Here is a 72,089-nt window from a genome sequence, read left to right on the forward strand (position 1 = left end):
TCGCACAGGTCTACCTGACCTGTTGAGTATTTCTAACATTTTCAGCTTTTTGTTTTAGATGTCCATCATTAGTAATTAAAAAAAAAAATCCAGTGTGCAAGTGTTGCTTTATCTATTGCATTCAGGGAAACACTGAAATTTAAAAAAAATAGACATAGAGCACGGTAACAGGCCCTTATAGCCAAAGAGCCCATGCCACACAATTACACCAAATTGACCATAAGATCAGTAGAGAGAATCACTGGGGTCTCCCTCCTGCCCAGGGGGGTACAATGCTGCTGGAGCTCACTGGGCCACTCAGGCACCTCATCAGGCTGCTTCAGGAATGTTCTGGCACCTCATGGGCCTTCTCAGGGCAACAGCTCAATGCGGGATCTATGGCTGTCTTTGTTACCCATAATCCCCCAAGCAGCTGGAACCGCTCTGCCAGTGCCAGGGAAATGTGCATGCCTGTCGTTGTTCTCTCCCCACCATGGCTGAGCACTATTTTCTATTCTGGATATAGCTGTTTCTTCCACGACCAGTCAACCTATAATCGAGGTTTTCCTCTTTGAGGAGCACTGGACACAGTGGTGACTCTCTGTCTACCTTATGGTAGACAAAAGTTAAAGATTTTAATATATATTACTTTTAAATTTAGCATTACGACACAGTAATGGAACCTTTACCTTGACCTACTTCATAGTCCAACAGTTCACTGTCAATTATGCGACAAATACTATTATTTCTGTTCCTCCTCAGCTGATTGCCAGAGTCTGTCTCGATAATGTATGACCTTGGTGTCTCAGCTTCTCTGATGACCTTTGCTGGGGTTCATGTTTTAAACATTTGCTCTTGAATATGCACATGCTGCCCTCTGAAGAGTTCTGGCAATGTTTGTACATGTTTGTTATAATGCTGGTGTCTTTTTTCTTATGTGTCAGCCAGTCTTCTTCTGGTTCCCTCCTGGTCTTCTGGAGAGTGTACTGTACTTGGCACAGTTCTTTTATATCTCCTGCCATTTAGAGGTTCTGCTGGGGACTTCATGGCACCCCTTAAAGGTGTTGCTCAATATGATAGAAGAGCTAGATATGGGCCTTCTTTTGTTTCACGTCATTTAACTAGCGTGCATTTCACAGTTTGCACTCATCTTTCAATCAACCCATGTCCTTTGGTGTAGCATGGGATGATGTAGTGATAACAAACCCATACTCTGCAGCCAGCTTTCTGAATTCTTGTGACATGAACTTTGTTCCATTGTTAAATATTATTTGCTTGGGTATTCCTTATTCAGCAAGGGGAGCTCTCATTTCTGAGGTGATATTTGACACTCTCAGGTCTTTCACCCTTTTGAAGAATGATAACAGAGTAGATCCAGGTTAGTATTAAATAGCACTCTTGATTCTCAGTGAACAAGTCTACTCTCACTGAGTGCCATGGTCTGGCAGGTACTTCTGTGGAAATCATTTCCTCTTTTCGTTGTGTATTTCTGTTGATCCTTTGGGATATCTTCTTCGTCTGGGTCTCATAATTGACAGAAATCAATTGCAACTCCTGGCAGCTATCCAGACCTTGAATTGCTGGTCCATCTGCATCTACCACATAGAACGTACAGAGAATGTTCTTTCCCTTATGCCAACCCTTGATTTTATCTCTCCCTAGCTGCTTGATCATGGGTCCACCATAGGCTGTTAATGTGAAATTGCACCGTCTTTTGGATACCCTTTTATTATGTTCTCTGGGAACTTCTGGCGGTAGAGTCTGAGTGGAAGGACATTGCTTTGTGATCCAGTATCCAGCTTTCCCTTTAGATTAAATATTGTAGACTTGTTCTGGATTACCCTCTTTATTTGGATCCTTGTGTGCAACTTGCCTCCTTCTTTCATCTCACCCGACATCTTGTGAAGGTTTATGGATTCTAGGTCCAGTATCTGTGTTTTGGAGTCCTCATTGTTATTTCCTTTTATGTGGTGGATCTTCTGCTTGTCCTTTTTCTTCACTGGTATTACCAGACTTGCATATCTTCGCCCAATGGTTTGCTTTACCATATGCTCTACATTCTGAATCATATGCAGGGCATTTGTTTTGGTCATTGAAGGGGTGTTGTCTACTGCACTTCCTGCAGGTCTTGGGGGGGTTGGCACTTTTCTGATTGTGTTCGTTATAGCATCAACCCATCCTTCTCTTTGCTGTGGGTGGGTCTGCATAGATAGGGATCTCATTTGCATCCTCATAGCTTCAAAGGCTTTGGCTGTGTTTATAGCTTCGCCCAGCTTCAAGCTATCCTTCCCGAAAAGAGACTTTTGCAATTTGGGATGGCCACTCCCCCATATTAGTTGATCAACTGATCTTTCATCTATATCCTTAAAACTGCATTTTGCAGCAATAATTTTGAGTCTAATGGGGAAGTTATCAACAGTTTCATCAGTCTCTTTCATTAAGCCTTGAAATTCATAGGATTTAATTCTATGATTAGATCTGAGTTCAAGGTGAGAAGCAAAGTTTCTTCACCTCTGTAAGCTGCTAGTATTAAATAAGTCAAGGCCTCGCTCCCATCAAGAGAAGTATATAACTAACCTTCTCCTCTGCTGTTACATTTTTGAACTAGCCTTTTAATGTTAATTTGCACTTCTGTTGAAACGTTTTAAACGATTCAACAATGTCTTCAGCCTCCCAGTTCATCACTGGGTGAACTGCTGTTGCTCCAGCCATTTTTTTTCAGTAATGTGTTTTTCTCTTCTTTGCCTTCATATTTCAGTGACTTACAATCAATTGAATGGCTTTATTCTTGTTCTCTTATACCGCTACCACCAAGTTATGTCTCTGTGTTACTTGGGAGGCTTCTTAAATAACTTAAAGAAGCAAGATTCAAATAAAAAAAGAGACTTTACTTACTGATGCCTTCCACCATCTCAGGAAACTGTTCACATATGCACATATCTATATATATATATATATAGATATGTGTACATATACCCCACAGTGATGCACTACATTTACTAGAGTGAGAAGGGTGTATTCTTACACAGTTACAAAATAGTTCATGTTATCCTGACAATATAACACAAAGTAATATTAAGAAATAAAGACAAGGTACGAAATACCCCTTCTCAAAAAATTGGGCAAAGAACATAACCAAAACATATGATACAGTGTTCCTTCTTCATTTATACATTTGCCATATTTAGAAGAGAGATTAAAATAGAATTTAATCAATTGAACTTTGGAACAGTGGGTTCAGTGTATTATCTTACATTGTAATAATGAATGTCTACCACAAAGAGAGGATGAAGAGGATTCCATGTAGTTTCAGAAAATTGCTTTTGAAAATCTTGTTCCTCTTTATAGTTTTTAAATTCTGTCCAGGGAACTATCCCTAGAATTTAGAAGTAATTATAAAGGCCAGATACCACCCCTTTATAATTAGGTTGAAAATTATATTAGGTTCTAGGTCTTTGGGGAGCTTCAAAATTAAATTATTTAAAAACCTCTTATCCTGTAAAGAGTGAAAAAAATGATGCCTAGGTATTGTAATTTGGTGGATAATTGTTCAGAAGAAGCAAGATTTTGGTCAGTAAAAATATCTAAAAAAGACTGGATACTTAAATTTAAAAAACCGTTATCTTGAATCGAAGATAAAAAAAAGGAATTACCTAAAATAGGACTAATTAATAAGAATGTTTCCTGAATTGAAACCAGATTCTCAAAGTATGTCTAACAACAAAATAATCAGTTAATTTGGATGTCAAAGAAGGCAAAGGTGGTCCATGTATCAAAGCAAAAGAATATTTTTTTGGTGGATTTCATTTCTAAATTAATCCAACTTGATGCACCTAAATTTTACTTGTGATGAATCCAAAAAGTAATATGGCTAATATTAGCTGGCCAATAATAAAATCTAAAGTTAGGTAATGCCAAGCCACCATTATTTTTAATATTTTTTATATTTCCATATAAAAGAAGATATGATAGAAACCAATGAATCAAAAACGGATTTGGAAACAAAAACAGGTACACTTTGAAAAATATATAAACATTTAGGATATTGACTGGCACCTCCTGACTGCAAGAGGGATAGATGGGGATGAATTTGTCAGATGTGTGCAAGGAGGATTCCTGACACAGTATGTGGACCGGCTGACGAGAGGAGAGGCCACACTGTATCTGGCTCTGGGTAATGAATTTGGTCAGGTGGCAGACCTCTTGATGGGTGAGCATATTGGAGAAACTGACCACAACTCCCTTAGCTTCAGCACAGCTAAGAAAAAGGATAAAAGCAGACAAAATGGGAAGGTGCTAAATTAGGGAAGGGCTAATTACAAATGGATGAGGCAGAAACTTGTGAGAGTAAATTGGAAACAGATGTTTAAGGGTAAAAGCACAGACGTAAAGTGGAGGAAGTTTAGGGACCACTTGTTGGGTTCAGGATATATTTGTCCCATTGGGACAAGGAAAAGATGGTAGGAAAAAGGAACCATGGCTGATGAAACCGGTAAGGCTACTAGTCAAAAGGAAGATGGAAGCATATATTAGATACAGGAAGCAGGAAACAGGAAGGGCTCATGAGAAAGATATGGTAGCCAGGAAGGACCTTAAGAAAGGATTTAGAAGAGCTTGAAGGCCTTGGCATGTAGGATTAAGGACTAAGGAGGACTAAGTCATTCTATGCTTATGTGAAGAACAGAAGGATTACAAGAAGGAAGGTGGTGCTGTTAAAGGATAAAGGCCTGGAGGTGGAGGAGCGTGGGGAGGTCTTCAATGAATAATTTGGTTTAGTATTCACAAGAGAAAAGGACTTTGGTCAGGGTGAGGTTAGAATGGAACAAGTTTATGTGTTGGACAATGTGTATGTTAATGAAGAGGAAGCGTTGGATCTTCTTAAAAACATCAAGATTATATGTGCCCAGGACCAGATATGATATGCCCCAGGTTGCTGTGTGAAGCAAAAGGAGAGATAGCAGGGGCAGTAGCTATGATCTTTGAGTCCTCTGGTCACAGGTGAGGTGACGGACGATTGGAAAATGGCAAATGAAGCACCCTTGATTAAAAAAAGGTAATAGGGAGAATCTTGGAAATTATAGACCGGTGAGTCTTACATCAGTGGTGTGTAAATTGATGGAAAGGATTCTTAATGATAGGATCTATGAGCATTTTGAGAAGTATAATCTACTCAAGGATAGTCAGCATGGCTTTGTGAAGAGAAGTTCATGCATCACGAGCCAAATTGAGTTCTTTTTAGGAGTAATAAAATAAATTGATGAGGGTAGGCCAGTAGATGTAGTCTACATAGATTTTAGCAAGGCTTTTGACAAGGTCCCACATGAGAGACTCATCCAGAAAGACATGAGGCATAGGATCAGTGAAACCTTGGCTGTGTGGATAAAAAAATTGGCTTGCAGGAAGAAAGCAGAGAGTAGCAGTGGAAGGAACGTATTTTGCATGGAGGACAGTGACTAATGGAGTGCCACAAGGATCTGTTCTGGGACCCCTGCTCTTTGTGATTATTGTAAATGACCTGGATGAAGAGGTACAAGGATGTGTCAGTAAGTTTGCAGGTGTCATGAAGATTGGGTGAGTTGTATATGGAGCTGAAGGTTGTCAAAGGCTGTAAGAGGATTTGGACAGGTTGCAGAGATGGGTGGAAAAATGGCAGATTGTATTCAATCCAGATAAATGTGAGGTGATTCATTTTGGAAGAACAAAACAGAAGGCTGAGTGCAGGGTTAATGGTTGGTTACTTAAGAGTGTGGTTGAACAGCGAGACTTTGAGGTTCAAATTCACACATTCCTCGAGGTTGCTACACAGGTTGATAGGATAGTTAAGAAGGCCTAAGGGATGCTGGGCTTCATTAATAGGGGATTGAGTTCAGGAGTAGGGAGGTCATGTTGCAATTCTACAAATCTCTCATAAGACCACTCTTAGAATAATGTAGTCTTTTCTGGTTACCTCATTATAGGAAGGATGTGGAAGCTATGGAGAGGGTGCAGAGGACTTACCAGGATGTTACCTGGATTTTAAAAAAAAACAAGTCTTATGAGGCAAGGTCAGCAGAAGCGGAAGTTTTCTCTTTGGAAGTTAGAAGGATGAGAGGAGACTTAATAGGGGTCTATAAGATTTTGAGAGGCATAGATAGGGTGGACAGCCAGCACCTGTTTCCCAGGGCAGGAATAATAAACGCCAGAGGACATATGTACAAAGTGAAAGGAGGGAAATTTAGGGGAGACATCAGGGGTAAGTTTTTTCCACAGAGATTTGTGGGAGTGTGGAATACCTTGCCAGGGATGGTGGTGGAGGCTGAAGCATTGAGGGTATTTAAGAGACTCTTCAACAGGCACATGGATGAAGGAAAAGTGGAAGGTAAGTGGTGGGGAGGGTTTAGTACTTTTTCTTAGAAATATATGGTTCAGCACAACAATGAGAGTTGAAGACCCTGTTCTATGTTCTATAGCAAAGTGTCTCAAAGTCCGTTGCTGAGCCAGCTGGACAGATATTGAGGCAGACGACAAAAACCTTAGAGGAAGAGGTAAATTATAGGAAGTGCCTTAGTAAGGGAATGAGAGATATAGAGCTACTGCAGGGAATTTCAGAGTTTAAGGGTTTGACTGGTGAAACCATGATTGCCAACGATGGAGAAAATCAGGATAAGGAGAACAAAGTTGAGGAAGTACACATGAGTCTGAAAGAAATGGATGATCTAAACTTTATATTAGATGAATATTAATTATGGCTGTTACATTTTTTTGTTTCCAGAGCTATGTTTTCAATACACTGAATAATATGCCGGGTGGCAGAGTCAGATTTGTCTCTTATCACATCCATGGCATTCTTGAGAGGAAGGGTGAGTAGTCAGATGTTGTGGTATATATTGGTACCAACAACATTGATAGGACAAGGGATGAAGGCCTGAAACGTGAATATAGGGATTTAGGGAGGTAGCTAAAAAGCAGGCTGTCAAATGTAGCAAGTTCTGGATGGTTTGTTGCTTATGTCATGTGCTAGTGGGACAAGAATAGGAAGTTATGGCAGATAAATATGTAGCTGCAGAGTTGGTGTAGGGCAGTGGTTCCCAAACTTTTTTGGACTGCTACCTCCTTGGGTCTCAGGCCACATCCCTCGTGCCCCTCCCCCCCGACACACACGCGCGCGCGCGCACGCACACACACACACACACACACACACACACACACACACACACACACACACACACACACACACACACACACACACACACACACACACACACTGCAAATTTAAAACAACAACTAATCTAACACTATAAATAAGTATATGCATTTCACAAATAAAATTTATAGTAAACAAATTTACAGTCACCATCCCCAGCTGTCACCGTCCAAGGCAGTCGGTTGCCATCCCGAATGGTTGCTGTCCCAAGCAGTCCTGTCTTGAATGGTCCAGTCACCACCTCTGGCTGTCACCATCCCAGGTGGTCGGTCACCATCCAGAATGGTCACCGTCCCAAGCAGACCCATCCCAGCCAGTTGCCATCCAGGGCACTCACCATCCAAGGCATTCGGTTGTTGTCCTGACTGGTTGCTGTCCTGAATGGTCACCTTCCTGAGCGGTCCCATCCTAGCCAGTAATCCTCCCCGGCTGTCACCATCCCAGGAAGTTACTGTCCCAGCAAGTCGCCATTCATGGCCGTCACCATCCTGGACAGCCCACTTTGGGAATGACTGATGTAGAAGTTCAAATTTGTGGTGCGTTAGGATCTCTTCTGGGGAAAGTAAGAACAGTATTAAAGGAACATGTTGCATCTGAACTGGAGAAGGACCAATATTTTTGTGAGCATGTTTGCCTCAGATGTTGGGGAAGGTTTAAACCAACCAGGTAGGAGAATGGGAATGTGTGTTTTAGGCCAGATGAAAGAGTGGATAGTGGTAAATAGATGCAATGTGTAGTGAGACTTCAAGGAAGGACAGACAGTGGATGAAGCATAAATAAAGTCAGCTGGATGGATTGAAAGTTGTGTGCTTTAATGTGAGAAGTATTCCCAATAAGGATGATGAACTTAGAGCATGGATCAGTACATTGAATTATAGTGTTGTGGCCATTACAGAGACTTGGCTGACACAAGGACAGGATTGAGTGAAGCATGAGTTAGATATTTCAAAAGGGAGAGGGAGGTAAAAGAGGGGGCGGGGGCTGTTGGGGTGGGATTGTTAATCAGGGACAGTATCATAGCTGTAGAAAGAGAATGTAATGGAGGGATCATCTTCTGATTTCCACCCACACTGACTCAAAGGTTGGGCACCTTTTAATTTTTAATTTAGACATACAGCATGGTAACAGGCCATTTCAGCCAAAGAGTTCGTACCGCCCAATTAACGTTCATCCCCAGTATATACTCGTGGGCTGAAATGCCCTGTCAACATAAATTAAAATTTTTAAGGTTGGCCACCCCCCGAGTCAGTGTGGGTGGAAATCAGAAGCAGAAAAGGAGTGATCACTCTATTGAGAGTAGTCTATAAGCTCCCAAATTGCCCCCAGACCACAGGAACAGATAAGTAGGTAGATTTTGTGATGGTGCAAAAATAACAGGGTTATTGTCATGGGAGACTTCATCTTCATTGATAGTACCTGGCACCTTTATTGGGCAAAAGGTTCAAATGGAGCAGAATTTGTCAGATATGTCCAAGAAGGTTTTCTGAAACAGTATGTGGACAAGCCAGCTACAGGAGAGCCCATATTGAACGTTTTACTGGTTAATGAGTGAGAATTTCAGAATCAGAGATCACAATTCCCTGATCTTTAGTATAACTATCAACAACGATAGGGTAAACAAGATGGGAACATCTTAAATTGGGAAAGGTTTAATTACAAAGGGATTAGGAAGGAACTAGGGAGTGTAATTTGGGATGTTTTCAGTGAAGTTCACGGCAAAACTGAGGAGGATATTTATGGATCCCTTGCATGGGCTTCTGAGGCAGGGAAAAGATGGTAGGGTAAAGGAGCCATGATTGTCAAGAAACTGTCAACTTTTTATGAATTTATCCATGCTTCCTCTAAGTGTCAATTATCTTCATAATTTGTCAAACTGATGACCTTTAGTAGTGATTTAAAAGTTTCTGCTGAATCAAGCTCCTTTCAAACATAAAAGCTGAAGATGCTGAATCTTTGGCAAATAATTTCTGGAGACACTCAGAAGATTAGGCAGCATCCATGAGTGGAAATGATCAGACATTTTGAGTTGAAATCCTTTATTAAGACGAAGATAGATTAAAAAAAATACTTATATAAAAGGGGAAAGAAGCTGGGATGTAGGCCTCAGCTCTCACACCTTCAGAGGACAGATGGATAGAATAACCATCAGGAAGGTGAGTGCAATGCTATTACAAGCAACCCTGATTCGAATCAGGTGCTGTCGCAAAGGAGTTTGCATGTTCTCCTTGTTGTCAGTGTGTGTTTTCTTCGGTTGCTCTGCTTTTCTCCCATCTTTCAAAACATATGGGGGTTGTTGGTTAGTTTGGTTATTTGGGTGGCACGGGCTCAGGGACCAGAAGGGCCTGCAACCATGATGAACGTCTAAAAAAAAATTAAATGTTTAAAAATTTAAGGGCAAGGCAGAAGAAAAGTTCAAGGGAGATAAATGAAATATGTACAGAAGTAGCTGAAAATGAGCTGGAAACAATGGAATCAGGTAGGGGTAGGTGTTACCTAAAATTAGAAAAATCAATATTCATGCAGTAGAACTGGAGAAACATAGAACATTACAGCACGGAATCAGGCCCTTCAGCCCTTCTACCTTTTCTACCTAGTCTCGCTAACCTGCACCCAAACCATAGCCCTCCACACCCCTCCCATCCATGTACTTGTCCAAATACTTCTTAGAAGTTAAAACTGTGCCCACATTCATCACTTCCGATGGCAGCTCGACACTCCCACCACTGTCTGTGTGAAGAAGTCCCCCCTTATGTTCCATCTAAAAGTCTAAACTTTTCCATTTCACTCTTAACCCATATCGTCTGGTTTATACCTCATCTATCCTCAGTACAAGAAGCCTACCTATATTTATCTGTCTATCCCCCTCATAATTTTAAATAAAATCTCCCCTCATTCTCCTGCCTGTTTAATCCTTCCCCTGTAACTCAGTTCCTGAAGTCCAGACAATATCCTAATAAATGTTCTCTGCACTCTTTCTATCTTATTGATATCTTCCCTCTAGTTAGGTGACCTAAACTGCATACAATACTCCAAATTTGACTCACCAATGTCTTGTATAACTTTACTATAACATCCAAACTGCTATATCCAATACCTTGCTTTATGAAGGTCAATATTTCAAAATCTCTCTTTAGAACCCTATCTTCTTGTGACGCGACTTTCCGGGAACTATGTATCTGTATTCTCAGATCCCTCTGTTCTACTGCACTCCTCAGTGCCCCATCATTTACCAAGTTTGTCCTTTAAGAATTACAATCATAATTTATTGTCATGAACAAGTCACAAAATTTGTTGTTTTGTGGCAGCGTTCATATAAACCACTTTACAAAAAAAATATAAAAATTGTGCATGTAAGGACAAAGTGAAGCAGTGTCTTTGGTTCTCTGATCATTCAGGAATCTGATGCAACAGAGAAGAAGCTGTCCTTGTGCTGTTGAGTGCTTGCCTTTAGGCTCATGCACCTTTTTCCCTATGGTAGCGGAGTGAAGAGGGCATGACCTGGGTGGTGCGAGTACTTGAGGATAGAGACTCCTTTCTTCAGACACCATCTCTTATGCATATCCTTGATGGAATGAAGTCTGGCATCACAGGCCAAGTTAACAACCCTCTGGAGCTTTATCTGTACCAGGCAGTTATGCAACCATCCAGAATGCCCTCCACAGTACACCTGTAGAAGTTTTCAAAAGTTTTCTTGGTTTATCCTTTCAAAATGCAACACCTCACATTTGTCTTCATTAAATTCCATCTGCCATTTTTTATAGCATTTTTTCCAGCTGGTCCAGATCCCTCTGCAAGCTTTGAAAACCTTCTTCACTGTCCACAACACCTCCAATCTTGGTGTCATGTACACATTTGCTGATCCAATTTACCACATTATCATCCAATTCATTGATATAGATGACAAACAACAATGGTCCCATCCCTGACATACCTGAGGCACACCATTCATCACAGGCTTCCAGTCTGAGAAGCAATCATCTACCACCAATCTTTGGCTTCAATGATGAATCCAGATGACTATCTCCCCATGAATATCTAGTGTCTGAACCGTTCTGATTAACCTCCAATGTGGGACCTTGTCAAAGGCCTTACCAAAGTCCACGTAGACAACATCCACAGTCATCAACTTCCCTCGTAACCTCTTCAAAAAACTCTGTCAGATAGGTTAAACAAAGCTATCCCTAATCAGTCCTTGGCTATCCAAATATTTGTAAACCCAATCCCTAAGTACACCTTCCAATAACTTGCTACAACTAACATCAAGCTCACTGGTCTATATTTCCAGGGTTACTTTCAGAGCTTTTTTTAAGTAACGAAACAACATAAACTACCCTCCAATCCTTTGGCTCCACTCCCTTGGCTAGGAATAGTTTAAATATTTCTGCCAGAGCCTCTGCAATTTCTACTCTAGCCTCTCTCAAAGTCCAAGGGAATATATTGTCAAGTCTTTGGGATTTATCCACCTTATTTGCTTTAAGTCAGAAAGCACCTCCTCCTCTTTAATCTGTATAGCTTCCATGACCTCACTGCTTGTTTTCTTTATTTCTTTAGATTCCTGAGTAAATATGGAAGCAAAAAAAAAAACACCCATTTAAGACCTCACCTATCTTTTCAAGGGGACCAATTGTGTCTCTGACTATCATTTTGGTCTTAATATTCCTGTAGAAACCTTTAGGATTTTCCTTCACATTGTCTGCCAAACCAACCTCATGTCTTCTTCTAACCTTCCTGATTTCGCTCTTGAGCTTTTTCTTGCATTTTTTATACACCTTAAGTACCTAATTTGCTTCATGTGGCCTATACTTGCTATACACCTCTCTCTTCTTCTGAACCAGATCCCCAATATTCTTCAAAAACCCAGTCTGTTTACTTTGTCATTAATCAAAAAAGGAACATACAAATTCTGTATTCTCAAAATTTCAACTTTGAAGGTCATTGGGTTTAAGGTTGTCCAGGAGGAATATGAAGTTTTGTTTCTCAAGTTGCATTTGACCTCACCCTGAAAATGGATGATGACAAAAACAGACATGTCACTGGAGGTGTTAAAATCATTGCTACAGGAAACAAGCTTAGACTCACAAACAGAGTGTAAATGCTTGGTAAAGTGCTTCTTGTGTTTGGTCTCATCACTGTAGAGGAGGTCACACTGGGTACACTAAATGCAGTAGATAAGGTTAGATGATTTGCATGTAAAGCTCTGCCTTATCAGTAAGGTCTGATTGTGAGCTTGGATGGAGGTGAAAGGTGAGATGTAGGAACAAATAATTTGGCCTTTTCATCTTAGCCTTGATAAAGGGTTCAGACTCAGAAAATTGACTGACCATTATGTTACCTGACCTGCTGAGTTCATCCAGCAATTCTTTGTTAGTTGCTTCTAAAAAGTAGTGGCTTGATAGAATGGAACTTCTGGGTTCCTCCTGTTTCCTAGTTCCATACTATCCTGGTATTGAACAAGGCCAGAAGAATGATGAGAAACCATGCAGGACAGGTTAATCTGGCAGTTGAGTCAGAGGGATGGGAGAAGGTGGGTTTTAGCAAATAGCCTCAACAACTTTTCACATAGCTTCTTTCAAAACCTATGCCTGGTACTTTCTTGCATCATAAGTTGGATTCTCTTTTTCAACCTACCTGTTCCCCCAGGGGTTGTAATTAGTTGTCCTGCTTGAGGCGATGTCCCTTATGAGCAGGTACTGGTGTAGCTCTTCACTCATAAATGATGAGCCCCAGTTGCTATGAATATAGCTGGGATACCTGAACAGGGTGAAAATAGACTGCAAAGCCCTGATGACCATGGTGGTGGTCATATCTGGGCAGGGGATGGAGAACAGAAAACCTGAATACTTGTCGACGATATTGAGAAGGTACATATTTCTGTTGGTGGAAGAGAGGAGACCCTTGAAATCGACACTGAGTCATTCGAAGGGGTAGGATGCCTTTATCAGGTGCACTTTGTCAGGGCAGTAGAAGTGCGGCTTGTACTCCGCGCAGGCCTGGCAGGACCTGGTCATTTCCCTGATGTCCTCAATGTTGTCAGGCTGGTTGCGTGCCTTGACAAAATGAGCCATGCAGGTGATGCCTGGGTGGCAAAGGTCATTGAGCAGTGTCCATAACTGGTCAGTGTGTGCAGAGGCACAACCTCCACTTGACAGGGCTTCTGGAGGTTCAATGAGAGTACCTGGCCTGTATGCTACATCGTAATTTTAGGTAGAGAGTTCGATCCTCCACCTAGTAATCTTGTCATTCTTTACTTTTCCCCTTTTTGCATTATTAAACCTAAATGCCACCGATCCCTGTTTGGTGAGCAGTGTAAATTTTCTGTTGGGCAGGTAATGTCTCCAGTGCCTTATGGTCTCTACAATGACTTGAGCCTCTTTCTCCACTGATGGATTCCAAAGCTCATGGCCTTGTATAGTATGGGAGAAAAGGGCAAACGGTCTGCCCGCCTGGTTAAGTGGGAGTCGTAGCCAAATACACCATGGATACTGAATTCCAGTCCATTGAAAACATTTATGTGAGATGCCACCTCAGGAAGGCAGCAAATATTATGAAGGACCCACTCACCCTTGTCATAACATCTTCTCTCTGTTATCTTCAGGAAGAAAATACAGTAGCCTGAAATCCATCACGTCTAGGGTTTTTTTTCCAAATAGATATCATGCTTTTGAACCTTCCTGCACTACCTAAACCACCAAAGGTTCTGCCTGCAATACTGAAATGTCATTTCTTTATTTATTGTTCCGGCTGCAACTATGAATGTTTATCTATTTGTTCTTTGACATTTATTTTCTCAAGTCAAGTTTATTGTCATTTGATTGTACAAGTACAATCTGACAAAACAGCATTCTCCGGTCCTCAATGCAAAACACGCAGACACACAACCAGACCTAACACATATACAGACAAACAATATATATGCAGGTCAATTATTCATCTATACAAATAAATAAATAAATTGTAGCTGCGTGCTACTCGAAAGAAGACACACACACACACACACACACACACACACACAGAGTATAGTTAGTTTAAACTCTGAGTTTTATTATGACTCAGGTCTGATTTTTAATCTTGCGTTGTTCTCACTGTGGCTCCCCTTAGCCGACGTCACAACATGTATAACAAAAGCGGGTTTCTCACACGTGGGTACTTTCCGGCATAACAATACTCTTCTTCCCCGTGCACTGTCCCTGTCTGTTGGTTGCGTAGCAAGACCAGCGCCATTTTAGAATCGCTGACCTTTAAGCTGTCCTTGCCATGCATGCACCAGTTCACTTGTTGGGGCCAGTGCCACTGCATGGGCTGCTGGCCTTTGGTTGCGCTCACCATCCAGAGAGCCAGCTCAATTGCTGCAGTGGCAGGCCACCACAAAATATTGTCTCAGGAATATGAGAGTCTCGGCTGGTTAGAGTGAGCAGTTCCTTTAGATGTTCAGCGTTCTCATTGCCTGTGAGAAGAACCAGTTCCCTGAATGGGTGCTGGCTCTGATTCTAATGTAGTCGTTGATGAAGCAGAGGAAGAGTTGGGGAGCCTTGCCTGTGTAGGCTTATAGCATGCATTGCTCCACGTAGCCAACAAAAAGGTAGGCATAGCTGGGGCCCATGCAGGTAGCAGTTGGCTAGCAGCTCGGTTGGTTGTCATGCAAGAGCTGGGTCAATGAGTCAAGAGCACACAAAAGGAAGACACCCAGTTTTAAGGCAGTACAAAGCAACCTGGAATTACATGCAAGGTTTTCTTAGTCATTCGGTTTAGACTGAACTTAATGGCTCTGCACATAACTGTGTATACTTTATTTTTAAATGAGTAGAGTATGATTCCAATTTCATACTTTCTTCCAGTTTAATGACCAGTTTTCTGCAGCCATCGTTTGTCTGGTCAAAACAAAAAAAAACTAAATTTGAATCTTAAGGACAGTTTAATTAGCTGAGAGTTAAACACAAAAATCTGCATACGGAGTGAATGGAGTAAAACCTCCAATGCTAGAGAAACAGCATTTCAAACAACGTAGTTTTGAAAGCAAAGATAATGATACAAACCAATGTTTCAGCTTGAGCCCTTCATTAAGGTATGAATAAAATGAGGGCAGGTGACTTCAAGGACTTTATTCACACCCTTAAAAATCCTTAGTTGTTTTTGTAACCAGATGCACTGTTGCTCATTGTATGAATCACTACAGCTCTTTGATCTTGTACATGCATTCTTCTCTATAAGCCGGCATTTTAGGGGCCCGAAAATCATCAAAGCAGCCAATTGCCACTGAAAGCAAGATTTCATTTTGAGCACTCTTTCACCATAAAAGCTTACCTTCTTTGATCATGCTGTTCCTTCCACCATTATTCGGGGCTGCATCTTCTGATGGGAGGCTACCTTCCAACTAATCATCCAAGCATTGCATAATGGAGTGCAGCTTTGCTGATAAATTTCCAGCTCCACACACGAATAGTCTTGATATGTAGTGATGTCCTGCCACATGAGCTCACTGGATATTAAAGCTGTCAGATAGCCCCAGCAACGTCAAAAACAGAACAGGCTGCAGAATGTCAATCAGCACCAGGATTAATTTTGGCAATGAACACCCACCACCCCCCCCACCCCCACCCATTTGAGAAGCAGAAGCAGAGGAGATGATCCACAGGATGGTGACCACAGTGGCAAATCAGTGAGGGACTCTGAAACTGAAGAACACACAGGAGAGGGGCTGTTAGTGACTCAAGGTGAGTCACTAACATAGGATATGGTCAGAGGACTAACGCCAGGATGCAGTCTGCTGGAGACTGGCTGAAGGGGTACCAGGTATCAGAACTGAGATGAGAGAGGGCGGCGGATGCTTCCTGATCATGTTGGAGGTGTGCATTTTGAGCTCAGGTTACTGATGGTTCGGATTGGAAGCTGTGTGGCTTCATGGGCACTGGAGGCAAAGCCATGGATGTTTCATGACCCTGGGGGGACTCTCTTTTTCTTTTCTTTCTCTGGCTGTAAGTGGTGCCTGGCAATTTTTACTGAAAGTGAATCTTTCTGCCTTACCATAGACTAAGAGAAATTTCCTCTAATATCACATTTTCTGTTTTATTACATGACAATAAAGTAATCTTAAATCTTGAACTATGCAGGTTATGGGTCTTGCCAGACTAAGGTCCTGTAATGAGTCTTTATTTTAAGAAAAATATATTCATGAACAGGGCACAAGATCAATTTTTAATTGATTTTATAAAGTCTGGATAATGAAGTTACTGATCATGAAATCTCAAGTTCAAGTCCATTATCATCTGACTGTATACATATATATATATATATATATATATACATAAAACCAGACCACACTGCATACACATACACACACAATACGAAGTACACAATAATCACATACATACATGAAGATATCATTTAAAATAAGTACATACATAAATATCTTGGGTGGCACGGTTAGCGTAGCATTTAGCGTAGCGTTGTTGCAGCGCCAGTGATTGGGACTGGTATTCGAGTGCTGTGCTGCCTGTATCGAGTTTGCACCTTATCGCTGTGACTGTGTGGATTTTCCCCGGGGGCTCTGGTTTCATCCCATCCTTCAAAAAAAGATACTGATGGTTCAGGTCAATTGGGTGGCATGGGCTCATAAGCCAAAAGAGCGTGTTACTATGCTGTACGTCCAATGTTTTAATATTTATTCGGGTACAGGACACTAATCATCAATCTCACAGCTTTCAGGAAGAAGCTAATTCCCAGTTCGGCAATCCTGATTTTGATCCTTCTGCACCTCCTTCTAGACTGGATCTCAGAATATGGACCATTTCTGCCAGTTTAATTATCTCTTTTCCACACAAGTATTCCTTGCTCTCAGCAAAATTTAAAACTAAAGAATGTCATTCAGAGTGCTTCAAGGTCTCTAATCACACCATTAATTACCCTTAGTTATGTTTTAACCAAATATGAAGCAGTATATTTTCTAAACAATACAGCTCATTGATCTTGCACTGCAAGACATATTATGTTGTGCACATTTCAGAAGGATTTAAAAAGCTTGGCTAAACCCTTATAGCAGGGGTGTCAAACTCAAATTCACGGAGGGCCAAAATAAAAAACTTGGACTAAGTCGAGGGCCGAACTAAATGTTTATTGAAAATTTTCAACATCTGCATGTTTTCTCTTTTTTCAACATATGTAATGTTAAACTTTTTCTTATTAAAATAAATGTTTAATAATATTTTTTGGATAAACTCTTTCCTGAAGCATTAACAAATGAGAAATAAAATATTCAATAAATAATATTTCTCTATAGAGGATTTGTCAAATGTTGCTAGTGTGCTGTTGAATAGTAAAATCTGAGGGCTATTGAGAATGTGGGAGAATAACATGATTCCTGAAACAATCAAATGGGTGACTGATTGTGGGCATGAATTCTAGCAGGGTTATTTGCCATGCCCTTTTTCCATTGGTACAGATATCCTTTGATTTACACACTTTTCAAGTTTTATGCCTAATGAGCTTGTATCCAGGTGCAGGACCATTTTTAACCAGGAATATATTGATCACTGTGACATGAAACTATTGGAAGATCGTTTTATCCTGAGATTAAAGTTCATAACACTTACTCAGGCCTGTGTGCGGGAGGGCGGGGTTTGCAGGCGATCGGGTTGGACAACGACAGTGCGGGGGCATTGGCTCTCGCTGCAGGGCGGCATCTCGGCGGATCAGCGGCCCCGTCACCGTGAGTCGCGGGTCGGCCTGCGGCAGGGAGGGGGAGTGGGCAACGGTCCTGGCGAGGTCAGGCCCCCCCTGAGTTTCTGCCGGAACCCCCTTGACCTGCTGAGTTTCTCCCGGACCTCCCTTGACTTGCTGAGTTTCTCCCGGATCCCCCTTTGACCTGCTGAGTTTCTCCCGGACCTCCCTTGACCTGCTGAGTTTCTCCCAGACCCCCCTTAACCTGCTGAGTTTCTCCCGGACCCCCTCCCCTTGACCTTCTGAGTTTCTCCTGGACCCCTCCCCCTTGATCTGCTGAGTTTCTCTCGGATCCCCCTTTGACCTGCTGAGTTTCTCCCAGACCCCTCCCCCTTGACCTGCTGAGTTTCTCTCAGACCCCCCTTTGACCTGCTGAGTTTCTCCCGGATCCCCCTTTGACCTGCTGAGTTTCTCCCGGATCCCCCTTTGACTGCTGAGTTTCTCCCGGACCCCCCTTGACCTGCTTAGTTTCTCCCGGACCTCCCTTGACCTGCTGAGTTTCTCCTGGACCCCCCTTGACCTGCAGAGTTTCTCCTGGACCCCCTTTTCTTTCCGTGCCGGTGTCCCAGGACCTTTCCAGGGCAGTCTCTGTGCTCAGGACCGCGCTGGGATCCCGGTCAGCGATGGAGGAGCAGGTGAGCATGGCTAATCCCGATCCAGCCCACGCCACTCCCGAGATTGGCGGGGGGGGGGGTTCCACCCTACCTGCCCGACCAGCCTCGCTCTCCACGTGTACTCTGGGCACCCGCCGCTGGTCCGGTGGGAAGGCGCAGGGCAGACAGCGGCTGACGCCCCCATCGCCCGGCGGGGAGCCCCAATCTTCCCTCCGGCGTCCCGACTCCATCTGCAGCTCCAAGAAACGCTGTGCCACTGGGGTTCCGGGTGCTGGGAAGCGGCCTTGGCTTCCCCTGACACCGGCCAGGCCGCGCTGCGGTGGTGGGGTGGGCGGGGGGACACGACAGCGTGTTTATAAAATCACCCACCACTACTTTTCAAGGACCAGGATTTTTCTCTCTCTCTCTCACCCTGGGACACAGCGGTTACTGTGCATGCGCTATACTGACGTGGCAGCCAGCGGGCCACCTCTAATTTTTGATATGATCTTGCGGGCCAAATATAATTATATCGCGGGCCAAATTTGGCCTGCGGGCCAGAGTTTGACATGTGTGCCTTATAGGAATGTGATAAGCTGAGCAAGGCCATTAGGAAGAAGAAGGTTAATTAAGTTCTCAGGGGGTAGAGAGGGAAGGTAGAAACCACCATAAATGAAATCAGCCAATCCGCTCACTGACTCAAGAAGTAATGATTTGCTTGTGAGTTGGCTTCTCAAGGAATATCAAGAATCATCCTATTGTGGAGTAGAATATGACCTGGGTTGTCTACATGTGTAATATGAAACAAATAATTGTGTGGACAGCTTTGAATTAAAGTAGGATAGACAGGTATCCCTGTTGTTATATAGAGAATTTAGGTTAAAACGACTTAAGTTAAAATGTGATGATTAATCATAAACAGGGAAGCCAGAACGGACAGGGAGTTTACTAGCAGTCAAGGACAAAAGGATCTGCTGAATATGTTTTTTTAAACCTATCTTTTCATGGTCATAGTGAGAGACATGCAGGAGACAAAGGATTGATAAGAAGGGTGAGAAACAGAATTTAGTGTATGTAGAGTTCACAGCGTACGTAACGAACGTGATAATTAAAAATACAGTTATACTTAGAATGCTTTTGTAATACTAACCAATTAAAACAGTATTAATAAGAAGGGGAAGGGCAAACAATAAGGGTATAAAAATCAATGCACTGTATGTATCGGGGCTTAACTGGTGAGAAACCAGTTGAGTCCAACTCTGCAGACTTGTAAATAAAGCTTGTCGTGTCATCAATTTTAAAGAGACTCATGTGTGAAAAGTTTTATTTCTGACAAATGGGGGCTCGTCCGGGATCTACACTCCGGCCGTGAGGGGAGGCGAGAAGAGGGACATCGGAGGCGGTGCACCCCGCTGAGTTCAGCGGCTCCTAGTCCCTTGCTCGTCGCTTCGGGCGGCTTGAGCGAGTGGTATCCGGACAAGGTGACACGACAAGACGGAGAGGAGAAGGGTGACGGTTCAATCCCTGGGAAGACACCGGTAAGTGACGACTTACGATTGTGGTGTGGGGATTGGGTAACAGGTGTAACGGGATACACCTGTTTGGATAAAAACCTAACGTAATAGATCAGGTATAGATCTTTTGTCGTAGCGTGAGGACCCTGTCGCGGGACTCTAGGATAGACCCCAGGGAAACCTCGGCGGTAACCGAAGGAGGGACAGCACCTCCGACGAAGTGCCGAGAAGAGAGGGGTCAACCCCAGGAAAACCTCAGCGGTAACCGAAGGAGGGACAGTACCTCCGACGAGGCGTCTGAGAAGAAGGGAGTAGGGTCCAGAACGAGAGGGTCCTCAGCAACGATAAACAGATCTAGGTGGGAGAATGGGAGGATCAAAATCTAAGGGCTCGTCTGAAAATTCAGGACAATTCCTGGGAGTTCCCCTTGACAGCCCTTTGGGGAGAATGTTTGAAAATTGGGATAGTAAAAGATATCAAGACAAAAACAAGAAAAAGATGGTCCAATATTGTCTCCTTTGGTCGAAACAACCTATTAAAGGTTCCTCGGTCTGGTGGCCGAAATTTGGATCTGATGAGGATTGGGTTAGACAAGCATTAAACATATATGTAAATTCGAGACCAAAGGTGAATCAAGAAGAGTCAGCGTATGCATTTTGTTGGGTTCCCTGGCCAGGATCCTTAACAGAATGTTTTAAATTGAGGGTAGCGGGAGAAAAGAAATGGGAACCTCTGGACAACCTTCCCCCTCCTTATATTCCCCCGGTGCCTACTGCGCCTGAGGAAAGCTCATTACCGGAGGGGAAAGGTGATGAATCTGATTGCCCCGAAGGGGGCCGGGAAAAAAAGGATGAATTAAGGGAGTCGGTCCCTAAACTTCCACCGGTAAACCGACCCTGGACAAGATCCCAGACTGGTCCAGGACCATCAAAGTTTTCAATAAACCTAAATCCCCTGAGAGAAGTTCCTATGGGAGGACCGGGAGGGGGAACGGGATATGTGAATGTTCCCCTAACTAGTACAGAGGTGCGGGGATTTAAGAAAGAAATGAAAAAGTTATTGGAAGATCCTATAGGACTGGCTGAACAGCTCGACCAATTCCTGGGACCAAACACATATACGTGGGAAGAGATGCAGGCAATAATGGGAACATTATTCTCACCCCAGGAGAGGCAGATGATTCGACGGGCTGCCCTCCTCATGTGGGAATATGAACAACCTGGGGACCCCAGACCCCATGAACAAAAATATCCCTTAAATGAACCCAGGTGGGACAAACGAACACCCAAGGGATTGGCAAGTATGAGACAATATAGAGAGCGGACAATTAAAGGGATACGGGAGGCTGTGCCAAAGGGTCACAATTTTACCAAGGCATTTGGGAACCACCAGGGGAAAGACGAGTCCCCTACTGATTTTTTGGAGAGGGTGAGAAAGAATGTCCAACAGTATGCTGGCGTGGACCCTAGTACACCAATGGGTGAACAGCTTATTCGAATTGAATTTGTTTCCAAATCATGGCAGGACATTAGAAAGAAACTAGAAAAGGAGGAGGACTGGAGAGAAAAACCCCTAAGTGACCTGTTAAAAAAGGCGCAAAAAGTATATGTGCAGAGAGAAGAAGAAGATCAAAAGAGGGCGACAAAGGTTATGGTACAGACTATCCGACAGATGAATGCTGAATCCAGAGGGGAAAGAAAACAAAACCTTCCTCTAAACAATTCAAGATATCCAAGAGACGGAAGACCCCGGAGGTTCGTTAAGTGCTATTACTGCAATGAGGAAGGACACTTTAAGAGGGAATGCCCCCGATACAAGAGGGAATTGCGTGCCCTTGAACTTATGGAAGAAGATTAGGGGTGTCAGGGGTTCCAAATGTTAGGGACCAAATATAAGAGGGAACCCCTGGTAAAACTAAAAATTGTTCCCAAGGGAGAAGAGGTGGTGTTTATGGTGGACACAGGAGCGGAACGAAGTAGCGTAATAACTGTGCCAATCGGAACTGAGCCTGTAAAAAGTAATTTGACAATTTGGGATAGAAGGGGCTCCCAGAATGGTATCAATAATTCCCCAAGTAACAGTGAAACTGGAAGAAAGAGAAGGGGTACAAGACCTCTTGTTATTACCGTCGGCTGGATTTAACCTCCTAGGAAGGGACTTACAGGCTCTCCTAGGTTTGGGTGCTCTCCCTGTGGACGGAGAAGTGCGAGTCCACCTCTGCGCTTTAAAGGAAGAGGATGAACGGCAGATTGACGAGAGAGTCTGGTATAAGGAGGGAAATCGAGGAGGTCTGGACATCCCACCTTTACATGTCACATTAATACCAGGTCATCAGCCGGTAAGGAAACGTCAGTATCCTATTTCTTTGGAAGGGAGAAAAGGGCTACAGCCGGTAATTGAGACTCTAATACGAGACGGACTATTAGAAGAATGCATGTCACCTTATAACACCCCTATACTCCCAGTGAAAAAGTCAGATGGATCCTATCGCCTAGTTCAGGATCTAAGAAGTTTGAATGCTATTGTTCAGACCCGCCACCCAGTGGTGCCTAATCCCTATACTATTATGAGTCGGATTCCCCCAGACCATGAGTGGTTTAGTGTTATCGACTTGAAAGATGCCTTCTGGACGTGTCCATTAGAAGAGGAAAGTAGAGATATGTTTGCGTTTGAATGGGAAAATCCATGGACAGGTAGACGGAGACAGTTTCGGTGGACTGTATTGCCCCAAGGGTTCACTGAATCTCCAAACCTGTTTGGACAAATGCTAGAACAAATCCTGGTGGACTATCCACAATCTGATGATTCCCAACTAATGCAGTATGTGGACGATTTACTATTATCAGGACCCAAGGAACAAAAAAATGAGGGGAGATACCATTAGACTCTTGAATTATCTGGGGAAAAAGGGTCTACGGGTGTCCAGGAACAAGTTACAGTTTGTTGAGAGAACTGTGATATATCTGGGACACCAGATAAGTAAAGGACAGAAACGGATTACCCCTGAACGGATTGCGGGAATCACTAGAATGCCGTTACCCCGTAATAAGAAGGAAATAAGACAATTCCTGGGACTCTTAGGTTACTGTAGGTTATGGATAGAGGACTACTCAGCTTGACAAATGAAAATGAATATCCATTGAAATGGACCCAGGAGGAGGAGGGATGGTTCGAGGACTTGAAGCATGCCACGAGCCCCAGTACTCACTCTGCCCTCTTTAAAACAGCCCTTCCAGCTATTTGTCACTCATAACCAAGGAACAGCTGTGGGAGTTTTAACACAGGAAAAAGGTGGTCAGCGACACCCAGTGGCTTTCCTTTCCAAAATGATGGACCCAGTGTCTCGCGGATGGCCGACGTGTATCCAGGGAGTAGCGGCTGCTGCTCTGTTGGTAGAGGAAGCACGTAAACTTACTTTTGGAGGAAAGATGACTGTGTACACCTCCCATTCTGTGAGTGTTTTATTAACACAAACTGCCCATCGATGGCTGACTGATTCTCGCATATTAAAGTATGAAACCATTTTAATGGTCGGAGAAGATCTACAGTTTGCAAAGATTAATAGCTGCAACCCAGCTCAGTTTTTATACGGCAGTGAAACAGAGAGAGAGGTGGAGCACGACTGTGTCGAGTTGACAGATCTTCAGACCAAGACCCGAGAAGACCTTTGCGATACTCCGCTGGGAGAAGGATATGAATTCTACATTGACGGCTCCGCCAGATGTGTTGACGGAATGAGAAGAAATGGGTATGCTATAATAGAAGGAAATACTTGGAAAGTAGTAGAATCCACGAGACTACCCGGAAGCTGGTCAGCACAATCCTGTGAACTATATGCCTTGCAGAGAGCCCTCAGAATACTGGCAAAGAAAATTGGAACGATTTACACTGATTCCAAATACGCATACGGGGTAGTGCATACCTTTGGTAAGATCTGGAAGGAGCATGGTCTAATTACATCAAGAGGAAAGGAATTGGCACACGAACAGATGATTACTCTGACTTTAGAAGCCTTGACATTACCCCAGGAAATAGCAGTGGTCTACATACCAAGCCATCAGAGGGGAGATAACCCGACAGCAATTGGAAACAGACTGGCTGATGAAGAAGCCAAAAGAGCAGCCATGCAACAAGAAGTCCGTTTGCTGACCTTAATCCCAATAAGGCAAGGCATAAAGAAAGCTCCCATTTTCACTGCTAAGGAAGAAAAGGACATGGATCAGCTGGGCGCAAGCCAGTTGCCTGATGGAACATGGAAGACACCAGATGGAAGAATGGTTCTAAATAAAGAAATAACTCGCAATATTTTAAAACACCTGCATCATCAGAGCCACTGGGGCACCCAAGCCTTATGTGACACAGTGCTTCGAGAATATGTGTGTAAGGGAATCTACACCTTGGCCCAACAGGAGGTGCAGAATTGTTACCTATGCACAAAAATTAATAAGAAGGTAATGAGGACAGGGACCATGGGAGGTCAACCATTAGCCATACGCCCTTTTCAACGTATCCAGATCGACTTCACAGAGTTACCTCAAGTCCAAAGATGGAAATATCTGTTGGTGATAATAGATCACTTTACCCGATGGGTGGAAGCCTTCCCAACAATAAATACTACAGCCTCTACAGTAGCTCGCCTCCTCCTAGAGCAGATAATCCCCAGATATGGTATAATGGATTCTATAGACTCAGACAGGGGTCCACATTTTTCTTCAAAAATCCAGCAATTGATTTGTAATGCATTACAGGTTTCTTGGAAATTACATACCCCTTGGCATCCACAAAGCTCAGGAAGGGTTGAACGTATGAATGGAACACTAAAAATGCAATTGACAAAGTTAATGGTGGAAACTAAAATGCCTTGGATAAAGTGTCTGCCCCTGGCTTTATTGAGAATTCGTACTGCCCCACGAAAAGATGTAGGGCTGTCCCTTTATGAAATGATGTTTGGGCTTCCCTTCTGGAGTACAGTTGAGGGGTGTCCCACCTTGGGGGAAGGGGATATATTTGTTAGGAACTATTTACAGGCACTGTCACGCTCTCTTGCAGATTTACGAAAGAGAGGACTATTGGCACAAACACCGCCTTTAGACTTTTCTTTACACAAAGTGGAACCAGGAGACTGGATTCTCATCAAGACCTGGAAAACTGAAAAACTCCAGCCCCAGTGGGAAGGTCCATACCAAGTTCTCTTAACTACAGAGGCTGCAGCACGAACAAGAGAGAAGGGGTGGACACACGCATCCAGATTTAAGGGACCTGTAGAGGCGCCTCAGGACCCTGATACGAACTCAGATTGGACTTGTGTTCCTGGAGAAAAACCTCTTACCTTACGATTTCGCAAAAAGACTTAATTCACAATGTTATTGTTATGTTCTTTGATTTTTCTTAGTTTGCCTATGTCTTTATCAGGTGTGAAATGAAAGAAATGCAGAGACACAGTGGTCCTGTTTCAGGACCACATTTGGGGAAGAAAGGAAGGTAATTTCATTTCCCATACCTCAGTTCCTGAGAAATGCTGGGCAGAAAATACCACCCAACATCCATATACCCCTTGTGTGGAAAAAGAAGGAAATAATATGGGTCATTATATACAGATTCCTAATACCACTCCTTTCCCTCTTAACGGTTGGAAGGGTGACTCAAGCCCACCATGCCCTGATGGACTCTGGTTTTGCATACACCAGCGTACTGTTCCAATGAAAAGTTACACTCCACACTCGAAAATGCCTGTCCCTTTAAAACAGCCGGACTTAGTTCGAGTCCATCCAAATAACCATGTAAGTTTCGGTAATGCAGTTGGGGGAGATAACCTTTTTGTAGATCTGGCAACTAAAATTGCAGGAACTTTTAATGTAACCAATTGTTGGGTCTGCGGGGGTCCACGGATGTCAGAGCAATGGCCTTGGTGGGGGGAGCCCCTCAATTCATTGACCATGATTTCCCGAATTTGGACAACTAACCGAACGAGATCAAGAGAAACTTGGTCTCTCTCTAACGTCCCCTCTGGTTTTTATTGTCTCTCACGAGCCGGCAAATACCCAGTAGGAGAAAGTCCCTGCAAGGCTGTATGGATTCGCATTTCGCCTGGTATTTTCACTTGGTTTCCTAAACCCCAGACTTGGTTCTTATCCACTGTTTTTAAAACTAATTGCCTACCCCTGTCTAATAGCAGTATTCAGTTTTGGAATTGTACCACTTCCACCATCACAGGACCATACCAATCAAATCCCGTTCTTAAAAGAGTTTGGGAAAGGGGGTATGGAGTTTCCCCAAATGGATTATTCTGGGTATGTGGTAATAAAGCTTATACTCGTCTTCCCTCACTTGTTTCCTAGGAATAATCCGCCCAGAATTTTTCCTCCTACCCCACGATCACGGTCATAAATTAGGCGTGAAGGTTTTTGATACATTACACCGTCAACCCCGCTCTACCACGGTACATTTGGGACAATGGGGAGATGATTGGCCTCCAGAACGCATAATTCAATATTATGGTCCCGCTACATGGGCTCAAGATGGATCCTGGGGTTATCGTACTCCTATATATATGTTAAATCGCATAATTCGCTTACAAGCAGTCCTTGAAATTGTTACAAATCAAACAGCTCTAGCCCTGCAATTACTTGCATCCCAGCAAGGTCAAATGCGCTCTGCTATATATCAGAACCGTCTGGCCCTAGACTATCTCCTAGCCACGGAAGGAGGTGTATGTGGAAAGCTTAATTTGACTAACTGCTGCTTACAGATTGATGATAATGGCAAAGCCATTCGAAAAATCGCTGATAATATTCGTACATTGTCCCATGTACCGGTTCAAACCTGGCATCCTTTCCCACAATTAAATTGGATGGACAAATGGTTTGGAGGAACCTGGTGGCGTACCTTCTTGTGGGTCATCGGAGGTATTTTATTCCTCCTACTTATTTTGCCCTGTATTATTCCCTGTCTACGCAGCCTGGTGATTTCCATGGTCCAACAAGCTATGCAACCAGGGGGAATGGGAGACCCTGTAAGACTTTTATTTCAGTGTGAGATTAATGTATCATAAAACGTTTCTCTTCCCTAGGTTAAAATCCCCATTCATATATATATATATATATTCAACACATTTTAAAGAGAGAAAGGGGTGGATTGTTATATAGAGAATTTAGGTTAAAACGACTTAAGTTAAAATGTGATGATTAATCATAAACAGGGAAGCCAGAACGGACAGGGAGTTTACTAGCAGTCAAGGACAAAAGGATCTGCTGAATATGTTTTTTTAAACCTATCTTTTCATGGTCATAGTGAGAGACATGCAGGAGACAAAGGATTGATAAGAAGGGTGAGAAACAGAATTTAGTGTATGTAGAGTTCACAGCGTACGTAACGAACGTGATAATTAAAAATACAGTTATACTTAGAATGCTTTTGTAATACTAACCAATTAAAACAGTATTAATAAGAAGGGGAAGGGCAAACAATAAGGGTAGAAAAATCAATGCACTGTATGTATCGGGGCTTAACTGGTGAGAAACCAGTTGAATCCAACTCTGCAGACTTGTAAATAAAGCTTGTCGTGTCATCAATTTTAAAGAGACTCATGTGTGAGAAGTTTTATTTCTGACACCTGTAACCATGACTGTATGTTATATTGCCTTAGGTTAGAAATTAAGGATTACCCATTGTGGTGATATGACCACAAGCCTACTGCAGGAGGCGATCTCTTTACCTGCAGGAAGACCACCTAAGGGGCTGAATCCACCTGGCCGGCTGTCAATCAGTCGACCTAAATAGACCACCTATGGGACTAACTCCACCTGGCTGGCTGTCAATCAGCCGGCCTGAATATAGACCTGAGCTGGCCCCTCCTGAGCCAGTAATAGGGGGTGCCACCAAGGCATGAACTGGTGTTCAGACTTTTACTGGAATAAAGCTCTTTCGAGTTTTGTGCTTGCTTGCTAGCTGCTACCTCAGTGCACCACACCCACATTAACTATTATAGGAATGGGTGACCTTTGATCATTGGTTCACTGGCGTCACAGTGGGGGGGGGGGGGGGGGAGGAAATTGCAGACCACATCAGTTGACACCATCAGAGAGGATGATACCAAAATTATTATTACATAATTTTGGTGCAGTGTTGCAGTTAAAAAAAAATATCTTTTTATAAAAATATCCTTGTAGTTCGTTATAACAACAAAAACATTCTTTGTAAGCCCAGCTTACATGTATCAATATACCTACAAGGCTAAAACTCCATGCTAATTTACTTTTTGAACCTTGTAATGCACTCCGGTCAGAGCTGTCATTATTACCTAATTACAACAACACCATCATGGCTGACCACTACCCAGTGCCTCACATTCAGGACTTTATGGTCAATTTGCATGGGGCATGCATCTTCTCCAAGGTCAACCTGGTCTGCCAGTATCACCAGATTCCGATCCACCCTAGCAATGTCCCCAAGACAGCCCTCATCACCCTGTTCAGCCTATTCGAGTTCCTGTGGATGCCTTTCAGACTCAACAATGAGGCACAGATGATACAGTGTCTCATGGACTCAGTGGGTCATGGCTTGGATTTTGTCTTCATGTACTTAGATATATCCTTATCTCCAGCCGCTCACACCAAGACCATTTGATGCACCTGTACCAATTCTGCTGCCGCCTGAGTGAATATGGCCTGTCCATCGACCCTACGAAGTGCCAGATCGGGCTGTCGGCCATTGATTTCCTTGGGCCCTGCATCAACCGGCATGGAGCAGTTCCTTGCCAGTGAAAGTTGAGGTCATATGCCAGCTTGCAACCCAATTACAATGACTCTTTGAATCACATGGTTTCATCTACATGCGCTACAAGCACGGGCTATTGCTTTCATTGCTGCTGGTGTTTTTATAGTCACTGTTTTTGTCAAATTTTCTGGTGTTTTAGCTACAATATTGTGGTGATTAGTATTTGTGAATCTATATCAATAACTTTTTTGAGAGGGGATGTCAAGCATGTGTGTTATAAAAAACAAATGGAAAATAAATCAAGTCTATTAAAGGGGCAGTCTGGCCTCTCAACTTCTGAACAAGAAGGAGACACTTCTCCAGTGGAAGAGCCTTCAGAAAAGTATGAAAGTGAAGAAGAGGAAGGACGTAGAGGCAAGAAAAATATTTTTAAGAAAGAAACGAGTAAAATTGAAACTAAAATAGATGGACTTTATGATGCTTTAGAGAATAATTTTAAATTTTTAACTGCAGAACTGAAGCAAGTTAAAACAGATTTGACAAAGGTGATAAATAATGTTTCACAAAGAGTTTGATCTCTATGAGTGAAAAAACTGTTAGAGAAAGTTGACATTTTGGAAAATTATAGTTGAAGAAACAATGTTAAAATTTAACATTTGTGAATTTCACAAGGCTTTTGTGCTTGAAAAGTAAATGATTACTGCTCATAAAGGTTCTTGTTAGTTTTCAGAGAGATTTGTTGCTCAATGGACATGACTGCTTCCTTCCAATGAGGCACATCAGTGTCTTGCCGAAGAAACTTGGCCCATCAGGGTTTTCCAGATGATAACCTTTTTCTTTCAGATCACCACAGAGTTCCTTTTTATTTCTCTTATTTCAAGTGAAACATTATACAGCCAGCCATCTCCTTTTGTATGAACCACAAAGGCTTTGACCAGGTTGAACAAAAAACTCACAACCCATCTTCAAAATGGGATTTTTCCACAAGCTTGCCAGTTTGTCCTGTTCCAGTCCCAGGTCCTAAACTGTAGAATTGAATTCTCATTCTCTCTCTTTCTCTTTCTCTCTCTCTCTCTCTCTCTCTCTCTCTCTCTCTCTCTCTCACACACACATGCACACACACACACACACACACGTGCACACACACACACACACACACACACACACACACACACACACACACACACACACACACAAAACCACATGACTCTCTTAGAACAGACAGACTGTGACCCTAGACCTTATCTTCTGAGTTCGTTCATCTATTGCTTTCCAAAACAATAATCCATTACTCCACAGAATGTCCAATTAACACCTACTTCTGAAATCCTTATAAGCATTCTTCAATTCTTTTGCAAAGGCACCCAAAGCCTAGACTGTCTGGCATGAGCAGAGCTCTGGCATTTTAAATGAGATCTGTTTGAAGTGTTTGTATGTGACCTACACTAAAAAAAACCTGCCACAATTTATCTCCTTTTAAAACATATCTATATACAATACAAAATATAACATAATCCATCACACTATATTTCAAAATTAAAAAGGAATATATGAAATATATAGATAAATTAGAAAAAAGAAATAACTGCTGGAAAAAGAAACTCAAAAATCACCTTCAGATAATAAATAGAGAAGCTTAATTAATAAAAGAAACCCAATATAATATAATGCTTACATATAGAACAGAGAAAAAGATATTACAGTCTAAACAGAAATGTTATGAATTAGGAAAACAATCTCATAAAGTTTTAGCCTGGAAATTAAAAGCAGAACAGACTTCTAGAACAATTAATGCAATACAACAAAATAATAATAAAGTGATATTTAAACTACAAGAAATAAATGAAACATTTAATGAATTTTAATGATAAATTATATACATCTGAATCATTGCATGATGAAGCGATTACCAAAGTTTTTGTTTTCTTCTGCACTAACTTATTTATTTTTTAAAATATAATTTCTAGCATTTTGTACTGCCGCAAAGTAATGGCTCATCTTACATCTATGTAACCATGTAACAATTACAAGCCGACTTGGCTCTTCTCATCCACGCTGAGCACTTTCTCCCGTCTACCCCCCACCCCCCGGACCTTCACTCTGCCTGTAACCCTGCATTCCTTTCCCATCCAACTTCTCCTTAAATGCTAATATCGAGCCTGCCTCCACTCCTTCGTCCGGAAGTTCGTTCTGCACACCCACCCTGTACTGACAATAACCACATCAGCAGTGCGAGTATAAGACAGCTTTAATAAACTAATATGTACACTAGGAGGTCTTGTCTCTCTGCAAGACAAACCTGGAGGGCTAGACTGTAGCTCTGGACTGCTTTATAGACAAGGTCACCTGGATGACTCCTGGTGACCTCGTGGTGTAATTACATATCACCACATTCACCCCTCTCTGAGTAAAGAAATCCCCTTCACGTTTCCCTTAAACCTTTGCCCCCTAACTCACAATTCATGTCCTTTCATTTGTATCTCCCCCTTATTATATTTTTTTTATTTTTCACACCATAAATCACATTAGCCATGATACACACTTTTTCCTTTTCACGCATATACAGTAAGCGATCACCAAGGTTAACTGAAATAGCTAAAGATGACCCAGATAATATTTTTACTGAACAAGTGGTCTATGATGCACTTAATTGTTTACAAAATATTAAATCTCCAGGTGAAGATGGGTTTCCAGTTGAATGTTTACAAATAATTTAAATACTTAATGATTCCTTTGCTTATGAAGGTAATAGAATAAGCCTTTAAATTGAATAATCTTCCAGAAACTTTTTAACAGTGATAATTATGGTTATTACTAAAAAAATAGAGATCCATTAAAACCAGCTTAATATAGACCTATATCATTCTTAAATGCTGATAATAAAATTATAGCAAAAGTATTAGCAAATAAAATTAATGATTATCTTCCTGAATTAATAAATATGGACCAAACAGGTTTTGTTAAAAATAGACAAACTGGAAAATATAGTAAGGTTATTAAGTATAATTCATTTAGCACAAAAAAAAATGATTTGAGTATAATGGTGGCCTTAGATGCAGAAAATGGTTTTGATAGGTTAGAATGGGATTTTTAATTAAAGTTTTGAGTAAATTTAGTTTTGGACTGAGTTTTATAAATTAGATTAAAGCTCTGTATAAAAACCCTAAAGCTAAATTAATAACTAATGGGCAGGTATCCCAATCATTTAATTTAACTAGATCAAATAGACAGGGAGATCCTTTTCCTCCAGCTTTGTTTGCTTTGGCTATAGAACCCCTAGCACAAAAGATTCAAACTGATCAACAGTTGAAAGGATTTGTAATAAATCAGATTGAACATAAGATTAGTTTATTTGTTAATTACGTGTTAGTGTATTTAACTCGATCACAATTATAATTACCAATACTTTATAAGCAGTTGTTAGAATATGGAAACGTTTCAGGATATAAAATAAATTGAGATAAAAGTGAGGTAATGGAATTGGTACAGGAGGATTATTCACCATGTTGAAAAGATGTTTAATTTAAATGGACAGATAATATTAAATATTTAGGCATATATAATGATAATAATTTTAAAAATATATATAAATTAAATTATATTCCATTATTTAAGAAAATAGATTAAAATTTTTTAAAGAGTGTAAATTTACCTATTATCTAAATTGGAAGTCAATTATATTAAAATGAATATTTTTCTGAGAATTCAGTATTTATTTCAGAATTTATCTATTTCTATGCCTCAGAACTGTTTTTAAGATTTAAATAAACAAGTTTGAAATTTTCTTTGGAAAGAGAAAATGGTAAAAAAAATCATTGGAAGAATTAACATGGAAATATGAATTAGGAGGATTACAACTTCCTAATGTTAAGAATTATTATAGAACAGCACAATTAAGATTTATTTTGTTTTGGAAAATTAAACCATCAAGGGTGGAAATTGAATTAAGTAACCTCGTGTTTATTGTATTTCTCATAGTTCTGGAGCATAGCTTTTCCCATGTTTCATTCTTTATCTTTATGTTTAGATCTTGTTCCCACTTTTGTTTGAGTTTACAGCTTATTTCACCATTCTCTTTCTTTTGCAGTTTGATGTACATGTTTGTTATAAATCTTTTAATTATCATTGTGTCTGTAATCACATATTCAAATCTGCTTCCTTCTGGTAACCTCAGCCTGCTTCCCAATTTGTCCTTCAAGTAGGTTTTCAGTTGGTGGTATGCAAACATTGTACCGTGAGTTATACCATATTTGTACTTCATTTGTTCAAAAGATAATAAATTATTTCCCAAAAAACAATTTTCTATTCTTTTGATCCCTTTTCTCTCCCATTTTCTAAAGGAAAGGTTATCTATTGTGAAAGGGATTAGTTGATTTTGCATCAATATTAATTTTGGTAGTTGGTAATTTGTTTTTTTTTCCTTCTACATGAATCTTCTTCCAAATGTTGGGCAGATGGTGCAGTACTGGTGAATTCCTATGTTGCACCAGCTTTTCATCCCCCTTATATAGTATATGTTCAGGTACCTTCTCTCCTATTTTATCTAGCTTTAATCTGGTCCAATCTGGTTTTTCCCTTGTTTGATAAAAATATGATAGATATCTTAATTGTGCTGCTCTATAATAATTCTTAAAGTTTGGTAGGTGTAAGCCCCCAATGAGTCCATGATTGAGTTTGTTGCTGAGTGGTCTGATGGTGGAGGGGTAGCAGCTGTTCCTGAACCAGGTGGCACCCAAACCTCTTTCCTGAGGTAACAGCGATAAAAGAACATGTGCTTGGTTGCGTGGATCCTTGATGATTTCTGCTGCTGTCCGATGGCAGTGCTCCCTATAGATGTTCTCGATAGTGAGGAGGGTTTTACCTGTGATGACCTGGGGTGTGTCCACTATCTTTTGCAGGGCTTTACACTCAGGAATATTCATGTCCCCATACCAGAACTTGATGTACAATCAATTTAATAAGAACTTTTCAACATGTGAAAAATGTGATTTCACTCTTAAATTAAATGAACCATTTATGAATGAGGATAATATGATTTTGAAATAGAATAATAATGCATATTGATATTGAAATACATTCTTTTCTGTCCTTTAGGGAACATACAGATCCATATGAGCCTGAATATATTAGTGCTTCAGTGTATGGGAACAAAATTAACAGTAACCTATTTTAATCTTTTGTTATAACTTTTATATTTTCTTCTGCATAAATATGATAATTTGCCCCTGAAATAAAACATACTCTGCCGGAGGAACTCAACAGGTCAACCTCCATCTGTAGAGAAAAATAAGAATGAAAAAGCCCTTTATTAAGACTAAAGAAATGTTGGAGAAGCCAATGTAAAGAGGACATGATAAGAGGGGTTAAACAGAGGCCCTGCATGTGGTTGGTGAACCAGGTGGAGGTGAAACATGATGGACACGGGCAAAGGATTAGCAGATGTCAGACAAAAAGAGGGAGAGAGAGGCAAGAAAAACAAAGGGGTTAGATGGAGGAAGATGGATCATACAGGGTGAGGCGAGAGTGGAGGCACCATGCTCCATTGGCCAATGGCCCCAGACAGATTTTGAACAGATGGAAGAAGATTTTTTTCGAACATCAGTGAACCTACAGAGGTCTGTGATCAAAATGACTGCAGCCATACTTGGCCACAAACCTTGTGTTGTAAGCTCCAGGGGAATAAGGGGACCAGTGCAGGGCACCAAATGGAAGAGAACCCCTGTCATGAAGGAGAGGCCTGTGAAAGGAATCTACAGGGATAGTGACCTCAGAGACAGACCAGCAAAGAACTCACATCAGGCTGTAAGCAGCTGGTGATTGTTTCGTGAGAACCAGGTATTGGCACCCTGATCCAGTAGTAAGCAGTGTTCCTGAAGGGCACTGCTTCCTAATGTATTAGATGTTCAGAACTAAGAGCTTGAGTTCACCATTTGAATAAGCAAGAAGCATGTGGAGAGGTTGCAGGAACATGCAATGAGAATCCACGGACTCTGGGTGGCTCTGAAGGCACTCTCTTTTGCTTCTCTTTCTTTTATTGGAAAGACTGCCAGACTAGTGATGTCTGTGCACCTTTAGGGCAAGCAAAAGATAAGAAGTTTTGTGTATTATGTACATGCCAATTGTAGTGTTATCGATCAACCACATTAGACAGAGTTGTGATTAATAGGCTTTAATCACCTTAAGTCATCAACACATCTCACATGTTGCAGACCCTGTTCCAAGGCAAGGCAGTTTGGGTGTAACAGCCTTTATGGGGATTTCCGGGGGGGGGAGAAGTCACAGGTGCAGGGGTGGGCCAACTTGTACAGTACTTACATACAGACAGTGTTAATGGCTATATAGTGGTTCCACCACATTCAACCTTCTTTTGAAACAAAGTCCGACAGGGCTTTGAAGTGAATGGATGTCCATTACAGATTCAGCTTGTCCAGTGGTCTCCTCTGTCATTGCGACTATTGTAAGGTTTGCTGTGGTCAGCTGCTGGCTCTAAGGTAGTGTCTTGTTTGATAAGCTGTGCCTCCAGTGGCTGAGGGAGGTTAATAGGACCATGGGGTTGCTCAGTCTGGGGCTTGGATGGGGCGTCAGGCACAATTAGTGGGGCTAGCTGGCCGGGGTTACTGCAAGGAGATATTGATTGGTTGGTCAAGGGGTCTGCTGCATGCACCAGGTCTTGGATGGAAACTGTGTCTTGTCACTCATCCTGGTACTCCACATAAGTGCATTGGGGGTTTGCGTGCAGGAGGTGGACCTTCTAGACCAGTCTTGTAGCATTTGATATGCCTCCAGAGCAGTACGGGCCCAGGGATCGATGTGGTTCCTGATGCTAAGCTCCTAGGGAAGGAAACGAGCCTTTCATGAGGTGTCACATTAGTAGTGGTACAGAGGAGGGACATGGTGGCATGGAGCACCTCAGAGAGGACATCTTGCCACCTAGAAATGGGTAGGCCTTTCGACCTGAAGGCTAGGAGGACTGCCTTCTAGACGGTGGTGTTCTCCCTTTCTGTCTGGATGTTCCCCCAGGATTATAACCTGTGGTCCTGCTCGTGGCTATTCCCATGGCCAGCAGGTACTGGCGCAGCTCCTCACTCATAAACAAGGATCCCCAGTTGCTATGGATAAAGCAGGGGTATCCAAACAGAGCGAATATGCTATGCAGTGCCTTTATGAATGTGGCCATGGTCATGTCTGTGCAGGGGATGGCAAAGGGGAAGCGGGAGTATTCATCAATGATATTCAGAAAGTGTACATTCCACTTGGTGGATGGAAGGAGGCACATGAAATCCATATTCAGCTGCTTGAAGGGGTGGGTGGCTTTGATAAGTTGGGTTTTGTCTGGCTGATAGAATTGGGGTTTACACTCGGCACAGACTGGCAGCTCCGTGTCAGCTCCTTGATATCCTCAACCGAGTAAGCAATACTTCTAACAAAGTGGTAGAGCCTGGTGACTCAGGGATGGTAGAGGTTGTTGTGGAGGAATTGGAGGTGGTCCGACTGCATGTTGGCACATGTCCCCCGGGAGAGGGCATCATGCTAGTATGAGATCTCATAGCTGGAGGTGGATAGCTTAATTCTCCACCTTAAGATCTTGTTGTTCTTCTTAATTTTCCCCACTGTTTGTTATTGAACATAAAGGTGACTGCTGGTTGGTCAGTCAGTAGGTTGAATGATTTTCTTGCCAGGTAGTGCCTCCAGTGGCACACAGCTTCCACTATGGCCTGGGCCTCTTTGATGGCTGAGTGCCAAAGTTCGGGGCCCTAGAGAAAGAAAGCTACTGGCCTGCCTGCCTGGTTGAGTGAGGCAGCCAGGGTAAAGTTGGACACATCACTCTCCGTCTGGAAGAGAATGGATTTATCACAGTGTGCATTGCCACCTTGGCGATGTTGCCCTTGATGCATGTGAATGCCACTGGGGCTTCCACCAACAGGGGAAAGGTGGTAGATTTCACTAGGCTTTGTCAGGACTCGCTGGGCATAATATGAATTGAAGACCATGCACCTTTTCAGGGCCTTGAGGGTATGGGGCAATGGAAGTTCCAACAAGGGGCATATGAGGTCAGGGTCGGGCCCAATGATGCTATTCTCCACCATGCCGTGAAGTACTGAACATGCACTTCTCTGGGTTATAAGTTAGGGTTGAGGCTTTTGGCCATCTGAAGAAATTTCTACATGTTAGAATTATGATCCTGCGCATCATGGCTGCAAATGGTCACATTGACTATTCAGTCTATCTCCCTCTGGAAGACAGAAACCTCATTGGTGACCATGAAAGGGACATGGAGGAAGTAGTTTTTCCCTGCCAGAAACTATTTGCCTTGCTTAACCTTGCCTCTGTCATAAGCAATTGTCAGCTGAATAGAAGGACCAACAATTTGCTACAGACAAAGGTAACAATTGAATCGATCTTTGCAACTGAGTGCCATCATTTCAACACAGCGTGTCCCATCTCCAGTACAAATTAGGCATGATAAGAGGGAAGGGTGCTGTGATCGTCTGAAGATTGGATTTCATGTCGGTTTCATAGCTGGACCTATTTAAATATCTGGACAAGCATTAAGATTTCAGCAAGCTCCTTGTAAGTACATTGCAATTCCAGGAACAAAAGTGTTCACTCAGTCCCCTGTGACTCTTCTACCATTCAATGATTAATGGTTAATCAACATTTTAACTCTTTCTCAATTCACTAATGAACTACCAATCTAGTGAAGAAAACATAAGTGCTGATAGAAGGGGACCAGCCTTCAAAAGAATAATAGGTTAAGTGCATTAGCAATGTTACAAGATCAAACCAGCAACCACAAAGAAGGCATATCACACAGGGATAAAGATGAACAAATACTTTTACAAAAAATTCTCCTTCAAACTTTAATTTAAAATCCCTCCTTTTATAACAATGCCCACTGGTTACTATGCAAATATCTAAAACATTGTAAAATTAATAAATTCCCCAGCCTAGATATAACATAAGTAATTAAAGTCTAAGTTATATTTCCAAATATCCCACAAAAATACTTAGACACAAAAACAAACACAAAACACCCAAGACTCACAAAACTTCGATCTCAACCGAAGCAAAGATCATAAACAAAATTCAGTTTGTTTGCTAAACTGAAGCCAAAAGATCTTTGAGAGAGAGATAGAGAGCACAAAATTCAAAGTTGACTTCTTGTGTTGCTTGTAGAGAGAGGAACAATTGGCTTGGTCCGAATCCTTCTGGCTGCCTTTGGAATATTCATTCTTTTTGAAATCCCAACATTTTAAACTGTCCTCCTGACCATAACTCATGCTCTGGGCCTTCCTCCACTCCACAGCACCCCCAGTGGTGGTTTATAATCCAAGTCCTGAATTTTTTTTCATTTTCTGCACATGCTCAGTCTGTCTCCCACTCTCTCAGCAGTCCACCTTCACCTTGGCTCTCTTTTTTAAATTTTTTTAAATTTTTCACACTATGAACCATATTAATCAAAATACACACAATCATTTCCCTCTGGAATATATATATATATATATATATATATATATATATATATACACATAGTGCCATTTTCTCCCCTTTTCCCCGTCCCTTCCCTCCCTCTTTTAAACCCATTAAACGTTCAACATATACAATACAATAAACCCATTAAATAATGTCATCACACAATGAAAATAAACAAGAAAATTGTGTCATCTACTGTTACACACTGGGTCAGTTCATTTCGTTTTCTTCTCATTCTATCATTTTAGGGGGTGAAGGTCCGCGGTAGGCCCTCTTTGTTGTGTTCTATGTACGGTTCCCAAATTTGTTCAAATAATGTGACTTTATTTTTTAAATTATATGTTATTTTTTTCCAATGGAATACATTTATTCATTTCTATGTCCCATTTCTGTACTCTCAGGCTCTCTTCTGATTTCGAAGTTGACATTATACATTTTTTTGCTACAGCTAAGGCTATCATAATAAATCTTTTTTGCACTTCATCCAGTTCGAGGCCTAATTCTTTACTTCTTATATTACTCAGAAGAAAGATCTCTGGATTTTTTGGTATGTTGGTTTTTGTGATTTTATTTAATACCTGATTTAGATCTTCCCAAAACTTTTCCACTTTCTCACATGCCCAAATTGCACTTACTGTTGTTCCCGTTTCCTTCTTACAGTGAAAACATCTGTCTGATACTGTTGGGTCCCATTTATTTAACTTCAGTGGCATGTAACCAATTATATTGTAATTGTGCATAACCTCGTGTTTATTGTCTTTCTCATAGTTCAGGAGCATAGCTTTTCCCATATTTCGTTTTTTATCTTCATGTTTAGATCTTGTTCCCACTTTTGTTTGGGTTTACAGCTTATTTCATCATTTTCTTTCTCTTGCAGCTTGATGTACATGTTTGTTATAAATCTTTTAATTATCATTGTGTCTGTAATCACATATTCAAATCTGCTTCCTTCTGGTAACCTCAGACTGCTTCCCAATTTGTCCTTTAAGTAGGTTTTCAGTTGGTGGTATGCAAACATTGTACTGTGAGTTATTCCATATTTGTACTTCATTTGTTCAAATGATAATATTTTTTTTCCCCAAAAAACAATTTTCTATTCTTTTAATCCCTTTTCTCTCCCATTCTCTAAAGGAAAGGTTATCTATTGTGAAAGGCATTAGTTGATTTTGCGCCAATAGTAATTTTGGTAGTTGGTAATTTGTTTTTTTTCCTTTCTACGTGAATCTTCTTCCAAATGTTGAGCAGATGGTGCAGTACTGGTGAACTTCTATATTGCACCAGTTTTTCATCCCACTTATAAAGTACCTGTTCAGGTACCTTCTCCCCTATTTTATCTAGCTCTATCCTGGTCCAATCTGGTTTTTCCCTTGTTTGATAATCTCTAAGGCAAACCTTCACTTTTTAACATAAAACCACACAATACATAGACATTTGTGATCGAAATCCTGCAAATGTTCCAGCTACAACTGAAAACAAGCTTATTATTGTTGAATCTTGATTATTAGACATTTGACCTCAAGAAGCTTTTGTGGAGAAAGAAATTTGCTACTCAAGCCTAAAATTTTGTTTATGTATCTTTATGTTTGCTATATAAAGTACACTGTTTGACCTGCTTATATTCCACAGCTTTGTACTTTTACTTTGGTCATGGTGTCTGCAGACTTTCATGTTTTAATCTTGCAACAGATATAGATCAGCTTTAACATATTTAGATTTATTGTCAGAGTACATACATGGCATCACATACAACCCTGAGATTCTTTTATCTGCAGCTGAGGCAGAATTACCACTTATTGGTATTGCAAAAAAAAATGCACACAGCATATACATATAAACAATGAAGAAACTTAAACAGATAATGAATTTTTTAAAAACTCTGCCAGACAGAGGGAATTCAAAAAAATCAATAAAATGCACAAGTTATAGTCCTTAAATGTGTCCATGATTGAGTTTGTTGTTGAGGAATCTGATTGTGGAGGGGGGTAACAGCTGTTCCTGAACCTGATGGTGCGAGTCTTGTGTCACCTATATTTCTTTCCTGATGGCAGCAGTGAGAACAGAGCATATGCTGAGTGGTGTAGATCCTTGATGATTTGTGCAGCTCTCCAATGGGAGTGTTCCCTGTAGATGTTCTCAATATTGAGGAGGGTTTTGCCTGTGATGACCTGGGCTATGTCTACTACCTTTTGTCGGGCTTTATTCTCAGGGGTATTGGTGTCCCCATACCAGACTGTGATGCAGCTGTTCAGTACACTTTCTACCACACATCTGTAGAAATTTTCCAGGGTTTCTGGTGTCATACCAACCCTCTGCATGTGATATTGGTTGACAATGTAATGAAATGAATGTGCTGTGTATAAGAGTTAAGATGTTATTATAACCATATTATGAAAGATAGAGTAGACTTTTAAATGACTGCTGTGAATTACTGAGAAATGGGGATTGGGATACTCACACAGACAGGTCATCTGCAACTAACAACATTCCAGACAGCTATCCATTATCACCTCTTCAATAAAGCTATCTCCTGGTCCTCTACACAATAATGCTATTACCTGCAGTTACACATAACGAGCTGTCAGATGCAGCCCAAACGGGCTCCCGCCCAACAAACAGCTGACGGCACTACAAGCTTGTGTTACAGAGTTCTGTGTTGTGTATTGGCTCTCTGTATGGAAGGCCATGAAATTGGCACTCCGGTGCAAAGGCCTTCCAGACTCAAGCTGGCAAGGTCCTACCGATGGCACTCCACTCCATAAGCTCGCTCTGCTGCACTGCAACCAACGCAACTGCTCACGAGCTCACGTTCACGTTTGAGGAAATCCACGTCCAGGACTACTCTCCCAGCTTGGCTAATGGCACCAAGGACAGTCCTGCTGAGAAAGCACGTGAGGAAGAGCAAGACAGACCCCCCTGATCGAGAAGGTGCACCTGTTGCATGGCAACCCAACGTATGCTTACGTGGCATACCCTGTCAGCAGAGAGGACCCTGTCAGCAGAGAGGACACTGTCTTGATCAGAGACCTGGCACCTGCTGGAACTGAGGATCCGATGCCTCAAACGAGCCAGGAACTACCAAGTACCCTACTCAGGGTCCCAGATGACAATGATCCAATCCACTCCACAACCAGAGCCAGAGCCCCTGAGAGCCAGTAACCCTGTTCCACAGAGGTTCCAGGAAGTTCAGGAAGCCCAAAGTCCTCCAGTACTTAGGCACTAAACCAGAATAACTAGAAACCCTGACAGACTCAATTTGTAAATATTTGTAAACTATTAGTTTTTTTTTAATGGATGATCTCTGTTTTTCACCCACATGCTCTATTCTGAAGGCAAGGGTCATTACAGTGAACTGGAATTCACTGTCTGTGTATTGTTCAGATGGTTGGCTCCACCCTCACCTACCCCAATATAAACCCTGGTTTTTCCCGCATTGCCTCAGATTCACCTGAGGACCATTGTGACTACCAGCCATTGATTGCAAGCTATTAAAAGCATGTTTATATTCCTCAGTTGTCTCTGAGTGCATTCAGTCATGTTACAATGCAGCTCCCCTTTCTGTTTTCCACTGAGACTGCTCTCCCTGTGACTCCCTTATCTGCTACTCCCTCTTTACCCACCTCTCTATGACCCCTGGTATTTTCCAATGCAACAACAGGAGTTTCAATTCTTACTTAGACCTTGCCTATTCCTCACTTCCACCCATGTAGCCTTAGCAGTTAAGCTCCCTCGTCTGACTTGTCTGAATACTGCCTTGACAGTTACCCTAACCAGTCATGCCACCCATCCCCCTTTCAAGTTTCCCCCTCTATTGCATCTGAAACAACATCACCCTGGAGCATTGAACTGCCAGTCCTTTCCCTGGTTATATATTTACCTCCTATGGTTGTTGCGAGACCTGCTGGGTTCCTCCTGCATTTCTATGTTTTTACTGCCTCTCATGCAACCACCTATCACTAATTGCCACAAGGTCATAATTCCATGAGCATATCAATGCTCTGCACTCATTCATATTTCCTGCAATGCTACAGAATTGGCAGGGTACAAGGGGGAGGTGTGGCATTGCTTGTCAGGGAAGATATTACAGCGGTGCTGAGGCAAGATAGACTGGAGGACTCATCGCAGGAGGCTCTGTGGGTTGAACTAAAAAATAAGAAAGGTGAGGCTACAAACATAGGGGTATATTATAGGCCGCCCAAAGAGGGTAGGGAACTGGAAGAGCAAATGTGCAAGGAAATAACTGAGATGTGTAGTAGAAATAGGGTTGTGATAGTTGGGGATTTCAATTTTCCTAACACTGATTGGGAAACACAATCAGTGAGAGGGCAGGATGGCTTAGACTTTGTACAGTGTGTTCAGGATTGCTTTTTACAGCAGTATGTTGAGCTGCCTACTAGAAGGGAGGCAGTGTTAGATCTATTGTTAGGGAACAGAATGGGGCAGATGATGGAAGTGTGTGTTGGTGAGAACTTTGGATCCAGTGATCATGGGTCCATTAGCTTCAACTTAAATATGGAAAGGTCAGGTCTGAGGTTGAAGGTCTTCAAGTGGGGGAAGGTTAGATTTGAAGAAATGAGAAAGAATTTGCAGAAAATTGTATGGGATGATCTTTTTTCTGGAAAGGATGTAGAGGAGATTTGGAGGGTATTTAAAGAAGAGATATTGAGAGTACAGGATCTTTACATGCCAGTCAGATCAAAAGGCAAGGCCAAAAGCTCAAGGGAACCGTGGTTTTCTGGAAAAATTAGGAAGTTAGTTCTGGATAAGAGGGGACATATGTTAAATTTAAGAAGCAAAAAATGGATAAGATATATGATTATTACATAGACTGAAGAAAAAACCTTAAGAAGGAAATGTAATGAGAAGGTAATAAGAAGGTATGAGGTGTCAATAGTTGATAGGGTAAAAGTGAATCCAAAGGATTTTTACAGATATGTGAATAGTAAAAGGAGGGTTAAGGATAGAATAGGATCTCTGGAAAATGGGAGCGGTGAACTGTGCGAGGGACCGTATCAGATGGGAGAGATATTAAACGATTTTTTCTCATCTGTGTTCATGAAGGAAAAGGACATTGGACTATATGAGATAAGTAAGGCAAATGGCTTAGTTATGGAAAAGATAGAGATAAGTAAAGAGAGGGTTTTGAAGCTTCTAGGGTCAGTAAAAGTGGATGTCTCCTGGTCCTGATGGGACTTTCCCCAGGACGTTAAGGGAGGTCAGGGAGCAAATAACGGAGGCACTCAGTGATTTTTCATCAATCACTGGAGGAGGATGTGGTGCCACGGGATTGGAGGGTTGTTAATGTAGTTTCATTGTTTTAAAAAGGCATGAGGTGTCAGCCAAGTAATTATAGGCCTGTAAGCTAGGCTTTGGTAGTAGGGAAAGTTATGGAGGGTATTCTTAGAGATGGTATGTATAAATATCTGGATAGGCAAGGATTGATCAGGTGCACCCAGCATGGGTTTGTGAAGGGGAAGGCACGTTTGATGAACCTTGTTGAGTTTTTCAAAGAAGTGACAAGAAAAGTGTATGAAGGTAGGGCAGTTGATGTAGTCTATCGGGATTTTAGCAAAGCTTTTGATAAGGTTCCACATGAAAGGTTAGTAAGGAAGGTTTAGTCACTAGGGATTAATAGAGAAATAGTAAGATGGGTTCAAAGGGGGATGGAGGAGAGACAGCAGAGGGTCATGTTGGACAACTGTCTGTCAGGATGACCGGCGTGCCTCAAGGATCGGTGCTAGGTCCCCTGTTGTTCATAATTTATATTAATGATTTAGATGATGGGGTGGTTAACTGGGTAAGTAAATACGCAGACGATACGAAAATACAAAATTGTACAAGGCATTGGTGAGGCCAAATTTGGAGTACTGTGTACAGTTTTGGTCACCAAATTATAGGAAAGATATAAACAAAATAGAGAGAGTACAGAGAAGGTTCACGAGAATGTTGACAGGATTTCAAGGTTTAAGTTACAGGGTAAGGTTGTGCAGTCTAGGGCTTTTTTCTCTGGAGCGTAGAAGATTGAGGGGGGACTTGATAGAGATGTTTAAGATTTTAAAAGGGACAGACAGAGTAAATGTGAATAGGCTTTTTCAATTAAGAGTGGGGGAGATTCAAACTAGAGGCCATGGTTTAAGATTGAAGGGGGAAAATTATAAGGGGTACATGAGGGGAAATTTCTTTACGCAAAGGGTGGTAGGGATGTGGAATGAGCTTCCAGCAGACGTAGTTGAGGCGGGATCATTGGTTACATTTAATGATAGACTGGATAGTTACATGGAGAGGAGAGGACTGGAGGGGTATGGACCGGGTGCTGGTCAGTGGGACTAGGAGGGTGGGAATTTGTTACAGCATGGACGAGTAGGGCCGAACTGGCCTGTTCTGTGCTGTAAGTGGTTATATAGTTATATGGTTATAGGGGGAGTGGTGGATAGCGAGGAAGGTTTTCAGGGAATACAGATGGATTTGGTTTGTCTGGCGAGTTGGGCTGAAAGATGGCAGATGGAATTTAATGTAGAGAAGTGTGAGGTGCTTCATTTTGGAAAAAAAATAATCAAAATAGGACATATGTAGTGTGAAATATAAAGTGTTCACAATCACTATGGAGACAAAGTCTTGGAGAACAGGTTCAGATCTATTTCGAGTCTGCAGTGTCGGGTGTCCCTGGTCTGGACACACACTGGAGGCTCAGAATCATCCCTCTTTTGTACAGTCCCATGCTCAATATCACCCCACCTTCATTTACCCTCTTCCAAACAGAATCTTAGTACATTACAATATTCTCCTTCTCCCTTCCATCAATCCAAGTATCATTCAGTTCCTCCTTCTTCATACATCGCATGTTATGTTAATTAGTTCATTCCCTCCTTAGGGGCGTCAGTACTAGCTATAGACTACCTTAGGTCACTGTACCAGCCTGAACCAGATCCTTGCATCCTTGGGGATCAGAAGGGGCCCACTAGCCAGTATGTCTACTCTCAAGCTCTCATCTACATACTTTGCATTTCATCACTTTTTACAGAATGGTGCGAGTTTAATCATTTTCAACCATTTTTCACAAAGGGGAGGACTTTGGAGAATGCACAAGAACAAAGAGATCTTGGAGTTATGGTGTAGCGTTCCTTGAAGGTGGATTCCCATATTGACAGAGTGGTTAAGAAGGCATTTGGTATGTTAGCCTTCATATAGCATAGAGTATAGGAGCTGGGAGGTGATGCTGCGACTGTTTAAGGCATTGGTGTGGCCAGGTTTGGATTATTGTGTTCAATTCTGGTCCCAAAATTATAGGAAGGATATAGATAAGGTGGAGAGGGTGCAGAAAAAATTTACAAGGATGTTGCCTGGCTTAAAATACCTAGAGTACAGAGAAAGATTGAAGAGGTTAGGACTTTATTCATTGGAACTTAGATAGTTGAGAGGGGATTTGATAGAGATGTTTAAAATTATGAAGGGAATAGTTAGACTAGATGCAAGTAGACTCTTCCCCCTGAGAGCAGGGGAGGCTGAAACAAGAGGACACAAGTTGAGGGTAAGGGTGCAAAATTTTAGGAGAAACATTAGAGGATGCTTCTTCACTCAGAGAGTGGTGGCTGAATGGAATAATTTTCCGGAGGAAATAGTTGAGGCAGAGACAATTCTTTCATTTAAGAGGAGGCTGGATATATACATGGATAGGAGGGGTTTGGAGGGTTATGGGTGGAGAATAGGTGGGGGAATCTAGTGGAGTTGTTTGAGTGAACCGGCATGGACTTGAAGGGCCGTGATGGCCTGTTCCCATGGTTACTTACATTGAATAGACACAACTGAAAATATTATGCTCAAACATTCAAATTCTGTCTTTGTCTGCAGGATTAACAACATAAATTTCCACAAATCTGCACTACCTGTTCTCGTGCTCTGCTTCCCATCCTAATACATCGCTAGTTTAAAGTTCTCAGAACAGCACCAGGAAACCTTCACACAGAGGCTGATCCCTCTCCAGTTCAGATGCAAATTGTTCTGCCAGTCCATGACCCACCTTCCCTGGAAGAGAGGCCAATAATCCAGAAATCTGAAGCCCTCCCACCTGCCATTGGCCACATATTGAACTGTAATAGACTTCTACTGTTGGCCTCACAAGCATGTGCCATGTGTAGCAATCCTGAGATCATAGCCCTGGAAGTCATTTCCTTTGACATAGCACCAAACTCCCTGAATTCACTTTGTGGGACCTCATTACATTTCCTACCCATATCATTGGTCCAGACATGGAATATGATATCTGGCTGCTCAACCTGGATGCCTCTGATCCTGACACTTGGGAGACAACATACCATCTGAGAGTCTCGATCGCAGAACCTCTTATCGCTTCCCTTCACAAATGAATCTCCTATCAATATCTCTAGTCTTTTCTCAGATTTCAGATTGATTGTCAGAGTACATACATGATATCGCATACAATCCTAATATTCTTTTTTCTGGAGGAGAGGCAAAACTATCACTAATTGGTTATTCAAAAAATAATTGTACATGATGTATACATGGAAACAAATAAAGGACTGTAAATATATAATGAATGTAAACAAATTGACTGTGCAATACAGAGAGAATAAAAAAGAAAATCAATAAAGTGTACAAGTAAGAGTCCTTAAATGAGTCACTGAGTGAGTTTGTCATTGAGGAGTCTGATAGTGGAGGGGTAGCAGCTGTTCCTGAATCTGGTGGAGTAAGTCTTGTGGCACCTTTACTTCTTTCCTGATGGTAATGATCTTCTCTTCTGTGACAAAGAGCCAAACTCATTCTTACTGGGCCATTCCTACAGTGGCTACCCTACTTGAGCGTCCCTTAATTTAATTTTCTACTGGGACTACCTCTCCAGTCATCTCCTTCTGCTCACTGAGTCTTAGTTCCCGCACTCTGTTTAAATTTAAAATAATTTTAAACAAAAGTCCCATCTCCCAGGACTCACTGAGACCAAGGACAGACTTGTCATCCAATTTACAGAACATCTTTTGAATCTTTGCAACTGCCTCACTGAGCTCCCAACTGCATCTCATTCATCTCTTTCCAATTTCCATGTCAATCCTTGGCCATCTCAACTGCCAGTGGATACCAGAGTAAATTGGAGGAATAACACCTCATATTCCACTTGGGCAGTCGACAGCCTGGCAGGAGTTTAAACTAGATTCAGGGGGGGGGGGGGGGGAGGGTGGTGGGGGATGGGGGGTTAGGAACCAAATTGAAGAGGCAGAGGAAGAGTTGCTGTTTGGAAGGGCAGGCAGATAGGGCAAATTAAAACCAGTGGAATGAATGACAAATCAACAGGGTTCAAGTCAAAAGTAGCACAGCATAAAAACCTTGTAGTACAGCTACACATTGGCAGGTATGATGTTGTGGCCATCACAGAGTCATGGCTAAAGAATGGATGTCATTGGGAGGCTGTTGGTGATTGAGGCAAGGAACCCACAAAGGCTGAGGGCTGCCGGTGACTATGGTCAAGAGACTCACACCAGGTTAAAAACTGCTGGACATTGGCTCGTGAGTGGCTGAAGTGGGTGGGGAGTGGAGGCTAGGCTATAGACTAGTTAGCCTGACATCTAGGTTTGGGAAGATTTTGGAGTCAATTGTAAAGGATTAGTTTACAGAGTACTTGGAGGCACATAACAAAACTGGCCAAAGTGAGCATGGTTATCTCAAGAGAAAAATCTTGTTTACAAACCTAATGGAATTCTTTGAAGAAGTGACAAGCAGGCTGGATAAGGGAGATGCAGTGGATGTTGTGCATTTTGATTTTCAGAAGACCTTTGACACTGTGCTGCACATGAGGCTACTTAACAAGATCAGAGCCCATGGTATAACAGGAAATATACCAGCATGGGTAGAGCATTAGCTGATTGGCAGGAAGCAAAGTCGTGGAATGCAAGGATCATATTATGGTTGGATGCACGTTGCTAGTGGTGTTTCACAGGGGTTGGTGTTGGGGCTGCTTCTTTTTATGCTGTGTATTAATGTTTTGAATTATGCAATGAATAGCTTTGTGGTCAAGTTTACAGATGAAGTGAAGGTAAGTGGAGGGGGAGGTAGTGTTGAAGAAACACGGAGGCTGCAGAAAGGCTTAAACAGATTAGGAGAAGGGGCAGAGAAGTGGCAAATGAGATTCAGTGTTGGAAAGTGTACAGACATGCACTTTGGTAGAAAAAATAAACAGGTGGACTATTTTTTAAATGGGAAGAAAATTGAAAATATCCAGATGCAAATCAACCTGGGAGTCCTCATGTAGGATCACCTGAAGATAAACTTGCATGTTGAATCAATGATCAAGAAGATAAATGCAATGCTGGCATTCATTTCAAGAGGAATTGAAGGAAAGAGCAGGGATATGATGTTGAGGCTTTGAAGAGCACTGGTGAGATCTCACTTGGAGAATTGTGAATAGTTTTGGGCTCCTCACTTAAGAAAAGATATGCTGACTGTGATAGTACAGATCTATCACCAATGTACATAGTGTATATAGTTACTGTATCTAGACTGTGCTTACAGCGATTGGCTGAGAGCTAAGCCACACCTATTGTCTGGGCCTTAAAGGGTTGTGTCCCTAGCCAGGTCGGATCATTCCGGACTGGTCGGCCACCTGTGAAGAGCTCCTGTCTTTTGCTAATAAAAGCCTTGGTTTGGATCAACAAGTCTTTGATTCTTTCAACGAGCTCTACAATTTTATTAGCAAAAAGAATTTTTTTTTGAAAGGGATGGAGCATTTAACTCGGCCAGAAAAAACTTGATATTGACCCACAGTCAGCTACAGCCTACAAAGCCTTTAACTTCTGGCTGCTGAACTTTGAAAACTTCCTGAGATTCATTGAGGTGGAGGAGGATGACCAGCATCTAACAGCATTGCTGTCCATGGTGTCCTTGAGAGTCTACGAAAACATCCAGGATGAGACCACTTATACCGCAGCCATAAAGGCACTGAAAGAACTGTATGATCAACCGGTGAACAGAGTTCATGCCCGGCTTGTGCTTGCTTCGAGGAAGCAACAGCCCGGCGAGTCCAGCAGGGCATATTTACAAGTATTAAAGGCGTTGGGCAAGGACTGTAACTGTATGGACAAAACTGCTGCCGAGATCACAAACGATCTTGTCTGGGATGCCTATGTGGCCGGGCTCCGATCGAATGAAGTGAGGCTGCACTTTCTCGAGCAAGGGGTAGAAAAATTAGAGGACGTGGACCGGATTGCAATCACAATGGAGGATGCAGCCTTAAAGTCCACTGAGCTCTCTAGGGACTGGTCCCCTCGTTCTGATGTGAGTAGAGTGCCCTTCTACCCTACCATCCCCCGACATACTGACGGCCTGTCGGCTGCTGCTACCCTGCCCCGTGCAAGCCCAAAATGTTATTTCTGTGGGAAAGACAAGCACAGCAGGTCCCAGTGCCCAGCAAGAAAAGCCAGGTGCCAGAAGTGCCTTAAAAAGGGCCACTTTGCTGCAGTCTGTAGGTCTAAAATGGCTGCCAGCAAACACAGTGCCTCGGGTGAAGCCCAACCACCACTATCCCATTCAAACTCTTCTTCCCCAGAGCTCTCGTTCAATGAGAGCGAGGGCTACCCTACACGGAAACGCCTGACGTCACGGAGACGCCGAACCCGGAAGGGGCAGCCCACCTTCGCAACCATGGTGTTGGCCCGCCTCTCGTCCCCGTGCGGAACACTCGACCCGGCCTCGGTCCCGACTGTGGCAACCACTGCGGCTGCATCCGCCACAGCCACCCCCGTGGCCAACCAGGTACTCACACTATGTACATTGGTGATAGATCTGTACTATAACACTGACATTGGAGAGGATTCAGAGGACATTCATAAGCATGATTCTGGGAATGAAATGATTATCATATGAGGACCGTTTAATAGCTCTTGGCCTGCATTCATTGGAATTTATGAAAATGAAGGGGGATTTCATTGAAACATTTCAAATGTTGAAAGGCATGGAGAGAGTAGATGTAGAAAGGTTGGTTCCCATGGTGGGAGAGTCCAGCACAAGAAGGTGCTACCAGGATTGAAGAGTATCCACTTAGAACAGAGATGTGGAGCAATTTCTTTAGCCAGAGGGCATCATCTCAGGAACATTTGCACCATGACCATCCAGCACCAACATTTTGCACCACTCTCCACTTTTACTTCATTTTTGATGTACAGCAGACAATTTGATTCCGACTCTACTACTGATATTTTTGTTTCAATATCTGGTGACTGAGGCTTTGCTGTCGTAATGTTTGCAAACATAAGGAAATATGAGACCCTGCAGTTTTAACATATGGTTTCTCTGTGCAAACCCATTTTAATTTTGTGAATGGAATTGAAAGATGGAAACAAAGCATAATATCTGATGAGTTCCTCCAGCATTTTTGTGTTTTTACTACAGTCACAGCATTGACAGACTTTCATGTTTCATTAGCATATTTAAGGGCTTTTCTTTGCAGGATCTGCTCAGATATTGCATACAATGGCATGGGACAGAAAACAGACATCACTGCTTCAGAAAAGCTGCAAATATTCTCGATAATGTTCTTTATTAACTAAACATGGCACTCCACAAAATTGTGAACAAGCTTTATGTGGAATCTATTTAGAAATGAAGAAGACCCCAGAGCCCACCTCACTGTCAAAAGACAAAGGAGGAAAAACCCAACACCCAACCCCAACCCACCAATTTCCCCTTGCAACCGCTGTAACCGTGTCTGCCTGTCCCGCATCGGACGTCAGCCACAAACGAGCCTGCAGCTGACGTGGACTTTACCCCTCCATAAATCTTCGTCCGCGAAGCCAAGCCAAAGAAAGAAAGAAGAATTAGGAAGAAGGATAGGTCTGGGCCTTGAGTTGAGATTCTCCATTGGCAGAAAGCTAATTTTGTGGAAATTAGAAAGGATCTAGAATGCGTAGACTGAAATAAGTTGCTTCCTGGCAATGATGTGCGAGGTAAGTGAAATAACTTTAAAGGTGAAATTTTGAGAATATCGAATTTGAATTCTCCTATCATGACTAAAGGTAAACAGGCAAAGGGAACCTTGGTTTTCTCGAAAAATTGGGGATTTGGTTTGGAAGAAAAAAAAAGAGGTGTATATCAGGTATAGGCCACACGGAGAAAATGAAATACTTGAGAGTATAAAAAGTGCAAGAAAAATCTCAAGAAAGAAATCAGAAGACATCAGGTTGCTTTGGCAGACAGTACGAAGGAAAGTCCTAAGGGTTTCTACAGGTACTTTAAGAGCAAAAGGATAGTAAGGGACAAAATTGGTCCCCTTAAAGATCAGAGTGGTCAGCTTTGTATGGAGCCAAAAGAGATGAGGGAGGTCTTAAATAGGTATTGCATCAGTATTTACTGAGGAAACAGGCACAGAGTCAAGGGAAGAAAGAAAAACAAGATGTAAGGTCATGGAATTGATAAAGATTAAAGAGGAGAAAATGCTTGCTGTCTTAAAGCAAATAGGGGTTTAAAAATCCCCATGGCCAGATAAGATATTCCCACAACAGAGGGAGGCTAATGCAGAAATTGCAGGGGCTCCAGCAGAAATATTTAAAATGTCCTTAGCCATGGGTGTGGTGGCTTGTTCTGTTATTTTAAAAAGGCTCCAAAAGCAACTCTGGAAATTAGAGGCTGATGAGAATTATTGGAAGGACTTCTAAAATATTAGATTTGCAATTAATTGTACAATCAAGAACTGATTAGGGATAGTCAATATGGCTTTGTGCATGGTAGGTCATGTTTAATCAAACTGATAGAGTTTTTTGAGGAGGTTACCAGGAAAGTTAATGAAGGAAAGGCTGTCTACATGGACTTTAGTAAGGCCTTTGATAAGGTCCCACATGGGAGGTTAGTCAGGAAGTTTCAGGCACTTGGCATTCATGGGAGGTAATAAGCTGGATAGAGAGGAGAAATCAGAGGATGGTAGTTCATGATTACTTCTCAGACTGATAACCTATGACTAGTGCTGTGTCTCAGGAATCGGTGGTGGGAACATTATTGTTTATCATCTATATCATTGATCTGGATGATAATGTGGAAAATTGGGTCAACAAGCTTGTAGATGACACAAAGATTAGTGGTGTTGTTGACAGCAAGAAAGTTTGCAGAGGGATCTGAACCAGTGGAAAAAATATGCTGAAAGTGGCAGATGGAATTTAATGCATACAAATGTGAGGTGTTGTATTTTAGGAGGACAAATCAAGAAAGGACAGACACAGTAAATGGTAGAGCACTGAGGAGTGTGGTAGAACAGAGGGATCTGGGTACACAGGTATCTAGTTCCCTGAAAGTAGATTCACAGGTAGATAGGGTTCTAAAGATATCTTTTGACATATTCATAAAAGAAAGTACTTAGTGTAGGAGTTGAAATGTTATAGTAAAGTTATAGAAGACATTGGTGAGGCCAAATTTGGAGTACTATGTACAATTTTGGTCTCCTAACTACAGGAAAAATATCAATAAGTTTGAAAGAGTGCAGAGAAGATTTACTCAGATGTTGCCTAGACTTCAGGAACTGACTTACAGGGAAAGATTAAACAAGTTAGGACTTTATTTCCCCCCCCCCCCCCCTTGGAACATAGAAGAATGAAGGGAGCTTTGATGGAGGTATTTAAAATTATGAGGGGTATAGACAGAGTAAATATAGGTAGTATTTTTCCACAAAGGTTGGTGAGATACAATCCAGAGGATATGGGTTAAGGGTGAAATGGGAAAGGTTTAGAGGGAATATTAGGGGGAACTTGTTCAAACAGAGTGTGTTGGGAGTGTGGTATGAAGTGCCAACTCAAGTGATGAATACGGGCTGAATTTCAACATTTAAGAATTTGGACAGGTACATGGATGGGAGGAATATGGAGTGCTGTGGACTGGGAGCAGGTCAGTGGGACTTGGCACTGACTAAAAAGTCCAAAAGACCTGCTTCTGTGCTGCAATATTTGATGGTTTCATGTTTTGATGTTAATTGTGGGAAGTCATCATAAAAATTCTGCTTAATTTCATACACATTCACTTAGTTGCCCAAAAATAATCTTCTTTGGATCAACACAGATCTAGACTCTTCCTTTTCTACAAGACATGAAAGCACTAAATGAGGGTCAGAGCTATGTTTGCAAGTGGAATTATCATACATAATGAAGAAACTCAGGTCCTCTTGGAAGACAGCACCCTGTGGGGAATGCAAGATTGTGTAGCTGCATCCACTGAAGGATATCTCACATACAATTAAAAAAAGACAATAAGGTTAAAAATGTAGGCATCCACAGATACCAACCAAAATCAAGTAGGCATGTCACGCATCATTGTTTCACCAGCATGTTATATTTTCAGTCCAAACTAAAGCAAGGAACCAGGTTTAATGACTGAAAAAAAGGTGGTGGTGGTGGGGGTTGGTGGGGGGGGGGGGGGGGAGCGGATGGTCTTGTTGCTGACAAGCACAAATGTACTGAAGATCATGCTTCATCCATAATTTTTGTGGCTGAACAAAGATCTAATATTATTAAATGCTTAGTGACCTACATGAGTCCAATCATATATGCTAAGAATTAAATGGTTGGGGACTGCTAGATTCACCATTACTCATTCTTTGCAGCATTAAGTTGGCACGCAGAGCTGCAAGGTACTGTTCAGAACGTTCATTACAGATTGTCACTAAGTGGTGTGCAGCATCAAGCAGTCAGGAAGTGAACTTGCATATCTAAATACGTGATGTCTTAAAGATCATTAAAGATCACGCTGCTTTGAATCTCCAGGCAATTGATATTATGACTTAATTATGTACAATAGTTCCCCTTGCAATGACTTTCATTTGAGGAAGTGCCACATATGACTTCAATATAATGTAGCAAATGCATAGCAGCAGGTTTTAAGCTGCTTATATTCACTATCAGTCCTTTGAAAATAGAAAGGCAAGTTTCCCTGGTGTTAAATTGTCTGTGATAACCCATGAATGCAATATACATAGCATTTTCTGTGATTTTTTTTTAACAGTCCATGCACTGAAATTAAATGAGCGATTGAGAGATGCAGTGGAAATATCTAAATATCCAATGGAAGAAATATTCCTGAATTACCTCAACATAAGAAAATTAGTTTCCAACATATGTGATAGATTGCTAGCTAAATTAGATGCACACTCTCAGGAGATTTTTCAAGGAGTATTCACATCTTGATACAACTTCGGGATATTACACCTGTGAAATATAAGTGTTCACAATCACTACTCTGGAGACAAAGTCTTGGAGAACAGGTTCAGCTTTATTTTGAGTCTGCTGAGTCGGGTGTCCCTGGTCTGGAGACTCACCGGAGGTTCAGAATCATCACTCTTTTGTACAGTCCCGCGCTCAACATCACCCCATTTACCTTCTTCCAATCAGAATCCCAATACATTACAACATTCTCCTTCTCCCTTCCATCAATCCAAGTATCACTCAGTTCCTCCCTCTTCATACATCGCATGTTATGTTAATTAGTTCATTCCCTCCTTAGGGGCGTCTAAGTTAATATTCATGTCTCTATTAAGCAAGCACAGTACTAGCTATAGACTACCTTAGGTCATTGTACCAGCCTGAACCAGATCCTTGCATCCTTGGGGCTCTAGCTAATACTGTCTACTCTCAAGCTCTAATCTACATACTTTGCATTCCATCACTTTTCACAGAATGGTGTGACTTTAATCACTTTTGACCATTTTTTACACACCTGAATTACACAAAAACTAAACATTCTTACCAACAGTCAGATGTGTTTCAATATTATGAAGATAGAAAATATTCAAAAGCAGTTCAGTAAAAAAAAATCACAATTTATATTTTAATGAAAGCAATTTACAGTTAAATACATCAGTCATCTAAATGTGTTTTTATTCTTCGGTTTGCTTTCCTAATAAATAACAAACAAAATCAAAATGTTATCAATATTAGCCCAACACAATATCCTTGAACAGTAAATCCCATGACAAACTTCTCAATTAAAACTTGTTCAATTTCTACATGAATTAAATATGCAAGGCCTGTGTACAGTATAATTTTTACAGTAGGAAACCTTTGCAAAGAACATGTAGAAGCCTGTCTTGCTTTTCTAATGATGAAGATGTTCTAGTCTATTAATGTCAGAATGTATCAGATGTATTTTTATGTCTTCTTTCTTTGGCTTGGCTTCACGGACGAAGATTTATGGAGGGGTAATGTCCACGTCAGCTGCAGGCTTGTTTGTGGCTGACAAGTCCGATGCGGGTCAGGCAGACACGGTTGCAGCGGTTGCAGGGGAAAATTGGTTGGTTGGGGTTGGGTGTTGGGTTTTTCCTCCTTTGCCTTTTGTCAGTGAGGTGGGCTCTGCGGTCTTCTTCAAAGGAGGTTGCTGCCCGCCAAACTGTGAGGCCAAGATGCACGGTTTGAGGCGATATCAGCCCACTGGCGGTGGTCAATGTGGCAGGCACCAAGAGATTTCTTTAGGCACTCCTTGTACCTTTTCTTTGGTGCACCTCTGTCACGGTGGCCAGTGGAGAGCTCGCCATATAACACGATCTTGGAAAGCGATGGTCCTCCATTCTGGAGACGTGACCCACCCAGCGCAGCTGGATCTTCAGCAGCGTGGACTCGATGCTGTCGACCTCTGCCATCTCGAGTGCTTCGACGTTAGGGATGAAAGCGCTCCAATGGATGTTGAGGATGGAGCGGAGACAACGCTGGTGGAAGCGTTCTAGGAGCCTTAGGTGATGCCGGTAGAGGACCCATGATTTGGAGCCAAACAGGAGTGTGGGTATGACAACGGCTCTGTATACGCTTATCTTTGTGAGGTTTTTCAGTTGGTTGTTTTTTCAGACTCTTTTGTGTAGTCTTCCAAAGGCGCTATTTGCCTCGGCGAGTCTGTTGTCTATCTCATTGTCGATCCTTGCATCTGATGAAATGGTGCAGCCGAGATAGGTAAACTGGTTGACTGTTTTGAGTTTTGTGTGCCCGATGGAGATGTGGGGGGGCTGGTAGTCATGGTGGGGAGCTGGCTGATGGAGGACCTCAGTTTTCTTCAGGCTGACTTCCAGGCCAAACACTTTGGCAGTTTCCGCAAAGCAGGACGTCAAGCGCTGAAGAGCTGGCTCTGAATGGGCAACTAAAGCGGCATCGTCTGCAAAGCATTATGCAATTAACCCAAGTGCAAGGCATTACAATTATTATTGTTGAAAATTGCAAGTTTCCTCAGGGGAGCACGGCAACTACAATTTTTGTATTCCACATTTAACTGCACATCTCTTTGTTCAAGATGTTGTTATTTGTTTTACACTTTAGTAACATGCTGTTGCCCCTTCAAGCAGAAATCATTGGACTGCCATACCATCACTTCACTACTTGGTTACAGTGACCTGTACCAAAAAGCTCAGTGAAGTGAATTCATTGGCTTCAGTCCAGCAATAATTAAGGCTATTGGATTGGCTCTTACTTTATACAAATGCAGAATTTACCTCATAGAAAATCCCTCCAATATTCTAAAATCCTGAAAAATTGCAAGCAAAATATTTTGATTTCCTTTCCAACTATCGGTGTATATGCATTAAAAAATCTATTGTAAGTTTTAGAAACATAATGCGAAATGTTTGGATGCAGAATTGAGTCCTGCGATGTATTTGGATAAAAAATTTTATTAATTGGCTGCAAAATAGTGATACAGCATGGAACAGGTCCTTCAGCCCAACTAACCCAGACATCCTGCGGCGGCTACCCCTGCCCCGACGTCCTTCACCGGCTGCCCCTGCCATGATGTCTCACAGTGGCTGCCCCGCCCCGACATTCCACGGCGGCTGCCCCTGGCCCGACATCCCATGGTGGCTGCCCCTGCATCTGTTCCGCAATTCGGCAGTAACGTGGTATGAAATCTTGTACCCCATCTATTTCTTAAATATTGCAACAGTTCCTGCCTCAACTACCTCCTCTGGCAGCTTGCTCCATACACTGACCACCCTTTGTGTACAAAACATCCCTCAGGTTCCTGTTAAATCTCTCCTCACTCACCTTAAACCTCTGTCCTCCGATTACCCATTCCTGTACTGTGGGCAAAAGACTGTGCATTCACTCAATCTATTCCTTTTATGAATTTGTACACCTCTATGGGATCACTCTTCGTCCTCCTGCACTCCAAGGAATAAAACCCTAGCTTGCTTAACCTCTCCCTATAGCTCAAGCCCCCAGTGTCTGGCAACATCTTTGTAAATCTTCTCTGCACCCTCTCCAGATTGACAATATCTTTCTTGCAACCCTCTGACTAAATCTGAACACAATACTTCAAATGGGGCCTCACCAACATTTTGTTCAACTGGAACGCAACCTCTCAACTAATATACTTAATACTCTGACCAATAAAGGCCAAAGTGCTGAAAGCTTTTTTGACCACCCTATTTAATTTTGATCACTTTCAATATGCTATGCACCTGAACTCCTTGATCTCTTTTCCTTTCAACATTCCCCAGATCCCTACCATTCACTCTGTAGAGTCTACCCATGTTAGATTTCCTGAAATGCAACATCTCACATTTTTCTGGATTAAATTACATCAACAATTCCTCTGCAAAATCTTTCTGGGAAGATATAAACCTAATATTAAACAAAATCACAAAAAAAATATAGCAAAAGATCCAAAAAATGTTCTGTTAAATAATATAAGAGACAAAAAATTAGGACTATAATTAGACAAAGCCCAAATAAAATTTATAATGATAGCACTAGCAGTAGCCAAAAAATGTATTATGACAACATGGAAAATGGAAACAAGCCTTAAAATACAACAGTGGTTTACAGAAATAAACAAGTGTATTCCATTAGAAAAAAAAAATACATACAATCTGAAAGACAAGTGTACATTATTCAAACAAATTTGGGAACCATACATAAAATATGTCGGAGAATGCCGACCACAAACCTCCATCTCTTAAAACGACATGATTATGAGCCCAATAAGATTTAAATATGTGAAAGTGGATGATACAACTTTTATCTTTTTTGATTTTGTTATTTCTTTGTTTTATGTTTTTATTATTATTTATTTATTTTTGAAGGGGGTGGGGAAGGGGAGAGGGATGAAAGGGAGGAAAAGGGGAGGAAAGAAGAAATATCACTATGTATATATTGATGATGTTCAATTGCGGATGTTGTTATTGATGTGACTCAGTGCAAGAATTTTATTTTAATTAAAAAAACAATTCCTCTGCAAAAGTGCTCAATCAATAAAGATCCTGCTGCAACCTTTGGCAACGGTCTTCACTACCCAAATTTCAGACACTTTAGTTCTATCCACAAACTTATTAACCATTCCATGTATATTTATTGATATATATCTCCTCCCTCAAAATACTCTCTAGTAACTTACCAACCACGGATGTTAAGCTCACTGAGTGCAATTCCTAGCCTCTTCCCCACATTTTTTTCTTGAATAGAGGTTTACATTTACTACCCTCTATTCTTCTGGCACTCACATATACTTAATGACAACTCAAAAACCTCAGCCAAGGCACCAGCACTTTCCTCTCCAACTTCCAGCAGTGTCCTCAAATATATCTGATAAGGCCCAGGAAATTTGTCCACCTTCAACACCTTCTTACCCATAATACTGACTCTTCTGAAGACACTACTATTGACTGGCCCAAGTTCTCCAGTCCTAATATCCACAGGTACACATTTAGATCTTTGCTTACCTCCTGCAGCTCTACATAGAGTTGACCACATTGATTCATGTGGAGTCCCAAATTTTCACTGGTTACCCTTTTTCCTTTCTGTACTTATAAAATCTCAGGATTATCCTTAATGTTACCTGCAAGATCTGTCCCACCTATTGTCCTCCTGATTTCTGTTTTTATTTTGCTCAACAGCTCCAAAACTTCTCCAAGTTTACACTTGACCCCAGCTGCTTATACCTGCCACAAGTCTTCTTCTGCTCCTTGTTTTTTTTTTAATGAGGAGAACTGAAAATTTATTATCTATCTTTCTTTCGAATTTATTGTTTGTTTTCTGTGCAATTAAGAGGCTGGTGTTAAAGCATATTAGCTCCTGTCTAAGTGGTGACACAGATCTATTCTAATTTGCCTACATCAGCAACAGGTCTATGGCAAGTGCCATTTCACTGGTTCTACACAAAAGCCTGGAATGCCTGGACAGTAAAGATGTTCTTTATTGACAACAGTTTGGCATTCAAATACATCGTGCCTCAAAACTCCAAGACCCCACTGTGTAATTGGATTCTGGATTTCCTCACCTCCAGACCACAATCAGTCATGATTAGTAAGAACATTTTCTCCACAATCTTCATCAGTACAGGGCTGCTTACTTAGCCTTCTGTTCTATTCACCTCACACTAATGACTGTGTAACGCAGTACAAAAACTGCACCATTTACAAATTTGCTGATGAGAGTGGGTTGTATAAAAAAAGAGCGAGGAGACAGCACACAGGAGGGAGATTGGAAACTGTAACAACAAGGTTTCACTCAAGGTCACCAAAACCAAAGTGTTGATTGTTCACTTTAGGAAGGGAAGACCAAAATTAGATATTGTAGTGGCCATGTAGCGGGCTGAGTGGGCACACAGCACGGCAATGTGAACTGTCACCGGTGTGATTCTGCAGAACCCTAATGCAGACATCTGCCTACTCACCAAAGGACTGCACGCGAGGGATATTGAATGCTGAGGAATGGCACGTTGAGCTGTTGAGTCTCCTGCCGAAAGGCACGGGCAACTCACAAGGCTAAATTTTAACCTGCTGGTCCCGTGGATTGGCAGCAATCTCATAGTGACGTCCCATGGAGCCCAGGACAAGAGATAATTATTATCTCTTGAATAGTCCAAAAGGGTATTTGTTTCATATCTTTGTGGCAAGGCATACAGAACAGCAGAAAGAAAATCTATAACGTAAACTTAAACAAACAGGAAACAGGAGGGATAAAAGATGGTCTGGAAGTGAATATAGTGAGAAAATTCATCTGTCTTGACATTAAGGAAGGACCAACATACAATGATATTTGTATTCTCAAGGGCAATTCTTATCTGAGGCAAGATTTTCTGAGTATCCTTTTGCTGGAGAAGAAATGTGATGATGTAGGAAGAGCACCCAAAAAGAGCAGTGTATTTGCCTTAATTATCATTATCTTTGTACAGTTTCCTACCTGTGAATGATATATTTCCAGGGAGGTCTTGCTCATAATGAGCTCCCGCAGACATGTTTCCCACAGACTCAAGATTATTCTTTTGTAAGTTCCAACCCCTGTTATTTTCTTGGCTGCTGAATTTATGAAAATGAATTACAGGTTGAAATGTGCAGCACGTTAATGACTAATGCATACAACAAGGGCTTGGTTAGAATTCTTCAATTTCTACTGAATAGTGAAAGAATATTTCAATTGCCATGAGTAAAAGGTATAGGAACAACAAGATTCGCACCACCAGGTTCAGGAACAGTTGCTACCCCTCCACCATCAGACTCCTCAACAACAAACTCAATGAGAAACTTATCATTTTTTCTCTGTATTGCACAGTCAGTTTGTTTACATATCTTTCTTTGTTTACATTACTCACTTTGTTTACATTTCTCTCTTTTGTCTACGTATCTTTTCTTGAGTACAGTTTTTTTTGCGCTACTGATAAGTATAAATTCTGCCTGGGTCACAGGTAAAATAGAATCTCAGGGTTGTATGTGATGTCATGTATGTACTCTGACAATAGATCTGAACTTTGAACTTTTTTGAATTTTGAACCATGAAAGTTACCAGAATTGCAAATATAAGGGTTTTTACTTGTTTGACATACATCATTAATTGCCTAAAATATCATTAAAAAAAACATTTCAATAAAGACAACTGTTCCTTGTGCAAGTTCTACATCAAGAGATAGGCCATTTATCTAGTCATAACTACATTGAGTTCACTTGCTTATTTTGGTCAGTTTTTATATTAGATTTGGTCCCGTATTAATTCAAAACAGTAAGACAAATCCAATATAAGAATGGTGATGTCTCAGAACATACTAATGAATGAATTCTGGTGCCTTTATGAAAAATATTAAGGGTAAACTTTATTTGGGTAAGCCAAGTATTTAATAGATTAGGAAAGATTAACCAATATTTTACTTTAAAAGAAGTTGGAAATATCTAAATTGCTGACAAAAGAAAAAATTGAAATGCCAAATGTGACAGCTGCTGGAACTCTAAAGACACAATAGAAAATCTTGAAGATGCCTAGCTGGTTATACAGCCGCAATGGAGAAATAATGTTCCATGTTTCAGGTCAATGGAAGGCCATCAATTGAAACAGTTTATTTTCTTATTTCTCCACATACTACCTGTAAGCTGCCTGACCTGTTAAATATTTCCAGCATTTCCTATTTTAACTTAACATGAAATTTAAGCTTAGCTTCTTCATCTTAGCTAATTATACCATAACTCTTCTCATGAAAACCTTTAAATTTCATCTTCCAGAAATCTGATATTTGTACCAACAATCAGCTATTGCCTTTAGTGTAATATTATGTATAATTATAATCTAATTTTGAAGTGTTGAAGGGCACCTCACTCTCTAGAAATATTCTGTGTCAGATGTCATCACATTAAGACCTCTCCCAGCAATGCTGAAAAATTATTTACTTGCATGTCTATAGGTGCCTCGCATAACCTTGAGTGCCCTGAAGAACTTCATAGCCAACAAAGTAACCTCTGTACATTGTTGTAATATTTTATTGTTATTGGCTTCCTGCTGCTAACCCTCTTTTTATATGGAAGAATGGGAACAAAATCAAATACATGTATTCAGCTGAAGTAACCATAGCTATAGTTCGCTGATTGTTATTGATCTATGTCTGAAAACTGCTAAACTGCTACCTTGAAAAAAGCAATAATCCTCATCTCATGTTATTAATTTTATTGAATTTCAGGTTTACATGAATGTCCAAAAAATATCCTTTCATTTAAAATGCCATTTATTTTCAAGAAAAAGATTTGAAGGTTGGCACAATATTCCGCAGAATCACAAACGGAAATAAGGAAGCGTATAGGAGGGAGATAGATCAGCTCGTTGAATGGTGCAATAACAACAATGTCAAGGAGATGATTGTGGAATTCAGGAGGAATCAGGGGAACATGACCCAAACCTCATTGAGGGCTCAGTAGTGGAGAAGGCCAAGAACTTCAAATTCGTGAATGTCAACATCTCTGAGGATCTGTCGTGGAGCTTCCATGTTGATGCAATCACAAAGAAGGCTCACAAATAACTGTAATTTGTGAGGTATCTGAGGTGATTCAGTATGTCACAGAAAACTCTTGAAAACTTCAATAGGTGTACTGAGGAGAGCATTCTGGCTGGTTGCATCACTGCCTTGCAAGGAGGCACCAACTCTCAGGACATGAATAAATTCCAGAGGGTTGTTAACTCTGCCTCTGACATCACAGGCATCAGACTTCACTTCATCTACATGAGGCGGTGTCTTAAAAAAGCATCTATCCTCAAAGACCCCCACCACTCAGGCCATGCCCTCTTTACTCTGCTACCATCAGGGTAAAGGTACAGCAGTCTAAAGATGAGCACTCAATGGCACAAGGACAGCTTCAACATAGTTAATGAACCTCCATTGAAAAAAAAGTTCTAATTTGTATGATTGTGGCGGTCTTTTGTAGAGAGGTCATTAAAGTCCTGCTCCCCGAGTTTCAATGATCTCAGACTCTGTGCCCATGGTTCCTTATATGTAGCTAGAAGCATGGGGGTTCAATAATGACAATCCAGTGGATGAGTTAGGAAGGAGGACAGCTATCCTTGATATGCAGCAAACAGTGGTAGTGGAAGACAATTTAATGCCTCAAGTATTGGTCTAAGATTAAGGATACAATGAAAACAAACAATGATTGACTTGAATTGTTAAGATGACAGAGTTTATCTTCACAGTGTATAGCCTACCAACTGCAACTCCAGCCATATCCATGGTTTATTAATTTATTACCTTCCCATGAGGCATCTACCAACAATACACCAATCCTTAACAATATTTCCACCTTTCATTCAAGGCAGAAAAGTCACAATTCTTCCTTTAACAGTAATATCAACTAAGTGTTTAGGAAACTCAGATAACATTAAGACTGTGATAAAGATGTCTTTCTAAAAAGCTGAAGAAAAGCTACAGATACTAAAACTTTGAAATAAAACAGAAAATAGTGGAAAAAGACTGGCAGCAACTGTGGAAGAAGAAATGGATTTTCATCTTAGGGGTGCTTTGTTAGGATAGGGTCTTTCTACCTTTGGAGATACCATAACTTTCATTATGTAACATTATGGTGGTGCAGTAGTTAGTGCTGCTGTCCGACCATTCCAGCAGCCCTGGATGAAACCTGACCCTGCAGCTTATCTGTGTTGACTTTGTAGAGTCTCCTTGTGACCACATAAGTTTCTCCTGAGTGCCGTCCCTCACCCCAAGGACATGAGAGTAGGTAAACTAGCTATTCTTATTTAAGCTAAGTGTAAGTAAGTGGGAAAGAGTTAAATGGTCATTGATGGGCATGAAGGAGATCATAAGTTTAAGACCTAGAGGGAAATTAGTGCTTAATTTAGTATATTTTGGGGGTATTACTACCCATTAATTGATCTTTGGCAGTTTATGCCAATTTCCCTTTGAAACTTTAAGACCTGTTTAAATATTTGGGAAATACAATTACAAAGAGTTGCAAGAATTTATCAAAACATTTCTTAGTCCTACTTAAACAGACTAAAGAATGGTTGTCAGGATGGACACCACTATTTATGTCAACAATTGGACGAATCAATGCAATTAGAATGAACATTTTACTTAAATTTTTTATATGTTCCAATCCTTACTAATTTTTGTTCCTAAAACCTATTTTGACTCATTAGATTTGATTATATAATCTTATATATGGCAGAACAAAGAAACTCGAATCAACGAAAGGTATGGGGGTTTGCCTCTCCCAAACTTTACATATTATTTTTGGGCAGTTAATATATGAAATTTATTATTATTATTACATTTTGATACTTTAGATGATCATCCTGCTTGAGTGGAAATGGAATTGAACTTTTCATAAAAGTTCAATAGTTTTAGACTCTTCCTTACCTTTTTCATTTTTGAAATTAACATATAGATCAAGGATATGGGCACAATTTAGAAGATTCTTTGGACTTCTTAATATTTTCATATCCATCCCTATTATTAACAATAATCTTTTTCAGCCTTCTATATTGGATGCAGGTTTTAGAGAATGGGTCACATTGGGTATTAAGATTTTTAGGGATTTGTTTATCCGAGGCAACTTTGGATCATTTGAACAGTTAATGGTTAAATTTAATGTTCCTAATAGTCATATTTTTTTAGATAATAACAAATTTGACATTTTGCTCAATCTAAACTTTCTAATTTTCCCCAAGATCCCAAAACCAATGTTCTGGATTTACTTTTTGATGCAAAATGTGGTCATAGTGGCTTGACAGCTACCATTTATGAAAATCTGATGGATCTAAAAATGGGTTCAGGAAATGCATTCGAAGGGAATGGGAAAGAGATTTGAATATCTCTATTTCAGATGAAGATTCGGATACTACTCTTGACTTGTTTAACAAGACCTCATTTTGTGCATGACGTTGTTTATTGCAATTCAAAGTTGTATATGGAATACACTGGTCTAAGGTTAAGTTATCTCGTTTTTATTCTGACATGGATCTAATATGAGACAGATGTAGAATTCAAGAGGTATCGCTGATTGATATGTTTTGGGAGCGTCCAAAACTGAAAGAGTTTTCGGAATGATTTTTTTCAGAGATTCTTAGGATTATGATTGATCCTTGTCTTTGTATTGCCTCGTTTGGCTATTCTAAACAGGAAAGTTATTTCCTTGACACTAACTCAGAGAAGAGATGTAGCTTTTACCACATTGATAGCCAGATGAGCAATTTTAAATAAATGGAAAGATACTCTACCACTGACACACATGCATTGGATACAAGATCTTGTTTGATCTTGGAGAAAATCAGATATACTATTAAAGGAACTATGATTGATTTTGACAAATTATGGTGCCCATTCCTGGATTACTATCACAATGACTGTATGGGCCATGAGTCCTCTGGGTTCTATTCGCACAATGTGCCAAGATCAAAACTCAATCCCTGGCCTATTTTTATCTTTTCGTTCTTCCTTTGTGGTTGACCGTAGAATGATTAGTATGGAGGGGCGTTCTTTTTTCTTTCTTTCTTTTTTTCATTTTTCATTAGTTTTTTTTCTCTCTTTTATTTCTTTTTTTTAGATACGCAGAAGAGATTACTTTATATAGGCATCTTATCAGAATCATACACTTAGAATATGAACCGAGCCTTCTTAATTCATTTTTTAATTATTAATATGTGATTAATGTATACATTACACTGTACAATTAGCTTATGATTCATATTCTGTAATTTAATGCGTTAAGATTGATGACTATTTTTTGTTCTACATATGATAAGTAATATTAATCTCTCTCAAATTAATAAAAATATATTAAAAAGAAAGGAAATATGTGATGGTGGGGTGGAGTGGTGTGGGTGGTATGGGGAAATATTGGGTATGATAAAATTGCCTGAATGTGGATATTATTGACAAAGGGCTCAAGCCCGAAACTTTGGTTCACCTTTATTTCCTGCTGCATTACCTGCTGAGTTTCTCCAGAACATTTGTGAATTGCTAATGCAGCAACTGGTGTTCAAAGATCAAGGATTCAATGCAGGCAGGTTTAATGACATGTACTGCTAAGGTGGTGAAAAGATTTAGTTTTTGATCATGTGCTTGGGGTTCTTTTCATATTATGCCCAGAGAGTCCCGAATTATGTGGACAAAGCTCGCCCACTTGTAAAATCAACCACTTTTCCCCTGTCGGCAGAAGCCCAAGCTGCGTTCCCACACATCAAGGGCGACATTGCGAAGGTGGCAATGCATACGTTGTGGATGAATCCATCCCCTTTCAGGTGGAGAGTGATGCGTCCGACTTTGCCCTGGCTTCAACTAGACGGGAAGGCCCATGACATTTTTTTGCCAAACCCTCCAGGGCCCCGAACTCCAACACTCAGCCATCGAGAAGGAAGCCCAGGCCATAATGGAAATTGTGCCACTGGAGGCACTACTTGGCTGGAAAACCGTTCACCCTCCTGACTGACCAACCTGCAGTCACCTTTATGTTCAATAACAAACAGAGGGGAAAAATTAAGAACGAAAAGATCCTGAGATGGAGAATTGACCTATCTACCTACAACTATGAGATCTTGTAACCAGCCTGGGAAGCTCAACATGCCTCCTGATGTTCTGTCCCGGGGGACATGTGCCAATATGCAGTTACACTACCTCTAAGTCCTCCACAACAACCTCTGCCACTTTGGGGTCACCAGGCTCTACCACTTCGTTAGAGCCCGCAACATCCTGTACTCGGCTGAAGATATCAGGGAGCTGACTGGTCTGTGCCGAATGTAAACCACAATTTTATCGGCCAGACAAACCCACCTGATTAAAGCCTCCTGCCCTTTCAAACGCCTGAGTGGCCCTCCCTCCCTTCCATTTCCCTTTTGCCATCCCCTGCCCAGACATGACCACAGCCACAGTCAGAAAGTCAGTGCACAGCATTTTCACTCTGTTCAGATACACCTGCTATATCCATGGTGACTAGTGATCCTCATTTATGAGTGCAGAGCTGCACCAGTACCTGCTGTCCAAGTGCATAGCCATGAGCAAGACCATGGGTTATAAACCCTGGGGAATGGCCAGGTTGAAAGGGAGAACACCAGTGTCAGGAAGGCAATCCTCCTAACCCTCAGGTCGAAAGACCTGCCCATTTCCCAATGGCAAGAAGCCCTTCTTGAGGTGCTCCATGCCACCAGGTCCCTCCTGTGTACTGCTACCAATGCAACACCACATGAAAGGCTCTTTTCCTTCCCCAGGAAGTTGGCAATGGGAACCACACTGTTGTCCTGGCTGAGAACACCTGGGCCTGTCCTGTTCTGGAAGCATGCCAGAAGCCACAAGACTGACCCTCTGGTCAAGAAGGTCCACCTCCTCCACACTTACATGGAGTAAAAGGATAGGCGACAAGACACGGTTTTCCATCTGAGACCTGGTGCATGCAGGAAACCCATCGACCAACCAATCAACATCCCTCCTTGGTAACTCTGGCCAGCTAGCCCTACTAATTGTGCCTGGCTCAACCCCACAGTCCTATTAATTCAGCCCACCCCCTACCCCCAGCCAGCAGAGGCACAGCCTGTGGCACAAGACAGCACCTGGGAGCCATCAGCTGAACCACAGCAGATCCTACAATGGTCGCAATGACAGATGAGACCACCAGACAAGCTGTACCTATAACGTACATTGACTCACTTCTCCCCATTGGACTTTGTTTCAAAAGAAGGGGTGAATATGGTGCAACCACTCTATAGCTATTAGCACTGTCTGCATGTATGTACTGTATGAATTGGCCCGCCCCCTGCACCTGTGACTTCTCATCCCAGAAATCCCCATAAAGGCTGTTACACCCAAACTCCTCCCTCAGTACCTGCCTTGGAACTGGGCCAGCAGCATTTGAGACGTGTTGATGTCTTAAGGTGGTTAAAGCCCATTAATCACAACTCTCTGTCTCATGTGGTTGATCAATAATGCTACAATCTTCTTCCTCAGAATATTCTCTAGTTACTTACAAACCAGAGATGTTAGGCTCATTGGAATGTGCATACTTCATGGAAGCCTGATCTTTGCCTTCGTTATCATTGCCATACTTCTTCTGCCCTTGTTCTAGTGAGTGGGAAGGAAGCAAAATTCTTCCCATTTACTTTCTGCCACTCATTTTCTTGTTCTTCATTCATTCTAATCTGTGCTTAGTCTTCATGATAAAAACAAATTACATTTCCTGCCCCAAATGAGTGATATCGGAAGGAAACCAAAAGGTGTGCAGATGCTTCACGAGGGGAAAATCATCAGACACATTGTGTGCCTCCTGGTGTAAAATGTACACCTGACACCAGCATCCCTGTACCAGTCACCTAAGAAAATTGAATTTCTAGTGCAAGTAATATGGCCTGCAGGACCTTAAGATGCTCTGGCTCTAAGAAAGCTCACTTCACAGAACTTTCTTCTCCCTCAGACAATGCCCAGCAGAAAATAAACAGCCAATACAAAAGGTCTTTCTCCCCCTCTGCAACCTTGGGTTATTTCACTCTTATATATGAAATGATGTGCAAATATGCAATATTTTTTATGTTCACAAGTTGTCAGCAAAGCTCTGTCTGTGGTTCAAACTGAATATAAAAATCTCTTTCGTGGTATTTATCAGTCTTTGTTGACACAAGAACTGCCCGAAGCAGGGGAAAAAAAACCCCACAACTGTGAGTTTCACATGTGCAAGAGAATTCTCAGGATAATAACAGGACTGTTGTCAGCGGGGTCACTAAGCACTTGAGGATTCTGGAAACTTATCTGTAGGTGGAATGGGAGAGTAAAGAACAAGGTTGTACTGCATCCTCACTGCTGCTGTCTGATTTAGAATGAAACAACAGTCATATTCAAAATAAAAGTTTTTATAATTCTCACGCTCTTTTTTGTTTAGATTTCAGTTAGTGGCAGCAAAATCCAGCAGAATATCGGTAACGGTTGGTTAGCAGGATGAATGTGTGGTGAAGAGTTGGAGCAGGGATCACTTCTGGGGAAGATCTGACCTGTACAAACAGGGTGAGCTGTTCCTAAACTGGAGAAAGATCCAATCCTGGCAGGTAGGTTTGATATAGGTGTTGGGGAGGGTTTAAGTTAGTTTGACAGAGGGATGGGAAACAGAGTGAGAATGCAGAGAAAAGGACAGAAGGGGAAAAACATGATGCAATGTGTTGTGAGTTTGTGAGGGAGGGGAGGTAACATAACTGTAGTCAGTTAGAGGGCTTGAAATGTATCTACTTAAATGGAAGGAGTATTTTGAATAAAGGATAATATACAACAAAATAACTGTGCTAAGGAAATCCAATAATATGTTGCTGAAGAAAGTCGCAGATTTGGACACGAGGAGCAGAAAGAATAACTTAAGATTTTTGAAATTTTGGAAGGGACAGGAATTTCATTCTGTATTTTTGGCCAAGTCTAGGGGAGTCTTTGATCAATCAATCAGTGTTGTTTATTAAGCATGACATTATAGCTGACACTAATGGCCATTTTTAAATCTTGTCCATTAAGCTTCATAACAAATCTTATATTTTTGTAAACATCTATGGGCCTAATATTGATGACCCTTTTTTAAAAAAGCTTTTTTCGTTTTTACAGGACTTAAATCTGTATTCTTTGATAATAGCCAGTGACTTGAATTGTTGGCTTGACCTTGTCTTTGACTGTGCTTCTTCTAGAATTGCTAACTTAAACAACTTATCCATAAATTCCTTCATGTTACAATCTGGCGTTATAGATGTATGGAGATTTCTCCATCCCACTGATGAAAAATTCTCTTTTTCTCTAATGGCCACTATACTTATTCACATATTGATTACTTTCTTTATTCCATCATTGATCTCTTCAATTGATTCCTGTACATATGAAACTATAGTAATTTTTGATCATGCTCCTGTGATCTTGTCTATTAAATGTATCAGATTTGCCGAAAGTAACCAAGCAATAGCGATTTAACAGTATTTAACAGTATTATAATCAGGCCCTGATTTTTTGAAATTTATGAAAGATCAAATCATTCTTTTCCCATAAAAGTTCTAATTCAGATGTATCCTGTTTAGTAGTTTGTGATGCTTTTAAAACTTTTATTAGAGGTCAATTAATTTATTTTATAGCCAATGTTAAAAAGAACGCTAATTCTGAGAAAGATGACTTGGTTTATCAAATTAAAAGTATTGATCAATAATATGCCTTAACTCCAAAACCTGAGCTTTTTAAAAAGAAGGTTGAAGGGTCGAAATTAAAACTAGACACGTCTTACTTCTTACCTACCCTTTACAGACTCAACTCTTAAAAAGTAAATCTGAATTCTTTGTTCATGAAGATAAGGCAGGGAAACTATTAGCTAGCCAAATTATAAGTTATACAGCTAAACAACTTATTACAGGGATCTGCAAGTCTGATGGTAAGATTATAAATAATCATGCTGAAATAAACAATACTTTTTCCCAGTTTTATTTTAACTTATATAGTTCTGATTCAACCAATAATCGAACTTCTATGATGCAATTCTTGGATAGAATGAATATTCCCACTGTCTCTTCAGAGAACAAACCAAAGCTGGAACAGCTTTACCTCTGTAAGCGAGATTGCTGCAGCTATTAAGTCGTTGCAGTCCCGTAAGTTTGCCAGGCCAGACGTCTTCTCTGCGAAGTTTTATCAAATATTTTCCAACCTATTGATACCTCAATTGGACTTAGTTTTAGCTCAATCTTTGGCAAGTGGGAAACTTCCAGAAAGATTTTATGAAGCTTCAAGTTCTTTAATACTTAAAATGAATAAAAATCCATTAAACTGTTCCTCTTATATACCAAATTCCCTTTTACATTTGGACACTAAGATATTATCTCAGATTTTAGCCTATTATATCTCTTATTATCTCTGAAGATCAAATCAGGTTTATTAAAGGTCATCATTCTCAATTTAACATTCACCGTTTATTAGATATTCTCTACTCCCCTGCAGTTGCATCAGTTTCTCCAGCATTTGTGTGTTTTTTCCTCTGAATGTATATTTCCTTAGATGCCAAAAAAAAACATTTAACAGGGTGGAATGGAAATATCTATTTACTGTATTAGGAAAATTTAATTTTGGTCCCCAATTTATCAATTGGATAAAATTGATTTTTTTTATCTCCGACAGCTTCAGTTTTTACTAACAATTAAATCCAAACATTTAACATCGTGGAACTAGACAAGGTTTCCCTTTAAGCCCTTTGCTATTTAACTTGGTGTCAGAACCTTTAGCCGTAGCCTTTCAACAATTGAATGAAATTTCTGGAATTACCAGATCTGGAGGAGTCCATAAAGTATCCTTTTACCTTTTGCTGTATGTATCAAATCTGGATCGATTCCCTCTATTCTATCTTTTGTTCAGAAACTTGGTCAATTTTCAAGATAAAAATTAAATTTACGGGAAAAGTGTGATGCTTCTAATTCTTTAGATTCCCTGCTCATTTTAAAATAGTCAATAATCAATTTAAGTTGGATATTAACATCACTAGGAAATTCAATAACCTGTAAAAGTAAAATTTTCTTATCCTACTGAGTCATGTAAAGAAAGTCTTGACTCAATGGTTCTCATTTCGATGTCCTTAATTGGATTTGTTAGTATTATTAAGATGAATATCTGCTGAATTTTTATATATTTTTCAAGCTATTCTGGCTTTTGTTCCTAAATCCTTTTTTTGATTCTTGAGACTTTCTTATATCTTCCTTTATATGGAATAATAAACTTCCACATCTTAAAAAAAAACTTTTTTCAATATATTAAGAAAAATGGAGGATTGGTATTACCTAATTTTAAATTTTACTACTGGGCAGATAATATCAGATACATTATTTTTTTAAAAATTCATTATAAGGTTCTTTCAAGTGCTTCAGTTTGGATTAATTTAGAAATTAAATCTATTAAAAAGCTCTCCCTTTTCTCAATACTTGGAGCAACTTTACCTTTCCCTGATTCTAAATTATTGGATAATTTTGTTGACATAAACTGAGAATTTGGTTTCAATTCAGGAAACATTTTGGATACCATGAATTATTATTAATTAGTCCTATCTTAATTAATTCTTTTTTTTCCTCCTTCAGTCCAAGATTTTCATTTTTATTTGGCATCCAATCTTTCTTGAAACTTTTTATCGACAATAATCTTGCCTCTTTCGAACAACTATCTGCTAAATTTAACATACCCAGACACCATTTTTTTCATTATCTACAGGTTAGGAATTTTTTGAACTCT

General features: G+C 41.0%; 1 long non-coding RNA gene across 1 annotated transcript; it reads right to left on the bottom strand.

Annotated features, from left to right (window-relative positions):
• Nucleotides 1-7,313: 7,313 nt before the first annotated feature.
• On the bottom strand, nt 7,314-59,852 carry LOC138752744 (uncharacterized). Its single transcript, XR_011350892.1, has 4 exons — nt 59,793-59,852; nt 16,561-16,722; nt 15,464-15,689; nt 7,314-7,715 (listed from the first exon to the last, which is right to left on the bottom strand). It is a non-coding gene; the product is annotated as an uncharacterized lncRNA (long non-coding RNA).
• Nucleotides 59,853-72,089: the final 12,237 nt, after the last annotated feature.

This window comes from Narcine bancroftii, chromosome 2 (assembly GCF_036971445.1).
Source record: "Narcine bancroftii isolate sNarBan1 chromosome 2, sNarBan1.hap1, whole genome shotgun sequence".
Classification (NCBI taxonomy): domain Eukaryota; kingdom Metazoa; phylum Chordata; class Chondrichthyes; order Torpediniformes; family Narcinidae; genus Narcine; species Narcine bancroftii.